The sequence below is a fragment of the Sceloporus occidentalis genome, unplaced genomic scaffold (assembly GCF_023333645.1).
Source record: "Sceloporus occidentalis isolate IW3139 unplaced genomic scaffold, rSceOcc1.0.p SCAF_404, whole genome shotgun sequence".
NCBI classification, from domain to species: domain Eukaryota; kingdom Metazoa; phylum Chordata; class Lepidosauria; order Squamata; family Phrynosomatidae; genus Sceloporus; species Sceloporus occidentalis.
In genome coordinates, this window is record NW_028317384.1 from 150341 (window position 1) to 219766 (window position 69426).

The 69426-nt window shown below is 50.7% G+C and overlaps 4 protein-coding genes and 6 non-coding genes across 10 annotated transcripts; 1 reads left to right on the forward strand and 9 right to left on the reverse strand.

The window, feature by feature from the left end:
• Nucleotides 1–1770: 1770 nt before the first annotated feature.
• LOC149272870 (anaphase-promoting complex subunit 15) lies at nt 1771–3689 on the reverse strand. Its single transcript, XM_089506654.1, has 4 exons — nt 3570–3689; nt 3270–3329; nt 2280–2414; nt 1771–1818 (listed from the first exon to the last, which is right to left on the reverse strand). The coding sequence occupies exons 1-4, from the start codon at nt 3687–3689 to the stop codon at nt 1771–1773; spliced, it is 363 nt and encodes a 120-aa protein (XP_089362780.1).
• A 2028-nt stretch (nt 3690–5717) lies between these two features.
• LOC149272871 (cerebral cavernous malformations 2 protein-like) lies at nt 5718–15192 on the forward strand. Its single transcript, XM_089506641.1, has 10 exons — nt 5718–5747; nt 11799–11975; nt 12388–12471; nt 12948–13131; nt 13506–13642; nt 13739–13874; nt 13981–14038; nt 14188–14326; nt 14580–14718; nt 14891–15192. The coding sequence occupies exons 1-10, from the start codon at nt 5718–5720 to the stop codon at nt 15190–15192; spliced, it is 1386 nt and encodes a 461-aa protein (XP_089362767.1).
• Nucleotides 15193–37871: 22679 nt separating this feature from the next.
• Nucleotides 37872–43610, reverse strand: LOC149272872 (FAST kinase domain-containing protein 4-like). Its single transcript, XM_089506652.1, has 10 exons — nt 43197–43610; nt 42544–42867; nt 41891–42062; nt 41434–41591; nt 40922–41032; nt 40514–40658; nt 39919–40167; nt 39426–39537; nt 38690–38804; nt 37872–37973 (listed from the first exon to the last, which is right to left on the reverse strand). Exons 1-10 carry the CDS (start codon nt 43608–43610, stop codon nt 37872–37874), a joined length of 1902 nt encoding a protein of 633 aa, XP_089362778.1.
• Nucleotides 39640–39761, reverse strand: LOC149272873 (small nucleolar RNA SNORA5). Its single transcript, XR_016279516.1, has one exon. It is a non-coding gene; the product is annotated as a small nucleolar RNA SNORA5 (small nucleolar RNA).
• Nucleotides 40260–40394, reverse strand: LOC149272874 (small nucleolar RNA SNORA5). The gene has a single exon (XR_016279522.1). It is a non-coding gene; the product is annotated as a small nucleolar RNA SNORA5 (small nucleolar RNA).
• On the reverse strand, nt 40752–40885 carry LOC149272875 (small nucleolar RNA SNORA5). The gene has a single exon (XR_016279524.1). It is a non-coding gene; the product is annotated as a small nucleolar RNA SNORA5 (small nucleolar RNA).
• LOC149272876 (small nucleolar RNA SNORA5) lies at nt 41265–41399 on the reverse strand. Its single transcript, XR_016279521.1, has one exon. It is a non-coding gene; the product is annotated as a small nucleolar RNA SNORA5 (small nucleolar RNA).
• Nucleotides 41693–41826, reverse strand: LOC149272877 (small nucleolar RNA SNORA5). The gene has a single exon (XR_016279523.1). It is a non-coding gene; the product is annotated as a small nucleolar RNA SNORA5 (small nucleolar RNA).
• Nucleotides 43611–44244: 634 nt separating the features above from the next.
• On the reverse strand, nt 44245–44376 carry LOC149272878 (small nucleolar RNA SNORA5). Its single transcript, XR_016279515.1, has one exon. It is a non-coding gene; the product is annotated as a small nucleolar RNA SNORA5 (small nucleolar RNA).
• Nucleotides 44377–56714: 12338 nt separating this feature from the next.
• Nucleotides 56715–61532, reverse strand: LOC149272879 (coiled-coil domain-containing protein 12-like). Its single transcript, XM_089506655.1, has 7 exons — nt 61455–61532; nt 58506–58567; nt 57802–57881; nt 57514–57575; nt 57199–57233; nt 57016–57092; nt 56715–56794 (listed from the first exon to the last, which is right to left on the reverse strand). Exons 1-7 carry the CDS (start codon nt 61530–61532, stop codon nt 56715–56717), a joined length of 474 nt encoding a protein of 157 aa, XP_089362781.1.
• Nucleotides 61533–69426: the final 7894 nt, after the last annotated feature.

The following is a 69426-nucleotide window of genomic DNA, read 5'->3' on the forward strand; positions in this document are numbered from 1 at the left end:
GCCCCCATAACCTCCCTGTCACTGATACCCCCCACACTACCTCTCACCCGTCACTGATACCCCCCACACTACCTCTCACCCGTCACTGATACCCCCCACACTACCTCTCACCCATCACTGATACCCCCACACTACCTCTCACCCATCACTGATACCCCCCACACTACCTCTCACGCGTCACTGATACCCCCACGCTACCTCTCACCCGTCACTGATACCCCCCACACTACCTCTCACCCGTCACTGATACCCCCCACACTACCTCTCACCCGTCACTGATACCCCCACACTACCTCTCACCCATCACTGATACCCCCACACTACCTCTCACCCGTCACTGATACCCCCACACTACCTCTCACCCATCACTGATACCCCCACACTACCTCTCACCCGTCACTGATACCCCCACGCTACCTCTCACGCGTCACTGATACCCCCACGCTACCTCTCACCCGTCACTGATACCCCCCACACTACCTCTCACCCGTCACTGATACCCCCCACACTACCTCTCACCCGTCACTGATACCCCCACACTACCTCCCACCCATCACTGATACCCCCTACACTACCTCTCACGCGTCACTGATACCCCCACACTACCTCTCACCCATCACAGATACCCCCCACATTACCTCTCACCCTTTCTCTGTGCCTTATGTTTGTCACCCCATTCCCTCTAGATTGTAAGTTTCCGAGTCAAGTCTCTCCACCTAACGTATCGGTTTGTCTGTCAATTCTCGTCTTGTCAGATCCCTTGAATTTATGAATTGTATTAAGTGCTGCGTAAACTGTTGACGCCATATAAATAAAAGATAATAATAGCAACAAAGTTACACAAGGCTGATTTATCTATACATTATACAGGGGGCCGGTCACTGATTTATCTATACATTATACAGGGGCCGGTCACTGATTTATCTATACATTATACAGGGGGCCAGTCACTGATTTATCTATACATTATACAGGGGCCGGTCACTGATTTATCTATACATTATACAGGGGCCGGTCACTGATTTATCTATACATTATACAGGGGGCCAGTCACTGATTTATCTATACATTATACGGGGGGGGGCAGCTCAATGATTTATCTATACATTATACAGGGCCAGCTCAATTGCTTCCTTCAAGAGAAGCTCCCTGGGGTCAGCCCTTCATTCTGTGGAAAGAACTCCGGGAGAGACTTCATCCCTTAATGGGGGAAAACACACCAGATTTAGACTTTTATCAGGTGATTATTCTCCGGATATTAATGCGTTCCAGGAGTTTTATATAAAACGCAGCGTTTGGAAAGTCGGCCGCGGTGAAGTAACATCGCTCCCCGGCCGTCTCCTCCTGATCGCTACGCCGGTAACTATGTTTACTTCACTCATAACCCCCAGAGCCTGAACCCCCACCGGGTGTTTCAATGGCCAGCTGTTACCGGACAGAGCGTCTGGCGAGACTCCACAAGAAGGGAATATGAAGGAGGCAAAAAAAAAAAAAAGCCTAAGAACTGTACTTCTTGGCAAAAAAGAAAACCAAACATTCCACTCCAAATAAATAAAAAGAGTTTATTACAGATGCAAAAAAATTACAAGCGACGCATTCAGAGCCCCAAATTCCCAGCGTTCCCCCTCCGTGTAAAACGAACCCGCCGTCCATCACATTCTGTATTATGATTTCCCTCCATTAGCAGAAGTGTCAGGACTCGACGGTCTCTTCCCGACATGTTATTTACAGGCTGGCTGACCACGGTCCTTACACTTGGCCTTGGGCTCCTCAGATCATCCATTGGTCTTGGTCCTGTTCAGCTCCCTCCATATCAGCCTGGGGGGAGATAAACCAATCACTGGTCAGCACCGGCAGGAGCCAACGGAAGCCTAATGAGACCTCACTGAAAAACCACATTCGTGGCAGAAAGCGGGTTATTTATCTCTGGGGTCGCTCTAGGATACAAGGGAGAGAAGTGGGCGGGTCCTTTGGATATAAGTGGGCGGGTCCTACGGGGAGAAAACGGCTCCATACATGGATTCAAAAAACTACTTTTCAGAGGCTTTAAACGGATAAAATAAAAATTTTTTACATCTTAAAGAATGCGTTATCAGCTGTTTCTCACCCAGACTAATAAGTCCACTTTCTTTAAATCTGGCTATGTTTTTGTTTTAAATCTATATTTTCCTGGGTTTTGATGTATGTGCTCCCCTCCCCCGCGGGGTACGTCTCTGTATACGTCTCATGCGCGGCAGGCCCTGGCTGCAGGAACAGAGAACTTACGCTCACGTCCTCACCATGATCTCCCCGTCATCGGGAGACTCGTTGTAATCGTTCATTTCATCCATGTCCTGCATATCCTCGTCATCCTCAGAGTCCTCTTCGCTGTCTTCGTCATCCTCGTCATCCTCCTCTTCCTCCTCGTCGTAAGGCTGGGTAACCAAAAATCACAGTCATGAGCCTGGGATCTCACTGTTGCCCCCATTCACACAGCAGGGGGAGGAACATCGCCCCTAAAAGACCCCAACTCAGCGATCAATGCTGCAACCCTCCTCAATCTCTGCCCTACGAGTTAACAGGCAAAAAACACTCAATTTCTGGACCAAACTGTGATTTTAGTTACTTTTATAGTACAGAGAAGCCCACAGCAGCCAGCGGGGTCGGCTTCTGATTGGCTGAGATATTCAACGCGTCCCCAATACTATTCACCGGCCAATAGAAGAAAGAAGATGGTGACAGGTTGGGGTAAAAGTCTTTTAAACCTCAGACCGATATTGAATACAGACTTTGCCTGCAGATTGGCCCCATCCGGCCCCCCGTTTCTCCCTCTGTAAAGACTCAAACCTTAATCAGTCGTTGGTCTCGTCTTAGATTCAGGAGCCGTATGTCTATCCCATGCATGTTTAATCCCCTCACTGTATTACCCTCTACCACCTCTGCTGGGACTCTGCTCCACTTATCTACCCCCCCTGTCAGTAAACTAAAACTTCCTTCCGTCCCATCTCAGTCTCTGACTCTCTAGTGTTGGATTCCGGTCTCTTCTTGTAATTTTTCTCCTCCTTTGAAATAAATTCCCTCCTGTCCTTTATCCCTTTATGGATTTAAATGTCTCTCTTCTCAAACCCCCCCCCCCCCCGCCGCCGGACATATCGAACGTGGCTGTAATGTTGCTGATATATTTGTGTCCCAGAGCTTAACAGACATTCTCTCTGCACCAGAAGGTGAGAAACAGGCAACGCTCTGGAATATGATGGCGCCATATCGATGAGTCTCTCACACATTCATACCTCTGAGGCCGGTTTGCCGATCGGCACCAAATTGTTGTCTTTCTCGGCTATACTCTGGAGCTACAAAGGAAAAATACAGAAATATTAGATGTTAAGCTCTGCTGCCGAGCTGCGGACGTGGGTCCGGTGTGCAGCCTGTAACGCAGGGACTGGACCGGGGTGCGTTGGGGCAATTACCAAATTAGGGTTCAACAATAATATCCCCAACTGGATTGGATCGGGGCCACTAAACACCAGCGCGCCAAAAGAAACACGAGCTTCTACAGAGAAAGAACCGGCAGGCGGCCCCCGCGGACTCACCCACGCCTGATGCTGCTGCTCCTGTTGCTGTAACTCATTCTCATCCACACAGGGTCTGTCCAGATTAAACCACAAGGACTCCGTGACTTGCGGGAACAGAGACGGGAACAACGTGGACATTATCTGGGGGGGGAATAATACGGTTATAATGACCCAAAGTGTCGCTCATCAGCCGTCAGTGAAAGGGTTAAATAATGGTTTCTGGCCACAAATGACACTTTTTTACATTTTACCAGATAAAACGTAAAATTCCGTAGCGCTGTAAAATGGGTAGACAGTGCCTCGCGCACAGGAGCTTACAATCTAGAGGATTGCAACCTACATTTGCATCTCTCTGGGTGTTCCACAAAAGAAACAAGCGCTAAAGCTGGCTCTCTAAAGAGACATCAAACATAACTATAACACATACCCAGACCCCGCCGGCACATCGGCCCCATCCGGCCCCCGTTTCTCCTGCTGTAAAGACTCAAACCTTAATCAGTCGTTGGTCTCGTCTTAGATTCAGGAGCCGTATGTCTATCCCATGCATGTTTAATCCCCTCACTCTATTACCCTCTACCACTTCTACTGGGAGGCTGTTCCACTTACCCACCACCCTTTGTAAAGTAAAACTTACATCACACATTTAATGATGCTTGAATATGGAAGCCTTTTGGTAAATATAATCCGCAAGAAGCCAATCAGGACGCAGCCTGAAACTGAAATCTCTTATTTCCGGCTGCGGTGTAACAGATCCCACACATGTGTTATATTAGCCCCATTGTCGGTGGGAATTACACACCGAATACTCACAGCCCCCTCTCCGGTTTATTGGGGTGTCTGGCTCACGGCCCCCCACTCCGGTTTATTGGGGTATCACCCACACACCACCAAGCGGGATGCCTAACTGCATTCACGCGGTTTCTGACGCGTTTCGGTTGCATAATCTGGTTCAGAGTTCTGCTCCTCTGGGGAACCTGGAGCTATGTGTATGGTGAGTTACCCCGGGGCAGTAACCTACCGGTAGATATCAGCCGCACACCAGGGTCCAGCAGCAGCTGCCTCCTCCAAGATGGCGGCGCCCAGAGACTTCTTACCATAGAGAGCAGGTTGTCAACAGAAAGGCCGTTTCTATGGTAAAACCGTGAAGTCAGCGCCCGGGACACGCCCTCTCCCCTCCACACACATACTACGGGCCGCGTTGCATGCTGGGAAGTCTACACCCAACATGGCAGGATGCTTGAATAGAGTCCGGGGCGGCCGGTGGGAGCAGCAAATCGGTGGGGATTTCGCCTGCCGGGAATAGGGGTGAGAAAGACAGAAACCCGGAGGGTCCTGACCAGTAATTCGAGCGTCTGCTATTACTGTGTGGAAGGGTCTTACCTGCCCCTGTCACTGCTGCCAGCCCCCACCCTTTTATCATTAGTAACAGCCCCTCTGTCACCGGGTCCCCTCAGCGGCAGAGCCCCCCCCTGTCGCCGGGTCCCCTCAGCGGCAGAGCCCCCCCTCTGTCACTGGGTCCCCCTTGGTGGTGGACCCCCCCCTCTGTCACTGGGTCCCCCTTGGTGGTGGACCCCCCCCTCTGTCACTGGGTCCCCCTTGGTGGTGGACCCCCCCCCTCTGTCACTGGGTCCCCCTTGGTGGTGGACCCCCCCCCTCTGTCACTGGGTCCCCCTTGGTGGTGGAGCCCCCCTCTCTGTCACTGCGTCCCCCCTTGGCGGCGGAGTCCACCTCCGCCTCATTGGTTGATACGCCGTCATTTTGCTCGTCTCTCTAACGTTCTGTTTTTTTTCTTCTCTTGTTTTTTCTGCAGATTTCCAGAGATCTTCTCCCCACGCATTCTCTGCCTGCGGACCCCCAACTCCGCAGCCCACCTGCCCGTCTTTACTTCCGGATCTGCATTCTCAGTAGATGCTGTTTACCCCCGATGCGGCTCTTTGTAGGGGGTATTCGCTCTCCTATGTATTTGCCCCGTTTGCCGTTCGCTGTATTTCTGTCCCCTGTGTCTAAGCGTTCTTCCTCCCCTGTATAAGCCCACCTATAGCTACAGGGGCTGCAGGGATGTCATTGAATCCCCCAAAACGGACGACAGCAGCTCCACCAGCCACCCCGTCCTCCTCATTGTCTGCGACCCCCGACCGCCGGAGGAGGAAACTCCGCACGTGAGAGATGGAAGATGACGGAAAGAAAGGCAAAAAGGTAAGAAAAGCCCAGAAACGGTTGACTCCCGGCTCAAACACCGCACTGAGCTGACGCTTTACGGCGATGCTAATGAAGTCCGTTCCTCCATAGACTTTCGTTAGTCAGAGAGTCTAGCTGGGTGATTAAGACTGAGTCATTCTATTCTCCCCCACAGGCAGTATGATAAGGAGTCGGGGTGTTTAGTAGATCGGGGGTCAGATAACAGAGCGAGAATCATACAAACGGCTGATATGCAGCTGCCTGAAAACAGAATATTATGGGGGCAAAAACTGCAACTGGGGGAAAGAAGAAAAGCGAGCGATATTTCTGGGGAAAAAAAAGGTATTTTTAATCTGATGCCGGTAGAAAGATGTTGGGAGATCCCCTGAGAGGAGGAACGGCGTATATCCTCCGGGGTTACAGACACAGTTTAGTTCTATAGGTGTTTGTACCCCTGTGTGGCCCCCGATGCCCCCGGGGCAGGTATCTTGGAGCCTTCGCTGGGTGGGGGATTTCCCCCGCAGTATTAGCAGGCGTTTGCTACACGTCACGGCGGCAGCTCCCCCGGTACTGAAGGCGGTCAGTGCCGGTAACTGAGCCGTATCCACGGTGCGTGAAGGAAACGCAAACACTGGATTGGTTTGTTGCCAGGGAAACGGCGGTTTGGACCCAGATGCACCCCGCTACGGGGCAAATACTGTCCCGCCTGCTTTAGGCGCAGCGTTTACTCTCAGTGATGTTATATATATAATGTGCGTGTATATATCACTGTTCAAAAGTTTGGGGTCATTTGGAAATCTTGTTTTTGAAAGAAAAGCAAATTTTGTCCATTAAAATAACATGAAACGGATCAGAAATCCAGCGCAGACGGGGTTAATGTTGGAAATGACTATTGTAGCTGGAAACGGCAGATTTTTAATGGAATCTCTTCATAGGCGTACAGAGGCCCTTTGTTACTCCCATCACTCCTGGGTTCCAATGGCCCTTTATCACTCCCATCACTCCTGTGTTCCAACGGCCCTTTATCACTCCCATCACTCCTGGGTTCCAATGGCCCTTTATCACTCCCATCACTCCTGCGTTCCAACGGCCCTTTATCACTCCCATCACTCCTGGGTTCCAATGGCACGTTGTGTTCGCTGATTCAAGTTTTTTAGTTTAAAAGGATAATTGATGGTTAGAAAACCCTTTTATTATTATGTTGAGTGACCCCAAACTTCTGGTGTGTGAGTGACTGAGTGTGAGTGTGAGTGTGTGTAATATAATTTGACTGTGGCTTATTTGTGACTTCACGGTGTGTCCTTGTATGCAAATCAGCTCCAGTGTAGGGTTCTTTATTTGCATTCCCTATTCCTGTTGTTTTTATTGTTTTACTTTTATTTTTTTGGGTGGGTTTGAGAAATACCTTAAATACCGCGGGAGCCGCCGTCTTAACTGTCTGTTCTCAGGATCTCCAGGATTATTCCTCCCCATCCTTAGAAGCTGAGCCGCGAAGGAGGTGGTATCTAGTTCCCTGCTTATAAATCCCCCCCCCCCCGACCTTTCAACCAAAAATCTCAAACCATAAAAAAAAATATTAATACGTTATACAGGGGGCCGGTCACTGATTTATCTATACATTATACAGGGGGCCGGCTCGCTGATTTATCTATACATTATACAGGGGGCCGGCTCGCTGATTTATCTATACATTATACAGGGGCCGGTCACTGATTTATCTATACATTATACAGGGGGCCGGCTCGCTGATTTATCTATACATTATACAGGGGCCGGTCACTGATTTATCTATACATTATACAGGGGCCGGTCACTGATTTATCTATACATTATACAGGGGGCCGGCTCACTGATTTATCTATACATTATACAGGGGGTCGGCTCGCTGATTTATCTATACATTATACAGGGGCCGGTCACTGATTTATCTATACATTATACAGGGGGCCGGTCACTGATTTATCTATACATTATACAGGGGGCTGGCTCGCTGGGGTCTGTATAACGCGCAGTGAGGGCACAGAGTTTAGTGAACGAGTCCCTTTCTGTAGTTGCTGTTTCCTTCATTGATTAAATCATCAGGATATTGCATGGTTTCTCGGCACCGGTGACATCTGACGGAGGACGCTCAGACAGACAGACAGACAGACGTATATATCTGAAGACACTCGTGTAAAGTGGGACTGTAGCTTCAGGTGTCAGGAGTGTTGGTTTGTATCGGCGGGTTCTTGGTTCAGTCACCCGACTCTTAAGTATTTCCATGTGAGCCGGATAGTCTGGATAATGTTGGGTGTGTGTGGGGGGCAATGGGGCAGGGGTTGCTGGGACTTCCTGGGGGGGGGCTTTGGCAGGTGGCCGCTGGGGCGTTCTGTGCAGGGGCCGCTGGGGCATGCTGGGGGGGGACAGGGGCTGCTGGGGCGTTCTGGGTAACTTTGCCGCCTCGCTAGTCGCCGTTGCTCTCGGAATGAGGCTGTAATGATGTTTGTTGCGTTTGCTGCTTCTCGTTGTCGCCTTTTATACAGGTGGGTTTTCAGATTTAAAGGAAAGGAATAAATGGCAAAACACTTTGTCATAGAAACCCAGACCCCGCCGGCAGATCGGCCCCATCCGGCCCCCGTCAAGTCGCCTGTTTCTCCTGCTGTAAAGACTCAAACCTTAATCAGTCGTTGGTCTCGTCTTAGATTCAGGAGCCGTATGTCTATCCCATGCATGTTTAATACCCTCACTGTATTACCCTCTACTACCTCTGCTGGGAGGCTGCTCCACTTATCTACCACCCTCTCAGTAAAGTAAAACGTCCTTCCGTTTCATTTCAGTCTCTGATCCTCTAGCGTTAGATTCCGGTCTCTTGTTGGAACGGTAGGTCGGTTCCACGGGTGATACGGTCTGTGGGCTCCCGTTCCTGCCATATAATAATAATAATAATGAATAATAATGCTGATTAATAATAATGAATAATAATACACATGTTACGGGGTGGGATAGTCTGCGGTGTTTGTCTCGCCGAGATGCTCTTTCCATGCTGGGAGCCAAAACTTCATGAAAACAGGAAGCCGGAGCTGCGAGGTGCGGCCCCTAATTCTTCCCCCGCTTCCTACGGGAATTCTGTGTATCCGAGATCTAATCAGAACTCCCATTATCCTCAGCCAGCTGGCAGGCCCTGTCTCCTGAGTGCTCATTGGTGCGTTCTGGTCCTGCACGGACCCCCCCCCCTCCTCCTATTGATGTCACTCGTGCGGGAGACTTTGCATGAACGCCCGTTTTGATGACGCTGCACAGAAGGGGTTAAATGTTTCTGGCGTCCTGAATAGATGGTGTTTTGGTGATTCTGGTGCCAGGGTTGATGGCGGGATGCTGCCCCCCACCCTGTGCCGGCCGCACCGTTATCATGTGGCCCCCCGTCTGTTTCCTTTTACTGTCAGGGCGGATCTGGGAAGTGTTTCTGGGACCCCGCGGATTGTCGGCCGCGCATGTCTCCGGGGAGCTGCCCTTTCTTTTCCCAGGGGGGGGAGTCAGCACGTCAGGGCCCTGAGACCCCCAGACGCTCTCGGACGGGGATCAGTCTGAGCCCGGAGCCGGTCAGCCTCGTCCTCTCTGTGTGTCATGGTGAGTGCGCCCGGGGGTGATTAGAGCGTATATATAATATATATAATCTCCTGTGTGCGCCGTATGTCGCTTTCATAGAGTGTGGCGGGGTCTCTGTGACATGGCGGTCTCTCGTCTCTCTCCCTCTCTGTCTCTGCGCCGTTACCGTCTCCCCTGCCGCTCTGGTTCCGGGGTCTCTGTGACATGGCGGTCTCCCTCTCTCTCTATATACGTATAACGTGCTTCTTAAAACCCACCTGTTCAGAGGAGCTTACACTCTATCCTCCCCGCATCCCTCCTGTGAAGAACCCTGTCTGATCTTCACTGTTATTATTATTATTATTATTATATTTATTATTATATTTATATTTATATTTATTATATTTATTATTATTATTATTATATTTATTATTATTATTATTATTATATTTATTTGTACCCGGTTTGAATGTGGCTGCAGCTCCAGCCTTCAAAGAGACGATCCTATAATCTGGCTGGGGCTCTTAATCAGCCAGCACAGCCCTGTCTGCCCCGCCGGCACCCGCACTACAGGGGGGATAACACAGGTGGGGGAACCCATTGTATTCTGCAATCCCCTCACCTGATACATCCCCTGTATACCGATGGGATTTGTGATGGGATTTGTGAGGGGATGTGGCTGATGGGATGTGAGTGATGGGATGTGAGTGATGGGATGTGAGTGATGGGATGTGAGTGATGGGATGTGAGTGATGGGATGTGAGTGATGGGATTTGTGAGGGGATGTGAGTGATGGGATTTGTGATGGGATGTGAGTGATGGGATTTGTGAGGGGATGTGAGTGATGGGATTTGTGAGGGGATGTGGCTGATGGGATTTGTGATGGCATGTGAGTGATGGGATTTGTGATGGCATGTGAGTGATGGGATTTGTGATGGCATGTGAGTGATGGGATTTGTGATGGGATGTGAGTGATGGGATTTGTGAGGGGATGTGAGTGATGGGATTTGTGAGGGGATGTGGCTGATGGGATTTGTGATGGGATGTGAGTGATGGGATTTGTGATGGGATGTGAGTGATGGGATTTGTGAGGGGATGTGGCTGATGGGATGTGAGTGATGGGATTTGTGAGGGGATGTGGCTGATGGGATTTGTGATGGGATGTGGCTGATAGGATTGGGGGTTGGGTTCGGTGCACAGTGAATGGAGATTGTATATAAGTTCTGTGTGTTTGTAATAAAGAGAGTTCTGTTTTAACCTCAAAGCATGAAGTTCTGTCTCGTGATTGAGGGAAGTGCTGGTCTGTGACTGCTTTCTTCGGACAGCCGCAGCGCGTCCGCTTACTGGGAGAGGGAAGGAGCTGACGGGCGGATGCGGACAGGACGATCCATCACACCTCCTAATAGATTGTAAGCTCCCAGGGCCCTCTCCCCCTTCTCTACCAGGAAGTGATGTCACCGGTAACTTTGTATGTTGTTAAGTTTGCGCTCCCCTCCCCCTCTTTGCTGTAATAGCGGAGTATATGATGTAATAATTCTACTTCTCTTTACTCCAGGGATCCCCACCAAACAGCCAAGCCCTGTGTTATAAAGTATCCATGTATGGGGTTGTGGGGGCAGTTATTTTGCCCCCTCCTGTGTAGTTTCCGTGTGATGACGTTTACCCCGCGGGTTCTGCAGGCGATGAGGAAGCTGCGGTCGGTTTCTTTCCTGCCGGCGCCGCGCAGCTCGAAGCCGATGATCTAAACCCCGGATTAAGCGCCGAGTCCTCTGTGGCCCCCGCCGGTTTACCAATGGAAGGGGAGGTAGGGGCCGTGCAGCTTAACCCTTCGCGTCTCGGGACCAGGCGCGCGGCGTCGCTCTGTATTCGCCATCCGTTAGGTGACGTTCTCACGTCCGCCGGGTATCGGCTTATTGGGGCCGGTCGGCCCTCCTGCCGGGGCTGATGTTGGGGGCAGAATATATTGTTTTATGAAGAATTTGCCCCCCCAAACAGGGCAGCTGCTCGTATCAGCGCAGGGAGCTCGGACACCGGCTGATTCTCCCATGTAGGTCTGGGGAGATCCTGAAAGACAGAACTGTTGGGGGCCGAGGCTGAGAAAAGGATAAGAACTTTTTATTACAAGGTGGATTTAATCGCATAAAAGAACTAACGAAATGTACCCAGCACAGAGCGGCCGGATCTGATGGGATATTGTGGTCTGGCTAAACAGAGCGGGGGAAACAAAATAATATAATGTGCCGACCAACATCTATAATAATATGGGTTTTTTCCCATTATTTTGAAGAATTGGCGCAATTTTTCTGACTATTTAATAGATAATTGTGCTCTTAGTGGTCAGATCCTGTAAGGTTGGCAGTGTTCCTCGGTATCAGTGACAGTGGGGACTTGGAGGTCGGACGCTAAAACAAAATAGGTAGCGTTAAAAATAAATAAAATTATAATAATTTTGTGTTAACCCCTCGCTGGCCGGTGTTGTTCCGTGCCCCTCTTTCTCGCCCGCAGCCTGGAATCGTGTCGCCCTTCAAGCGGGTTTTCCTGAAAGGCGAGAGAAGCCGGGATAAGAAAGCGCAGGAGAAGGTGACGGAGCGCCGGCCGCTTCACACGGTGTCCCTGTCGCCGGCCGAGCGCCGCGTCGAGCCCGACGTGCTGCTCAACGACTACATCGAGAAAGAAATCAAGGTATCGCTCTTTAACCCCGAGCATGCTGGAGACGCGTTTCGCTGCAGCGGAGATCCCCCCCCGGACCGAATTTCTGACGTATGGGAGCATTTAGCGCAAGCATTGCATTGGTTGCCATAGCGATTGCACCATCGCTACCATCCGGTTTGCATTAAAATAGAGGGCAGGGGGCCAGCTGTACCACGATACCAGTCTGTGATCCAGCCGGATATGAGCACCTCGTCCAGGACCCCAGAATCTATTTATTGCTCCGCTGCAAATAACGCCCCCCGTTAATAAGGCGGCCGCCCCGCAGCAGATACCTGGAATCTCATTACGGCGAGCGCAAGACTCGGGAAAGCGATGATGCGTTTCGCGGCCCTCTGGACAGGTCCCCGGCGTGTTTCTGACATCATCTCCCCTTTCTACACAGTACTTGGGGCAGCTGACGTCTGTCCCCGGATACCTCAATCCTTCCAGCCGGACGGAAATACTGCAGCTGCTCGACAACGCGAAGGTGAGACGGCGCGGGGGTCCGGGGCGAGCTCTGCCTGCTGCCCCCCCGTAACCCGAGAGACCCCCGCGTTCCTACAGGACAGCTTTCACTTTTCCTAATCCGTCACGATCTGTGCCTTAAATGAACCCACGTGCAGGTTTTATATATACAGGAACGCGGGGGTCTCGTGCCGGGTGATATATATATATAATTTACCAAGCCCACCTTATAAGATGTAAACGTTTCTGCTCTCAGGATGCGTAAGATTATTCCTCCCCGTTACGGAAGGAGAAGGGAGAGAGAACCGGAAGTTGATCAAATACCTAAATATCTCGAAAGATCAAAAAGCGCACATTCTAGGCAATTTTTGATTAGTTATTTTCAGAGAGGGAGGGGTTAATTCAGGGCGATACCCATTTGCAGGTGAATGAGACCCCCGATGGGCTTTTTTTCCCACCCCTTTCTAAATGCGCCTTTATTCCCTGCTTTGCGTGTAGAGACTTCACCAGCTCCCGGCCCAGCTGGCCCCCGAACAGGACGCCTTGATCAGCTTATCCGCCTACAACGTTAAGGTGCTCTGGCGCGACAGCGAGGACACAATTCTCAGGGTACCCATCCACGACATCGCGGCCGCGTCCTACGTGCGCGACGACTGCCTGCATCTGGTGATCCTCAAAACGGGTAAAAGATCGAGGCTTCTGTAAACTCCCAAAACCCAATCGCACCTTAAAATATTACGCCCCCCCAGGGCCGCCATCATAAAAACTCCCCCCGGCGCTGTATACAGTAATATAACCCCACCCCCGGCGCTGTATACAGTAATATAACCCCACCCCCGGCGCTGTATACAGTAATATAACCCCACCCCCGGCGCTGTATACAGTAATATAACCCCACCCCCGGCGCTGTATACAGTAATATAACCCCACCCCCGGCGCTGTATACAGTTCTTATGAAGTCCGTCCCCTCGTAGACGTTCGCTGGACGGGGGGTCTCTGGTTTATGTAATAAGGACTTGGTGTTTTTCCGTCGCTGATGCCGTTTCTGTGGTTTAGCTCAGGATCCGGGGGTCTCGCCGAGTCAGAGTCTATCCGCCGAAAGCGGCAAACTGCTGACATCGGGGTCTCTGTCGGAGTGCGGGCCGGGGCCGGTGGAAGCCTGCTGCCTCGTCATCTTGGCTGCTGAGAACAAAGTGAGTTTGGGGCAGAATCCGCTGTTTTCTGCCGGGGGGGGGGGGGGGGCGCACGGATGCGCCGTGTGCTGAAAGTCCCCGTTTGTTCGCCCGCAGGCAGCCGCCGAGGAGCTCTGCCTCCTCCTGGGTCAGGTCTTCCAGATCGTTTACACCGAGTCCACCATCGACTTCTTGGACCGGGCGATATTCGATGGAGCTTCGACGCCGACGCGGCACATGTCCTTACACAGCGGTGCGTCCTGCCGGCCGCGCATGGGAAGATGGGGATTACTTCCCTCCGTTCCCTGATGGCGCGTCGGGCTCTTTGGGGTTTATTTGTGTTCTGCTTGTATTTGCAGATAATTCCTCCAGTAAGGTGGACGTGAAGGAAGCGTACGAGCTGGAAGCCGGCGCCTTGTAAGTCTCTCCCGTAATTATTATTCACCGGCTTTCCTCCCGCGTCTTCTGCTGCCCGATGTCCCTTTATGCCCAAAACACCCCTATTCTGCGTTTTTTCCACCCGTAAAGCTTGTCCTGCAGAGTCTGACCCCAAAACGATCTCTCAGCTCTTTCCAGGATTCAGCGGACGCCGACGGACATTCCCCGTCTTCTCTGTCCGACCTCCATTCTCCTCAAAGCAAAGCCGCCAGCGAGGGAGAGCTGAGCGCCTCGGCCGCGGAGCTCCTGCAGGACTACATGATGACCGTAAGAGGCCGCGCATGGGCCGCACAATCGCTTCATTGGGTCTTTACGGCAGATACCCAAGTGTGGCCCTGCTGACGTCAGACTCATACCCATCTATCTTTGCTTTCTTCTAAGGCTTGCAGGGCATCATGGGAGTTGTAGTTCACAATGTCTGCACCCGTGCTGTGTCTGTTCTCTCCCTCTTTAATAATCGGAGTTAAGCGCGTCGTTTGCGTCCCGTCCCCTGTTCAGACGCCATGTTTTTTCTTTCCAGCTGAGGACGAAGCTGTCGTCGCAGGAGATCCAGCAGTTTGCGATGCTGCTTCATGAATATCGCAACGGCGCCTCCATCCACGAATTCTGCATCAACCTCCGGCAGCTCTACGGGGACAGCAGGAAGTTCTTGCTTTTAGGTAAACTCGTTATTTTTTTAGGCAAATTGAAGTATGTTTTGCATGGACTCCGATGCATTTTGGGTCATGCGTACCTGAGAACACTCCCTGCGCACGCCGCCCAGTCCCCCCGTTCTCCCGTCTCTTTATGATGAGACATTAATGGACGCTTTTTTATTCTTTTCTTCCTTAGGTCTCCGGCCGTTTATCCCAGAGAAAGACAGCCAGCATTTCGAGAACTTCTTGGAGACGATTGGTGTGAAGGACGGTCGGGGAATCATCACGGACAGCTTCGGGAGGTATAGGAGAACCATGAGCACCACGTCCAACTCCACCACCAACGGCAACGGCGCGGCAGGCGGCTCGGACGACCAATCCATGCCGTCCGAAGGAGACGAATGGGACAGAATGATATCGGATATTAGCAACGACATCGAAGCCCTGGGGTGCAGCATGGACCAAGATCCTCCCCAAGGACCCGCCGGATATTCTTGACCGGGAGCCGGCCGGTCGCAGCTTCTCACCAGCGTTTACATGTAACGGCGGAGGCCCACGTATCTTCTACGATCTCCGGCGAATACGGCTGAGGGTTTGGGGTCCTTTAGAAGACTGTTAGCCCCCGGCTGTCGCTTCCACCCAGGGCACGTTACGGAGATAAAACCTGAAGTGCGTTGGCTTCCTCAGCAGTACCCGCCGTGACCACTCGGTGGCGCCCTCTGCCAACAGCAAAACTAAAGCAGCGGCTATTCTAGAAGTTTTCTAGTTTTGCACATGAGTTTTTTGTTACACTCAGACTATTTTTATATATAATATATAGATATTCGTAAAAAGAAGAAAACTAAAAGTCAAAGTTTACCACAATGTGAAAGCGTTTCGCTTGATACTGAAGGATGATAGTGTTGCGATTATTCAGCATTTTGCTTTGTGTGTGTTTTGTATTTTTTAATATTCGTTAGAGTGCGGAAAATGTCTGTTTCACCAAAAAGTGGCTTTTCCTAGGGACAGAAAAAAAAAAAGCTGAGCAGGGTCACAGTCATTGGCTGTGAGTGATGGGAGCAGCGTTTCGCATCTTGTTACCGCAGTACGAGTCGTTTACAGGAACTGGCAGACCATATTTCTGGGTCAGACCCAAGAAATCCCATCAAAGGGGCCCCGAGTAACACGACGTGGGGGCCGATTAGTCGCAGGCTAGTGGGGGTTGCAGTGTTTTAGACATTGATTTGCTGTATATTGACCAACTTATTTTTCATTGCCACAAGCCAAAGTAAGTGGGGTTTATTCACTAAACTGCGAGTTTGCAGGAGAGCTGAATGTTGTATTCACTGGGCTGTGCTGGCCCTGTATAATGTATAGTTAAATCAGCAATTTGGCCCCCTGTATAATGTATCGATAAATCAGCAACCCGCCCCCTGTATAATGTATAGATAAATCAGTGAGCGGCCCCCCCCCTGTATAATGTATAGATAAATCGGTGAGCCGCTCCCCTGTATAATGTATGGTTAAATCTTTGAGCAAGGCTTCTCACTGATGGAACTATACATGTTACAGGGCCAGCTCAGCCCTTCTTTCAGCAGAAGCTCTGGTGGGTCAGCCTTCCAGGTTTAGTGAATAAGCCCCGCCATGTCCAGTATGATGTTTGCATCCCACTGGCCCTCATGGGGTTAATCTACCTCTTGATCTAGCCCTGTTACCCCTAGACGCCACACCACACGTGCTTCGTTCTACTGTGGTTGGCTGCATTAGGTCACATGGTACATGTCTTTGATTTGAGCGATATGCTGCGGTTACACGACGTTAAGCATCGGCTGTTCTGTTCCTTTAATATTAATGGTGAGCGGGGCAGCGAATAGTTTATCATCATTCCAGCTAAAAAAAAATAACAAACAGCCAATCAGGACGCTGCTGCCACGTTGGAGGCGTGTCTCTGTATCGCGCGTTACCTGCTAAGAGCAGCAATAACGGGCAGGACCGGAACGGCCCGTAATCTGCCCCAAAGAGCCCTTTACGCTGTAAGATCCCCCCACCCCGCGTGAATACCGCGGAGCGCAGCCAATCAGGGCTTCGAATCGCTTTCTTTACGTTACGAGTGTCATTGGCCCTCCGTAGAGACAAATCGATTAAGAATATTTCTAGGATTTAATTTTACAAAAATCATGAGATTCGGTAAATTCCGGCCTTTGAAAAATCAAATACCCCTAAAATCTGTACGGCGCGGGGCAAATCGGCTTCAATACCATCTTCACCCCGGTGACATCATCGGTCTGAAGCCCAGTGTGTAAAACCCCTAAGTAAAACTGTGGCCCTTGTGGCACCCCTTGTACTGAACACATTAACCCTTTGATTGCCTGTTTCTGCCGGGTGTCCCTCGTTGTGTGAGTTTTGGGCGCGTAGAATTATTGCTGTTTTTTTTTTTTATATATAAAATTCTGTATTATCTGTTTATTCATCTTTTATGCTTTTTTGTATGTAGTTTTTTTTAACTGTAAATATAGAAGTTCATTTAAATTCCCGCCGGAGTGCAGTCTGTGATTCCAATCGAAACTGAGCCAGGTGGTGGGCGCTGCGTGACCCCCAACGCTGTGGGGTATATTTGCTTAATGGGGAAGGTGCAGGAGCGCTGAACATGAATGTCCCGGCCTTCACTGCACATTATGACGGACTGACCCTTAAGCCGGCCCTGTGTAATGTATAGTTAAATCAGCGAGCCGGCCCCCTGTATAATGTATAGATAGATCAGCGATAAGGGTTAAGGCTGGTCGGAGGTGACTCGGTGCTCGGACCCCTATCATGCACGATGTGGCAGTGAGGGGCAGAAGTCGTGTCCTGTGTGCAGCGTACCTGCGCCCCCCCTCCCCGCGTCACTCAGTCTGTTAGGCTTAGTAACGAGTCGGGGGCAGTTATCAGGCAGGATTTATTGAGCAGCATCCGAGGAATAAATGCGGGTCTAATACAGAGCCGGACCTAACGGGTACCTGGGAGCCGGGGGCAGGAGGTGCGGCAGCTACATGGTTAATTCCTGTAAAGAAAGAAAATGCAGTTGGATGCGGAACAAAAAGATAAAAACGTGTGGAGATTCAACAATAACCCCGCCGGCACATCGGCCCCATCCGGCCCCCGTCTGGTCGCCCGTTTCTCCTGCTGTAAAGACTGAAACCTTAATCAGTCGTTGGTCTCGTCTTAGATTCAGGAGCCGTATGTCTATCCCATGCATGTTTAATCCCCTCGCTGTATTACCCTCTACCACCTCTGCTTGGAGGCTCGATGACCTCATGATATCTGCCTCCTTACCATTATGGCGTTCACTATGTCGTTGTTGTTGTGTCTCAGCGCCCGCACGGCCTTGGTTCGGGATACGTTGGCCTGTGCCATCACCAGCTCGATGTCCCGCGCCTCCAGCCCCGTCTCATCCACCTGTTATAAGGAACGAGATTCAGCAAGGAGACCTCTGCGGCCTCAGGAGTGACGGTTCCTACATCTCAACATATACTGCGTGGCCAACAGAAAAACAGAACCCCCTGGAAAACCGTTTCTCCTGCTGTAAAGTCGTTGGTCTCGTCTTAGATTCAGGAGCCGGATGTCTATCCCATGCATGTTTAATCCCCTCGCTGTATTACCCTCTACCACTTCTGCTGGGAGGCTGCTCCACTTATCTACCACCCTCTCAGTATAGTAAAAAAGATTCAGGCCATATGCCTATCCCACCTCCCCAAGATGCAATAAAAGATGAATAGGTTGTAATGTGAGCGGCGGTGCGGTAGCCAGAGTGGGGTATCAGGTAGTCGGCTGTGTTCTCAGGTGACGGAGTCTTTAGTGGATGATCCGTTTTATTGGACCAACGCCGAAAAAAAAAGAAGATGTAAAAATACATCCAAACTCAGGCCTCAGAGGTCTCGTCTTCAGTGATAATAATTAAGTAAAGACATCTGAGGTCAGGAAAGGAAATGTAACTCAACATACGGTAACCCCCCCCGATCTCTTCTCCTCAGGTTCCTGTAACATAATTACCCCTTTGTTTACACGCATAAGCGGGTGTTTGATCTGCCTGCCCAAAGCCCCCGCTGTCAGGACAATGTATAAAAATACTAATTATTGTAACAATATACCGTGCTAAAGCAGTATGTTTTGATCTATACATTTCCCTGGCCAGGGGCGTAACAGTCATGGTCACAGGGGTCGCAACTGCAGCCCCTGTAAAGCTGGGTGGGTACTACGGAGGCATGCAGGAAGTGACATCACATCCATTTCCTGCCTGTTGGCTCAGGTGTGTAAGTGGTAAGTGGTGTGTGCGGGGGGCACTGACAAGCTGTTTGGGGGCAGAGTTGGAGCCCCTGGGACCTTTTGCTCGGTGAAGTCGGTTTTTAGTTATGCCCCGGAATGCGGCTCTCACCTCCTCCTCTTCCTCGCTCTCCTCCTTGATGGTCAGCGTGGGGGCAGTTTCGGTGATCAGCGGGGAATGCTCCATCGGGACTTTAAACTTCTCGGCGGCCGCTTTGTGGACTTGCTGTGATAAATCTTCAATCTGAAACGATCAATAAGTCCTATTTTACTATTACCCCCCCGGACCAGCGGTAACGGCCACAGGGGCCACCGAAACTCCAAAACCGTGCGTGCCCTGATCCAATCGCTGCCATGAAATCCGGCCACGCCTCTGAGGGGCAGATTTCTTACGGATTTAAACGGCTAAACAAGCGTAATTTTCCAATTCTGGGATATCGCGTCAAGTAACAGACGGCACGGAGCACCCCGGGGGTCCGTCTGCCGGGAGGGGGGCAGCAGGGGCCGGTAAACTAAACAGACCTGCTGGATGAATGCAGCCCGAATACAATGTATCATTCATTTACTCAGGCTAGCGCTCTCATTCCACGCGGCTCCTGTACTCAGAGGCTAACGCTCTCATTCCACGCGGCTCCTGTACTCAGAGGCTAACGCTCTCATTCCACGCGGCTCCTGTACTCAGAGGCTAGCGCTCTCATTCCACGCGGCTCCTGTACTCAGAGGCTAGCGCTCTCATTCTGCGCGGCTCTCGTTCAGCGGGGGTCTCTCACCTTGGCTTCTCCGAACACGATGTAGATGTCGGACGCGGGGCTCTTGAAGACGTCCGGCTTCGTGATGACGAATAAGATGTTCTTGGACTTGCGGATGGTGATCCTGGTGACTCCGTGGACTGGCCGCAGACCCAGCTTGGACATGGCCTGGGGGGAGAATGCATTTCTCTGATTAATAATTTGCCTCTCCCTGGACAGGGTAGGTGTCACAGAAGCCACCCCAGCCTGGTGTCGATGCCATGAGACTACTCACCTTGCGGGCTTTCTTCTCGCTACGACTCTGCTTGGATTTGCTCAGCGATTCCTCCCCGGAGCCAGCGCAGTGAGACAGCTGGTTCTGGAAAGAGACAGACAGAGCATCACGAGTCCCATAAAGAGACCCCCCCACGAAATCCTGGTCTACCCCCATGCTGTTTCTATACACATTATTGGGGCTTTTAGGTCTGTAGAAACCTGAGATCCCCTCATACCCAGCAAACATTCTGACCTCCTAGAAAAGGAGGGGGGGAGAGAGGGGGCATCAGGTGGAGGGGGCAACAGTAACAAAAAGGGATTGGCCAGATTTAATAGGGACACTTGGTAGTTATGCATTACCCATAATGTATAGTCTGGTGTTACTATACATTATACAGGGGGCCGGTCACTGATTTATCTATACATTATACAGGGGGCCGGTCACTGATTTATCTATACATTATACAGGGGGCCGGTCACTGATTTATCTATACATTATACAGGGGGCCGGTCACTGATTTATCTATACATTATACAGGGGGCCGGTCACTCATTTATCTATACATTATACAGGGCCGGCTCGCTGATTTATACAGGGAGGGGATCAGGATTTTGCATTGCGCCATGACAACTATGTCTGTTTTCTGTTGGTCTCCTAAGGAACAGCCCCTGGGGTATAATCTGCCCCAACCAATCAGATCCTGCGCCAGAAAATGCAACCTCTGTAAACCTGTTAGAAAAACGCTTATGTTCCCGTCAGCAATAATATTTCTGATAACATAAGAACAGGAAACGTCTCGTCTATGATATATATAGAAATATTACGCTATCCTATAAATCGCCCAAAACGTCTAAAACCTGCTTCTCTCGAAACTGCGAGGTCAGGACCCTGCTTTTCTTGAGGTTGTGCCAAGAGGCGTTATCTGCTTGAAATAGACCAATCAGAATATATCGCTAGGAATAGATAATATGCTATATAAACCATATACCATTAACATATGTTCAGACAACGCTGCGATGTATGTGTGTCGTGTGCCTCGTCTCGATTATGCGCATGATCTGAATAAAGAATTCGACCATTAATTCACCCAACAACTACAAATCTCACAAATCCTTGCCGGCGGCGGAGGAAATAACGATAACCCGACCTCTAGGGGCAGAATCCTAAATAGCAGACAGAGAAAGAAATACCCTGACGCTCTAGCCGCGACGCTCTATCCCCGACGCGTTCAGCCCAGTTCCTGAACCTTCCCTCCTTGTAATTGCCCCTGATTTTGCGCCCCTGCAGATCCTCTGGGTATAATTGTATAAGGGGTAAGTTTCCTCTTTTGCCCCCGAGTCCCAGGTTTCTTAACCCTTTCTTTATGGGGGTTCTTTTTAGCGTCTTTCCAGAGGTGGCTCTGACCCCATAGAAGTTACGGGGGTTCCACGGGGGAAGGACAGGGTATGAATATGTCATTAATACCCCAACAGTCTCTGCAGCCTTTCCTGCCGGGACCCCCATGCTGCCGGCTCCGTGTGCATGCGCAGATACCTGTGAGCGGGGCGGCCCCGTTACGCACTCACACATTCTAACCCCACGCAGGGAGCCACATTCCCCCCCCCCGACGCATTTCATTAAACCCCCTCGCACATGCGCTGCTGGGACAGTACCTGACCCGACGACGTCCGAGGCTCGCTCAGCTCCGGTTCCTCCAGTTCCGGCAGAGACTCGTCGTTACTCTCTGAATCATTACACGAACCTGCGGCAAAAACGGGGGTGAGCAGCAGGAAAGTGTCACGGGGACCATGACATCACGGGGACCATGACATCACGGGGACCATGACATCACGGGGACCATGACATCACGGGGACCATGACATCACGGGGACCATGACATCACGGGGACCAAACCGATGGCTCCGCATCCCACGGGTATCCGGACCCAATAGATCCAATCGATAAGAACATCTAATCCGGTCATCAAACCGCACTTGGTCTTGCCTTATGTTCATGCCCCATTCCCTCACAGGATTACCATCTAACACTGCTGCTGGGAGGCTGTTCCACACATCCACCAACCAACCACTGCTCTATGACAGGTCCTCGGATTCTATGTACTCCTCTATATCTGCCCTCCTGTATCCATCACATATATTATAGAATGTTTTTGGCCCCCGTTACCTCTGTGGCCGACGGCCTCGCAGCCTCTCTGCCTCAGCAGAGGTTTGTTGATACCGAGGAGGGTCACGGCTGACGTCTCCCTGACGACCGGCATCTCTGCCCCTCGCGAGGTGGGTTCGCTCTCGCTGGACGAGCTGGGGTCGGATGCCGGGGATCTGTGGTGGGGCTTCTCCCCCGCCGGCTCGGTGATTGATGACAACTGCCTCCTGCCGGGGGGAGTACCGGGGGCCGGGGTGTCAGGGGTCAGAGCGGGGGGCTTGGAACTGACTGCAAACAACAGAGAAAGTGACGGGCTCTGCGCATGGACATTCATACCGTATGATTATATACAGTAATACCCCCCAGCGCTGTATACAGTAATATAACCCCCAGCGCTGTATACAGTAATATAACCCCCCAGCGCTGTATACAGTAATATAACCCCCAGCGCTGTATACAGTAATATAACCCCCAGCGCTGTATAGAGTAATATAACCCCCAGCGCTGTATACAGTAATATAACCCCAGCGCTGTATACAGTAATATAACCCCCAGCGCTGTATACAGTAATATAACCCCCAGCGCTGTATACAGTAATATAACCCCCCAGCGCTGTATACAGTAATATAACCCCCAGCGCTGTATACAGTAATATAACCCCCCAGCGCTGTATACAGTAATATAACTCCCCAGCGCTGTATACAGTAATATAACCCCCAGCGCTGTATACAGTAATATAACCCCCAGCGCTGTATACAGTAATATAACCCCCAGCGCTGTATACAGTAATATAACCCCCAGCGCTGTATACAGTAATATAACCCCCAACGCTGTATACAGTAATATAACCCCCAGCGCTGTATACAGTAATATAACCCCCAACGCTGTATACAGTAATATAACCCCCCAGCGCTGTATACAGTAATATAACCCCCAGCGCTGTATACAGTAATATAACCCCCAGCGCTGTATACAGTAATATAACCCCCCAGCGCTGTATACAGTAATATAACCCCCCAGCGCTGTATACAGTAATATAACCCCCAGCGCTGTATACAGTAATATAACCCCCAGCGCTGTATACAGTAATATAACCCCCAGCGCTGTATACAGTAATATAACCCCCAGCGCTGTATAGAGTAATATAACCCCCAGCGCTGTATAGAGTAATATAACCCCCAGCGCTGTATACAGTAATAACCCCCAGCGCTGTATACAGTAATATAACCCCCCAGCGCTGTATACAGTAATATAACCCCCAGCGCTGTATACAGTAATATAAACCCCCCAGCGCTGTATACAGTAATATAACCCCCAGCGCTGTATACAGTAATATAACCCCCCAACGCTGTATACAGTAATATAACCCCCAGCGCTGTATACAGTAATATAACCCCCAGCGCTGTATACAGTAATATAACCCCCAGTGCTGTATACAGTAATATAACCCCCAGCGCTGTATACAGTAATATAACCCCCAACGCTGTATACAGTAATATAACCCCCCAGCGCTGTATACAGTAATATAACCCCCAGCGCTGTATACAGTAATATAACCCCCAGCACTGTATACAGTAATATAACCCCCAGCGCTGTATACAGTAATATAACCCCCAGCACTGTATAGAGCCTCCCATTCTCTTATATAGCAGTTTGAGTGCCCAGAATTTAATTGGGTTATTCCTTGAATTTAATAAATATTTTTAGGCAAAACGTTTTCTGCCATATTGTAAGAGAAAAGACTTTAACCCTTTCCTGTAACAAGTGGTGTTTCATACGGAAACGCGTAAAATAAAGATTTTCTTATGATTCCTGTTTTTTTTTTTAAAAAAAAAACAGACTTTGCAAATATCATCAACCGAGGACATCTGATCTCAAGGAGAAGTAAAGAAGCATGCAGATACCTGATGAAGACTTCTTGGGTTCTCTGGAACTCTCCTTGAGATCCCTGGAGCTCCTGAATGGATCTCTAGAACTCTCCTTGGAGTCTCTGGAGCTTTCTTTGGGTTCTCTGGACTCTTCATCCAAAGAAGCCGGAGGTTGGATTTCCTTTTTATCCCGAGGACCGGCATCAGGCCTTGAGCAGAGAGCAGATGGAGGCACTTTATTTACCCCAGAGCCAGTAGAGAGAGGGGGTTTCTCTGGGGCATTAGGGGTAGAGGATTGTTTGACTTCACCCTGTAATTTTCCGTGCAGAGAAGGTTGGCGTTTGGAGCCCACCGGCTCGTCGTGGTGGGATTGCAAATTGTCCTCCTGGGATCTCTGCCCTTTCGCTGCCCCACCAGGCGAGCCTCTGCCGGAATCAAGCGGTTCTGTTGTGCTGTTCACTTCAGTTTGTCTTTTGCTGGACTCATCCTGGAGCTCTGAATATTTTTTTTCTCCTGTCCCACCCTGATCGGCCGATGTGTCCTTATGTTGGTGATTATGGTCAAAGGAAACCGATATTTTGGGCTCCGAGTTGTCTGCAGCCACAATGTCCTCCTCAACTTGTTTCTTCTCCAACGTCTGCCTGTTTCGGCAAACGTCTACCTCCCGAGCGCAAGCATCGCCTTTCTCAGACTGACTTCCCGCACCATCGCTCTTTGTCTGATTGTCTTCAGCAACCCCAGGGAATGTCTTCTCTTCACCGCAGACCTTGGAAGAGCTAAGGGTGATCTTGGACGCACTCGCTCCATGAGTGCCAGACCTCATGTTCGGGTCTAAAGCCTCCAACTTACCGAAAGAACCCTGAAGCAGCCTGCTCATTTCCTGAAGGTCGTGGGACGTCTCCCTCGGATCTTTTGTAACAGTTTTGGGGAAGGCGCTGGCAGAATCTTGTCTGACAGCCTGTGATGGAACGGTAGGGTCTCTGATTTGGAGAATATTTGGACATTTGGAAAGGTCTGCACATGGTGTAGATGCCTCAGCTCCGGTCGCTCGCTCTTCTGTGACCGCATACTCTGAATCCGCATTGTCACTTCTAACTAAGGCCTCTGAACGTCCATCTTCTGCTCCAAACAACCGAGAGCTTAGACCCCTTTCTGTATTTCCTTTAAAATTATCCCCACTTCCATACGTACAATCTTTGTTAAATGTAAGAATATTGGTCAATGCAGCGGCTTTATGTTCTGCCAAAATATCTTTAGTTCCTGTTGAGGAAACAACCCCGGGAGCCGCAGAAGAAGAATCAAACCGCTTGTCCAGAGTTTCCTCACCGGCTGCAGATTCATCTCTTGCTTCTGGATGAGGGTCAGTTCGCGCAGGAACATTGTGACCTTCATTTTCCCGACTCGTCGTTTCGTTATTTAAATCCAAGCCTCCTCCTGGCACACATTCTACTCCGATGTCTCCAGTTTCCTGAGCTGTCGGTTGGTTTGTCAGCCGTAAACTGTCCTCGTCCTCATTTTCCGATACCGGGAGGTTTTTATTTCTCAGACTGACGTCCGGTGCAGCATCTGAGACGTCGCTTCGATGGAAAACAGGGATATTCACCTGGTTAGGAAAGCCCCTTCTATCCATACGAGTGTCAGGAAGGGTTTGGCTCGTCCCTTGCTCTCGATCTGGTGGCTCTTTGGAAACCGGTTGGTCGCCATCTGCTCTATGAGATTTACTTTCATCTTTGCATTTGTTGTCAGACCGCGTATTTTCTGAAAGAGCCGTGGCTTGAGTTCGGTGGGTAGAACGATCGGAGATTATGGCGCTCTCGTCTTCTGGAATTTTGTTCTGAGGACCCTCTTTGTTGCACTTCCTTGAATAATACGGACATTTATCGAGGTCACTGTGAATAACGGGGCTCTCTGGCAGAGAGGAATCCAAATCTGTGGATTGCAAGTTGAGCTCTGCCGTCTCAGATACCGTATCCAGAACAGATATTTCATCTTTTGGGACGTCTTCCAGTTTATGTCTTCCCTCGACGGACTCTTGACCTTTTCCGTATGTAGTATTGGTTAGGTCACTGTTAATAGAACAAGTTGCAGCCTTTCCATGTTTCTCCTCTGAATTGTTTATTATGGTTATAAGTCGGCCTGGCGAAGGTCTATCAGTGCCAGGATATTCATCACTGAAGGGTATTGGGCTCGACACTGAATGCTTGTCTTGAGACTCTGAACCGGTTATCAATACCGCTGATGCTTCCACATATGAGGCCGATACGCTGGATTCTGCACCATATGTTACCTGGTTTAAACCGTAACTAGCAGTTGCTTCCTCCTGATGTCTGTAGATCCGCTCGAGAACCGACTGACGGTCGGGTCCATCAGCCAGGTCATCTTCAGAGTCGTAACAGGCAAACAAGCATTCCCCCTCAGGCATTTCCTCCTGGAAATCATGTTGGGTGCTCCTTTCCGAGTCCAGGTCTTTCTTTTCAAGTTCTGTAATTTCCAAGTCCCTATCAAACCTTCCAAGGTCCCCGGGGTCGATAGCATAATCTAAAGAGATCTCCGTCTGCTTGGGGGACTCTGACAGATCGTTTCCGCTGCTGGAGTCAGACTTGTCAAAACTCCCCAGGTCTTCGGACCGGGAAAGGATCCGATCGTCATCTTTGGTTATCTCGATGGCCATGGATGTTTGCCGTCCACTTTGTTCGCAGTCTCTGACTTGTTCTCTTATGCTTTCTACAGTGGTGTTCAGTGGGGGTAAAGTGTCAAGTTCTTCATCTGTATCGAAACAAGCAATCAGACATTCACCAACGTGACGTGTCCGAAGGACGTTATCCAGCTCCGAGGAGGAAGACTGCTGTTCTACTGGACTATCAGACCAGGACCCCGTTGCCTCATCTCGGTTGTCCAGTCTATCTACAAACTGGGAATCATTGTGTGGTTCTGATGTGAGAACTAACGTGCCCCTTACGTGTTCTCTGTTTGCCTCTTCGCGTGGGGCGTTGCTGTTGCTGGACTCCTCTTGTTCACTTGAGCTGTCGTGAGAGGCACCAAGCCGGTCGGATAACGAGGGTTGTGTTCCATTTGGTAACCTGTCAGCGTCTTGGTATTCCTCGTCACTTGGTTCTTTGTCTTCTTTCTCATTAGCTTGATTCTCCATGAAACTGGGGTTCACCTGGCCCGAGGCACGTTCCCCGACTTTTGAAAGATCTCCAGGGTTCCTGACAACTTCCGTGAACTCTGCGCATTCGTTGTCCGTGTCGGATAGCTCTGACGACGTCTCCATGTCGCTCTCGCAGCCTGAATTGGATGAATTGAGCTGGGTGCCAGAGGGTGCCTCGGCGGCTTGTGGTGGGGAATCCGTCGTTATGGCGTACTGCTCTGTGCTGTAGCGCTTTTCATCCTCCTCACCATCGTAAGATGCAGAATCTGACGATTCAGATGTGTCGTCTTGGTATGCAAAGGACTCATCTACCCCTTCGTTGATGGAAGTTTCTGACAATGAGTGAAGGAGGGAAGCGGAATTGCTGTCATCGTCTTCATCTTCTTCTTCCTCCTCTTCTTCCTCCCCGTCGGTCACCTCACTCTCAACAGACTCTCCTTGAGGAAACAACGTGATTTCCATCGATTCCGCTTCAAAAATCAAACTTCCATGGAAAGGTAACATGAAAGCGGGAATCATTTGGTCGTTTTCAGCACTTTGAAGGCTGGCCAGCGGACATATTGGCTGCAGGGTCCCATCGCTTTCTGAAGGGCCGCTTACCATTCGTGTTTGTTGGGGGTCATACAGAGCAGGGGAAAACGCCAATGAAGTCTCAGCACTAACGTATTCGGAACACAAAGGCAAACTTGTAAAAGACGGGGCAAAGTCTGTCTCCCATTCATCTTCATCCTCATCCTCCCCTTCTGCACTTGACTGGCCACCGTCTTGATCTATGGCATCCTCATTGGTTGAACCGAAGTCTTCGGGCTGACTATCTCCACCACATAATTCTGCGATATCCTCGTCCTCCAGCATGTCAGGCGACATACAACAGGGGTCTTCGCAAGGAACGTCTTCCTCGGCAGCCGAGGGGTCTGTGTATGAATTGGAAGCTTCCATGGTGTCGGCCTCGGCCATCAGATTTGGGGAACAGGAAGGGGACCCGCTAGACGTGGCCGAGGAACCCCAGCTCCCCCCTTCAGCAGTCATGTAGGACCCTGAAGGGGACGTGGGGGGCGAAGACAAACTCTCGTTCTCTGTGTCGTTTTGATCGTCGTTGAAGCCACCCTTCGTGTAGGGATGATACTTGAGATGCGAGTAGATGGTCTTTATCGGAGTGGAGGGAGCGGTGGTGTAAAGGTCTGAGTCAATGCTGCATGCAAGCTTACTCTGTACCGGCAGAACGTCGCATTCCGCCGAGCTGCAGGGTGGCTCTTTGGTGGGTTCGGGAAATAATGAAGGCACATCAGCTACTGCTTCACCCTGAGAAAAGGAACTTTCTTCCGGAGCATGCGCTTTGCTCGACTCGTTACACTCCAAGTGCAAAACAGCAGAACAACCTGACGCAGCAACGTCTCTGCCCCCCTCCTGTCCGGGGTCCTCCTCAGAGACTCCGGCTTTTGGGTCCCGTAAGCGCATTGAAGACCCAGGTAAAGAGTCCGCAGAGGCAGACCTGCTCCTGGAATCGCCTTTATTTGCGCTGCCCCTTTCCTCGTTGTTACAAGACGTTTCTTCCCCCATCACTATTCTGGTTTCCAGCGCGTCGGGCATCGATTCGGTGGCTTCGTGGACCTTCTGGACCTCTGCAGACATCTCCTCGGTCGCTGCAGTCGGATCACCGGAAGCCTCGGAGCCCAGACTGGGAGCGGATACGGTGGAGCCGGCCGACGTTTCGCTGCTGGCCCCCTCGGGCTGAGGCCGGTCTCCTTCCTTCGTCCGGAGATACCCGGAAGCCAGAGCTCTGCCTGCATCGTGCGGCTCGGTCAGCAGCGGAGATTCCTGGAGGGGACTCAACGCCTTGGGGGTAGTGGAGTCGCCGCTCGGAGTCGAGGCGGCAGAAGCCACCGGAGACAGTCCTGTGAATTTTAAACATATTAGGAAATTTCATCAGAATTGAGTAAACGATGCCGAGTGAGATAACGATAATTATTACGCAATCGGTGAGGCTGCTGTACCAGAGGGGCCCATAGGCGCTTTCACTGTTGTATTATTGCACGCATTAGAGGTCAGCTGACAGCTCGTGCTCCGTATTTATCAATCAGAGTCATTTTTATTACATTTTAAAGGTCACCTCTTGGGAGTTGAGTTGGGTGGCAGCCGGTGGCAGAGCCAGCATTATCTGATCAAAGTTCCCTATGAAGGCTGCCTGAACCAACTTAACAGCAGAGGAGAGATAAGGTAACGGGGAGGAATAATCCTGCAGATCCCGAGAACAGGCAGTTAAGAAGGCTGATCCCACGGGATACACAAGGGGGGCTTTAATTAGCCAACGATCCCGTCTAGTCTGCCCATTTTTATACCTGCTATGAAAGCTAAAACCTTGATCAGTCCTTGGCCTCATCTTATGCCTGTCCTGTGCATGTTTAAATACCCTCACTGTACTATGCTCTACCACTTCTGCTGGTAGACTCTTCCATATATCCACCTCCCCCTCAGTGATGAAATGCTTTCTTAACTCTCACTATTTGGCCTTGGCCTCCAGTGAATGATGTCCAAAATCAGCCTCCGCTACATTACATTTAGTTATATAGCGCCATCATATGATGTGGCGCTGCTGCAATCAGTGGAATAATTTCAATTCACAGACAATAACAAACGTACAAAAGGAGAAGAGGGCCGGCTCCCGGGAGCTTACAATCTACTCTTTTTGAGCTGGGTTTTCGGAGTTGTAGTCACACGAGAGCGGCTGCTCAGATAGCTCTCTTTTCTGGCAGACCTCGCAACTCTACCTGGGAGAATCGGGGTGCTGAGGGCGGGGCTTGAAAGGTAGAGGGCTGGCTTTGTGAGGGGTGGGGCTAGTACCAGATAGTTGGACTGGGCCAAATGCGAGGGGAGTTACCTGGAGACCCCGAAAAGCCGCGCATCACCCAGAGACTGCAGGTCAAACCCGAGAGTTCCCAGAGTGACAAAGACAGGGACGTCCCAAAGCAGCCCCCGTCCCGTCCCAAAGCAGCCCGCCGGCCCGGCCCAAAGCAGCCCGCCGGCCCGGCCCAAAGCAGCCCCCGGCCGGTCCCAAAGCAGCCCCCCGGCCCGTCCCAAAGCAGCCCCGCCGGCCCAGCCCAAAGCAGCCCCCCGGCCCGTCCCAAAGCAGCCCCCCGGCCCGTCCCAAAGCAGCCCCCCGGCCCGTCCCAAAGCAGCCCCCCGGCCCGTCCCAAAGCAGCCCCGCCGGCCCGGCCCAAAGCAGCCCCCCCCCGGCCCGGCCCAAAGCAGCCCGCCGGCCCGGCCCAAAGCAGCCCCCCCCCGGCCCGTTCTGTCTGCACTTATCATGCGGTGCTCTGTCTGCTCTGACCGTCTCGCCCAAAGATTAATACACTTCATATGATGACATTAAACTAACCTGTGCTCTGCATCAAAGCCTCCAATCCCCCCGCAGACGGTCACGGAGAGGGGGTCTCACACCCAGAACACCCACCGTACCCACACAGGGCAAACGCGACACCCACTAAATGAGGTTCTAGGAATTACTACCCGGTGGGGGTCTTACGGCACGTCTGTTCCTTCCAAGCACCCCAAATCCCTGATGCCCCTCTTTCCAGCTCTTTAATCCCCTGATGCCCTTCTTTTGTCCCCTGTGCCCCTCTCTCCTACCCTAATGCCCCTGTTTCCTCCCCCTCTTTTCCAGGACGGCCCGGCAAGGGTTGCAGTTGAAGGACATCAGTGAGTTTCCCTGTAACCCGGCGAGAGATACCCGGGGGCTGCTCAGTAAGAGACATCAGCGAGTGACTGGGGGCCCTGAGCCTGCGCAGCACGGAGTGACGCACCAAATCCGGGGGCCCCGAGACACGGCACACAAACTGAATGACACCCATGACTTAACCCTTTAACATCCAGTAAGAACAGATTATTATGGGGAGGAATAAGTGTGTCTGCAAAGAAACAGATCAATTTTTTGGCTCCGAGCTGCTCATGGGTCGCGCATGACCAAGTGCTTCTATATTAAGACCGGCCATGCTGCAATAATAGCCCTGATGGAGGCTGCGATCCGCAGCACATCGCACGCGGACCACCTCTCGCTGATCCGGGCAGGACAGACAACCCACCATGAAAAGATACCCCGCCGCCCGGATTCTGCCACATCAGCCCTGCCCCCTGGGGTAAAATCCAGCGGAATTAACCCCATCAAACAATAAACATCCATCAGTATCGCCTTCCTGGGGTCCACACTCTCCCCTTTTTCAGTAGATAACCAATAGCCTCTAGGTTATTATTTTTGCCCTACCCTGGGAAGAAGGAGGGGGCAATTGTTTGCAGTTACCCCTCTCCCTGGACACAGACCTCAGTGATTGGGGTGATTATGTGGTCCTGTGATATAATACGGGTGGGCAATATGAACCCTGGGGGGCAGTTAGTGATTCCAAATACGTGGCCCACAAACTCCGGCCATGTGGCCCTCCTGGATCAGACAGCGTAAACTGGGTCAACATAATGGTTTAACCTGGGGCCCCTCTCCTGGGTATCAGCACACGGCCCCCACGAAGAGGGCTGTATTATTCCGCCCCGATTATTTTTCCTCCAAACCATGTAAGCTTTTTGGGTCAGCAGCTCCCGGGGGCCGCTTGCGCACCATCACCCAGGGGCCACATCCCGTCCGAGCCAAACAGGCCATTTTGTTTTTTTTAGGTCGCTGGGATTAAATATATTTACGACTAGCGATGCCGGGGTAATTGCCAAAATGTGCCCGTCGGTGGGGTCAGAAACACTCAAGGCTGGGGTAAGTATCCTGTTACCCTGACGACGTACCCCCAGGTCTCGGATAATCGGGGCATTAAGGATCCTCAGCATCACGCGGCGTATATACCCAGCCCTGCGCTGTCATCTGATACAGGTGGGACAATTTCTGCCCCTGATTCCCCCCCCCCCGGGCAGGTACAGAGCATCAGCAACCTGCACCCCCTCCTGGTCCCCCTCCCGTCCAAGCTGCAGCTGCTAATCCCCCGGCTAATCGTCTCGTAGAATAAATCTGCCCCAAGAAGCCCACAGCCGGGTATCTACGCAGGGGCAAACCATGCGTAATACCCCCCCACCCCCTCCTCACCTGCTCCAACATGCTGGATCATCGCATCCTGATGAGGGGTCTCCTCGGCTTTTGTGGCTTCCACCGGCATCTTCTGCCCCTCCTGCCCTCCCTCTGGTGATCGGCGGGGTCTTCCCAGGGTATGTTGGGGGGTCGGACTCCGGGCTTGCAGGACGCAGGCGGCTCAGCTTGCAGGGCTGCAGACATGCGCAGGGAGAGGCATTAGTGCAGCTCGAGCGGCTGATAAGGAGGCAGCTCTGACGATGCGCTGTCATTGTGTGTGATGTCATCAGCCTCCCCATGCAGTGGAGGCAGGGTGTGGGCACTGCAGAGGAGGTGGGAAGGTGCGATGGATCCCCGGACCCCCCCCTTCATTGTTCCATTAGATCCCACTCGGGAGGGGGGGAGGGGGCTGCTGTGTCTTCCCGACACATTAACCCTTTCATTAAAGGATAGCCCATGGGCATCGCCCCGCAGCGATGAGAACCGAACCTTCGGACATTGTACGCGTTAACATTCTATACGTCGTACCGGGAAGAACGCAGCTCCTGCGCCTAAAGGGCCCCAACCGGCGCGTAAAAACTGCAGACTCAGCAAAAGACACCACCGCTTGTACCAAAACTTCTTTTATTTACCCCAAAATTGCCAGCAGCTCAGGTGCGCAGCAATTATTATCACAACGAGTAAAATTTGGGCAGAAAATACAATAAAACCGACCGCGTTTACATCACATTTTCTGGATAGAGGAGACGTCACATCAGTCCCCAACTCAAAGCTCCGCTGAACAGCCTCGGCACCCCCCCCCCCTCCAACATTTTTAACGGGCAGAGGGGCACTTTTGTTTTCAGAGCTGGCATTAAAGGCATGGCGGTGGCTTTCCTCTTTATGTGACTTTGTGCCCCATGGCAGGGTATTTGTGTAACTGAGGGGGGCATTTAGAAGAATAATGGGATTTATTTCCCCCGTTTAATTTATAAAGCCGTTCCCTGCTGTTTCTATACACATTATCGGGGCTTTTAGGGCTGTAGAACCCCGCGATCCCCTCATACCCAGCAAACATTCTGACCTCCTAGAAAAGAGGGGCATCGGGGAGGAGAGAGGGGCAACAGGGGGAGGAGAGAGGGGGATTAGGGGAGGAGAGAGGGGCATCGGGGAGGAGAGAGGGGGATCAGGGGAGGAGAGAGGGCACAGGGGTTTGGGAGGGGGGCTGGGGCACCAGGGCAGCTCGCAGGGGCCGATTGTATGTATTTATGCCGTGTGGTTACGGCGTCGCGTTGCAGCCCACGTAATCCTTTGAGGGGTTTGGTTTTATTTTGACACCCCGCCTCCCGGGGGCGGCGGCTTCACACCAGGATCTACAGCAGAGCCAACTGGGGCCTGTGTGAGGGAAGTGGGTGTGGCTAATTGTTAGCCCTGTCTGGCCCCACTCACATTATACTCAGCCATGTGTTAATGCCATAACATTGTGTTGCCCCTGGGCCCCCCTCTGACCTGGGCCCCCCTCGCCTCTGTGTACACCGCTGTAGCGTATGTTGGGTCACCAGAGTTTTATAAAGCAGAAGGAAAGCTGTGCCGGTGACCGCAGGAAGGGAACCCCCATCACCCCCTTTACCCCCATCACCCCCGGGGCAAATGCACAGAGCCTCCCAAACACATTAACTACGAAATGATTCATCTGAAGGAGATTTAACCCCTTCAATCCCCTATAGACGTACCGAGACGTCCAAAAAACGCCCACTAAGAAACCCCTATGGACGTACCGGTACGTCCAGCCCTTCGTGCAGTGTCAGGGACACATCCCTGCCGCTGCACGGGAGACCGGACTCCCCCCTGGCAGCAGAAGCCGGCGTCGCCCCAAATGAAACATAGGTCTACTAAAGCAAAATGTGAAAATTTCACGTTTGGAATCCCGCGCATGGTCCCGTTTGTGCCCTGTAATGTCCAGAAAACCACAAAAAAAATCAGGAGAGGCGGCTGAACAATTTAGGATAGATTTCTCTGCCGTAACACAGACCCTGTACAAAAAATCCTAAGAATACTACAAAATACTAAGACGCGTTGGTGAAAAAAGCGCAGGAACTCATTTCTGTGGCCACCTCTGACAGTGATTGGTGGCCAAATACCTGCATGTAGAGCCCAAATACCCCTGATAGGATAGCCTGGGTTGTCTGCTTTACAGAAATATATACCTTTGTGGGTGTTTTTGTTTTATTTGTTTCAAATTAGAGTTGCAGTCCCATCATACCTAATGTAAACATTTAACGGCTTTGTATAAAGTAATGTACACCTTATAGTATGTTGCCTATATGTGCTGGGAAAATATGGAAAATCTATAAAAATTTGGTATTTCTGAAATCAGGACACCTGAATTGATAAATCTGGATGGAATTTACCTAATTTTGTGAGGCTCCAGAGGGAAAATGTAAAAAAAACAGATGTTTTTTTCAAATTTTTTCTAGTTTTTACTACATTTCTTATTCTAAATTTTCAGCTAATCATCCAACTATGATATCAAAAGAAAGCTCTATCTCTCCTTGAAAAAGCAATATATAGTTTACATGGGTGCACTATCCACAGGAAAAGAGAATCATCGCTGAACCGACATGGCCCAAAAATTGCTCCGGGCTTTGAGGTACCAAAAACCCCTGGGATTGAAGGGGTTAATAAATCAGCATAATCTATAACTACCCTAAAATATTATGTAGCGCTCTGTCACCATGGCAACAGAGGTCATTATTTCCTGACTTTTTACAATGTTTTGGATATTTTATAAAAATGGTTAATTATTAAAATTGGCTAAAACAGCATAATGTTCCCTTGACTGTTTAGGCTTCCGGCATCCATACAGATATCGGCAAAATAACTTTACTTTTCCCCAAAAAGTCACATTCCCCGCCCGGCCAATCCGAGGACATTAACCGCCTGCCGGCTATCGGACGCTTACACCGAGAGCTTCAAACCGGTATCATCCGCCCGCACGGCTCCGTCTCTCCCAATGTCCAATCCCATGGGCCGCACCACTCCATCCCATCTACATCTAAGACTCCAATGGAGTAGGACACTCCACACTCACTCACACTCAAAAGATTTTAGGACAGCGTGATCCCAGACGATCATTCCGACTCTGACCAACAATGTAAAGACCTCGTAATAAAACGTGTGCCAATCCTACACACAGGCTTTACCACTATTCTGTCCCCCATTACCTCAGCACTTCTCTTGTGTAGTAGTAGTTACCGGAGCAGAAGTTTCAACTTCCGTGGCCACAACACCCGATTCATAGGCAAAGGCCCAACACACCTCGGTGGCTACACCAACACCTATGAGCTACTGAAAGAGCCAAACACCGGCCACTAACCGCCTCAGAAAGGCCGGCTCAACATCCATATCCCCCCCCATCCGGTTATACGATAAACAAATCAAACACCCGTGAGAAGACTGGCCGCGTCCCACTGAGCCAAGAAGTTCCCAGGTATGAGCGGGGGGGACAGGTGCAGTATGGGGGGGGGTAAAGGATATGGTGGGGAAAAGGGGATGTGGGAAAATTAGTTAGTAAAAAATATTCGAAGACGTGCGGCCATCTTCAAATTCCACTACCGCCGCCGCCGCCGCCGCGGGTGATTAAAAGCGTAGGGGGGACCCCAAATAGGGTGACCAAATTTTTTTTCTGCCCCACACATATAAAATATAAAATATCTAATACACATAAAATACATTTTATACACATATATATATATATATATATATATATATATATATATATATATATATATATATATATATATCTCACATACACCCCGATATATTCATTATTAAGAAGCCTTGGAAACCATGTTGAGTTCAGATTTAATAAAATACATCCACTCATTACAGACATGAGTAGATATAGAATGTTAACCCCTCTGATACCAGGCAGTATATTCAGAAAATTAACTCCTCTATTACCAGACATTACACACACAGTCACACAAACACAGTTACACAAACTGACAAAAACACTGTGACACAACCACAGTCACACACAGAGTAAAACATACCTGGTGCTGGCTGCAGCTTACTCTGAGTTGGTGCGAAGGAGGGACTCAGCCTATCAGGAGAGGCTTCTTAACTCTCAGGCAAACAGGAGAGTTGAGAAGTCTCTTCTGATTGGCTGAGACCTCCTTCACAAGGCATTGTCCCGGATTGAGGCTGCCTGGGATTTAAAGTCCCATTGCGGGACTGTCCCGGGGAATCCGGGACATGTGGTCACCCTGGCCTCAAACTGGCAGTATGACTGCCAGTGGGCTCCTGAAGGTTAGTGGGCCCTGGGCAAATGCCCACCTTGCCCGCTGAATAAAGCAGTCTTGGGCTGAAGCCATCCCTTAGCGCTCGCTTACTGGGGATACTTCTGCCCGACACCACTCTAACGGGTTATTATTTTCCTGATTAGTAAAGTTTGATGGATTCCAGCATAATTCACTGCATGCAAATAGGTGGCCGCATTCTTTAGTTATTCGGTAGTATTTAAACTCCTCCCCCAGAAAGCAGGAAGTGTACCGCTGTATGCCGCTCGCACCCCTACAACACGGGAAGCAGCAGCAGCCAATCGCACGCCTGCTGTCTGAACACTGATTAAGAGAAAGGAAAATGGGGGAGAATAAAATAAAGATACCCCGGATGACACGCACCAAGGCATCACAGGACGATATTTTGCACATTTTACGTATTTATTATTGCAGAATTTTTGATCTGTTGTTGCACTTTATAGATCTTTGCTGAGGCACTTTTAACGTATTCACGCTGATCCGCCGCCCCGCCTGTGACTTCTCTGTACTCTGCCGTGTTCTTTTCATGTTTTCATTAAAATTAAGATTTTTTTTTTCTTTTACGAGTTCGTTTGTGAGTCTGAGTGTGATCTCGTACAGTTGATTTGTTGTATTGTTTGACATTCTATTGTTTCCCCCCCATTTTCCTGGATCGCTGGGTCCCGCTGCGGGCCGTGATGGTGAATTTGGAGTCATTTTATTTCCTTTATATCTATTTGGTGAAGAAAACATTAAAACACCCGACATGAACTCCGTCTGCTTCCGGCCCTCTAGTTTGACATTTTAGACGGAGATGGGGGCCACACACGATGTTAACCCCTTAGGTACTGCAACGCTGGCAGGATTCACAGTGGGAGCGGGCTCTGCAGGGGGACGATCTTCTCTCCCTGCCGGACGGAGGATCTGTTGGGATCCACTCTGCAGATTTAGTTGAAGCAGAAAGCAGCCCGTCACAGATACAGCGCAAGCTGCCTTCCAAAAGGCCGAAGCAGGGGAACCCGGAGCACAAATCCCATCATCCTGCAGCATTTCCGGTGAAGTGCCGGCCGTAATCCGATGTCGCGTTCACGTCACGAACCGGCTCCACTCCGAGAATCCCCCCCGTCCACAGCCCGCTCACACTTCACTAAAACTTACCAGGGGGGTTGGGGTGAATATGTGGCTTGTGGGACAGCAGGTAGTAACGGACCCTTAAACGCTTAACCCATTTTTAATTTTGGGTTTATTTTTGTGAGTTTTGGGTCTCGTCCCCCCCCATTTATAATTTAACGACAAGTTCCATTAAAATACAGGATAGCCTAAAATATAACCCTTTCACTGCCAGAACGCATCACTGTCCATATGTACATCGCCTCGGGCCGAGGTGCCCCCGGGCATCACCGGGCCATCTCCTCGGCTATAGATTTACTAATCTTGTCCTTTAGATAAGCCGACTTCTGCCACTCAGACTTCAGATCCAGCCACTCGTAATACGGCACCTGCCGGGGAGAAAAAAGAAGCGCTACTGTTTAAAGGGCATCATTAGCTAAATAACCCTCCGACCTGAGCCGGCGCTTCCTGTAACACACTTAATAAAACACAATGTCACCAAATTTAAAACATACTTTTCAGACGAGGTTTAGAAGAATCTGCCCCCGACTTCCATCTCTGGGGTAACACTTATGCAGCCATAATGTCTGGATTAACCCATTAAAGGAGTGCTTGCTGTTCATGTAATAAGATCTCACTCCTACTTCTTATGGCATTCACAGCATTCCTGCTCATTCGCTTCATTCTCCAAGACCTCTGAGCAATTATGTTTTTTACTTTACTAAGTAGATAAGTAGAACAGCCTCCCAGCAGAAGTGGTAGAGGGTAATACAGTGAGGGGATTAAACATGCATGGGATAGACATACGGCTCCTGAATCTAAGACGAGACCAACGACTGATTAAGGTTCGAGGCTTTACAGCAGGAGAAACGGGCGACCAGACGGGGGCCGGATGGGGCCGATCTGTGGCAATGTTTTTATGTGAAGCGCCTGGCATCCAAGCAATGCGGCCGGCGCTCAGCAGCCAAAGGCTCAGACATTGCCCGCCCCAGGACAGCCAACAAGCTGGCACGCGGTTGTCCTTCGCCCACATAGCCTGCCGGCTGCACTCGGCTCTCTCTGTACCGAAGGAAACGCTCCCCCCTCACACAGACTCCCCACTCACCTCCACCAACAGAAAGCCGGCCGCCTGAAGGTGTCGTCGGGTCATAGCGAAGCGGCCAAGGAGGTCCTTACTGCGAGAATTGAAGTTTGGGAATTCCCAGCTCAGAAAGGCAACCCTGGCAAGGGGGGGGGATAGAGATGGCGTTACTTTACTGCGACAGTGAAACATTTCTCCCCTCTGAAAAAGCCCCCCCACTGCACACCACGGGACCCCATTATATACGGGAGCGTTTCTATCATACGGCTGGACGGCGGGGATTAAAAACTAAACGCAGCTTCAGACGGACGTCCTGCCCGTATCCACACGGCTGCCAACCGGCCCGTCTGCTGCGTTAATTGCCTCCTAATCTTAACAGTATTTGCCCGCTGATGCTGGAACGCGCGAAGCTCTGCCCTTTGGTGACTGTTTGCTGCGTTTGCGATCCGGGAATCACCGGCACGCTCGGCTGCGGATTGTTCCAGAGAGATTTATGGGTTCAAGAGCTGGTTTGGGGATTTAGTAAGAGTTTAGTAGAGTTTAACGTCACTGACGGTTAAATAAAACAGGTGCTTGGAAGGTCACCGCCGCTGCCACGTTATTTACTCCGAGCCTAAGCAGAGCACTTGGCTGCAGACAGCGTGCAGCGCTCAAAGGGTTAATGTATGCGCAGGGAGACATATCACGTAATAAGTAGACTTACTATACCTAAGATTATCAGAGGGATTTGCTCATTTAGGGCCCCGCGCGTTCCACTCACCTCCGGGCCCCCTGCGGTAACGGTTTTGTTCCACTCGACTTCAGAAGCTGCGGCGCCGTCAGGTCCTGCAGCGGAACGGGATTATTCTCAGAGTCTAAAACCACCTCTGCGTCTGAAAAACAATAAAAAGCAGAGCTCGCTGGTAAACGCCCGGACCGCCTGACCCTGGCAGACAGCACCACGTCTGTACTAACCCTGTGGGTAACAGTAACGAGTCTGTCTGCAGCACAGATTTACCCCCCCATGCTCCGCTGGCCAAGATGCGCGGCCCATGAGCCGCAGGAGAGCTCGGCGGCCGACTACAGATCAGTGGGTGCCGAATTTGACTAGACGGCAAGAAAGTCTCCGAAACATTGTGAGCGCACGCGCAGAGACAGTGATCAGCTGCACACTCTCCTTACACTCACCCCAATAACCCTCACTCACCCCAATAACCCTCACCCAAACCTCTGCATCCCAGACAGCGCACACACCTCACACAAAAGAAACCCACCGATTAGCCAGCCGTACACGGTGGGCACGCCGTAGTGACACGTTCCTTCCACGGGAAACAAGCCGGTGAGCGCCTCCCTCAGGCCCGTCTGTAACGGCGTTGGTTTGCGCTCTCCGAATGCTGTAAGCGCCGCGTGCAGCGTGTCCGGCTGGAGCAGCGGCCCCCCGTACTCCGGGACCTCCAGCAGCGCCGTGGCGTTTACATGGGCCAGCTTCTGCCTGTAGTTGGAAGATCTGGGTGAACCATCGCCTGCGGGGACACAAAATAGGAACTTGCTCAGGAAAAGCGAACATTTGGCACGGATTCGCTAAATGCGTCTATCCCTCAAAGAGCGAGACGCAGCCTGTCTGTCGCACATCTTTATCCCCGGAACCCACGCGCAGGAAGCGGGGCCCATGGACGACAGAATTAATGTGGCAGCCGATTGGGCCAGCGGGGACCACCGGAGGGGTAGCGCTGAATTTGACGCGGCTGCGTGTTTCACGTTGGCGGGAGTCCGGACCGGTGCGATACCGGGCGACGCAGCCACATTTACCGAGAGTTAAGAGATCGTTACTGTAAACCCATCCAGAACTTCGTAAATATCGGAAAATACCTGAGATCTCGCTGCTAAACGCCGGCTCCAGCACCCGCTGTAAGTACGAGGCGTCCGCCTGCTGCAGCACGCAGAGCGACCACACGACGTCCAGCAGCAGCTGCCGGTCCATCGCGTCCAACGCCGAGCGCAGCCTCTGGTGCACCTACAACATAAACAGTTCAAAGCGATGCCCCGGACACTCCTACGATGTGACGCCCGGCGCCCCCCGCCCCGATGCTGTATAATACACGTTTGTTATTGTTGGTACCAAACTTTTATCCCCGTCTTTCACAAAAGAAAGAGTGGCCCATGTGCTACCAGATTCCTGTAGCAGCCATTTTGGCCAGTGGCCACCAGCGATGAGGCGGTACTGAATTTGACACGGCTGCAGACTTTATAGAGCGGCGCTCGGGAGGAGGTGGTTACCATGCCGTAGAAGTCCTCGCGTCGGCTGGGCTGGAAGTTGAGTCGAGCGAAGGCCAGGACGAGGTTGCAGAGCTGGGGGACGGAAAACGCGTCGGCGTTGCTGATGCTGGCCTGCAGAACACAGAAAAATCTATCAGTGCTGGGGGGTCCGGGACACGAGAGAAACGCTCTGCTAACAGGACCCCCCCGAAAAGTATTCCCTCCCTCTGTCCGTAAATAGTTTTTATAAAAAAATTGTAGCACATTTCACTGGTTTAACTTTAACCTTTTGGGCACCAGAGCTATGCACAGTCTACTGGCACTCAAGAGGTTAAAAGGCACTAAGGCCCCAGTTGTTTTTTTGAGGTGTTCGTTGCACACATTTATCCCCGATATCCACGGGAAGGAAACGGGGCCCATGGGCAGCAGTGTTAATGTGGCAGCCGATTGGGCCAGCGGGTGCCATGGCAGGGGCAGTGCTGAATTTGACGCGGCTGCATTTTGTTGAAGATTCCCCAGCTTTATTCAGTTACCTGGACGAACGCTTCAAACAGCGGCAGGTTGGACCACTTGAGATAGGCGAAGGATTTCACGCAGCGGGAGATGTCGTTGGCGCTCATCCCGGGCACCTTGGGCAGGAGGTCGCAGGCGATTTTCTGGAACACCTGCGTCTGGTGGAAATTCAGCTTCCCTGTCAAGCGAAGAAATCCCATAAAAGAAATGTAACAGCATTGCATGTGATGAGGTCGTGTGACCTGCGCGGGCAATGACATACACCAAGACATGGCCGTCACGTGTCCGGAGAACCATTTTATCCCCAGATTCCACGGAGAGAAATCGGGGCCCATGATCTACAATGTGATGTGGCAGCCATTTGGGCCAGTAGGTGCCAGTAAGAGGGCAATACTGAATTTGACGAGGCTGCAGCTAGCTTCAGATGCGACAGAACATTTTCACCAAAATTAAAGTAAATTGCAGGTGAGCCCTTACCATAGGCGAACGCCAAGTCGACCCAAACGGCGGGACTGAGAGCTATCTGCTTCTGCACCAGGTGATAGGACAGCGCTCTCAGTAAGGGCACGGAGCGGCGGTTCTGCGCAGCCAGCGCCAGCGCTACCTTCCGGGTGTCTTCTGGGGTGAAATGCTCTGCAAATTCCAAAGCCTGGGGGAAAAGTCACAACAGACTTAGCCCTGCTTCATCACAGGTGCCATAGCTAAGGCTACAAAGGGATTCAGGCAAACGGACTACGCGGTCAGCATCAAGTGAAATGAAGCACTGAATCCCTAAAATGTCATTTTATTCAAAATATTTCCATTGTTGCCTTTCGCTCCATTAACCAACACAGGGCCCCCTACTGTATCTCAGAGGAGGGAAATAAAGGGCAGAAACGGGCAAAGAGGCAGAAAATTAATGTATGTTTTTGATTCTTAACCAAGTCATATAGAAGAAGATACCGATCCTTTGGGGAATTCGTTCACATGGAGCTTTTTTACACAGTAGAGACCATTTAAAAGGCTATTATACCCAGGAAGTGACATTTAACTATCCCTAATATCTTATATTTTGCGATGGGGCATAAAATCCCCCCCCAGTGTATGGACCGCGGTATTACGTAAGCTCATCAGCCATAGAAAACTCATACCTTGTCCTCTAATCTGTCCATGAGGCTGCTGGAACTGAAGCCCAGCCGGGTTATCAGGTACACCACGGTTTTCACGTCCTCAATCTCTGTCCATCGCAGCTCCAGGTTCTTCACAAGGTCGCCCACCAGGCTGTTCCTGTCTTCGGTCCGGGGCAACGAGATATAGAAATCGGCCAGCTGCACCAGCGACTTGAAGCCGAGTCTCCGCAGCCGCCACCAGACCTCTGTCTGCACCGACTTCAGCGGCTTGCTCTCCTCCGCCAGCCCCAGCGAGTGCAGGTTCTTTAGAAGAGCCACCAGGTTTCCATTCCAAACAGTGGAGATCTGCAAACAGAAAATGAATCAACGTTAAACCCAGGATGGCCTCAAATCTACCAGCGGGGCGCATGTGACTGCTCAGGGGGTATATATGCCAGGGCAACACTTTCGCTATCCTTATATGCCGGGCTCCCCCCTTACGCACTGTAATTGTTTTAATGGAGATGTCTTTTAACTCCTTCATAGACAGCTAAGATGTGACGTGGGCAAAATTATCCTCGATCCTCCCATCAGCCCAAGCTGGAAGTTGTAAGCCGCTCGCCGGACTCTTTCCGCACGGTTTTACGCACAGGAGCGTCTACTGCTGGTCGCTACCATCACCAGACCCAACCAACCTGTTTATGCATGACTTGGAGAAGCTGTTGAAATCTTTTGTCCTGTATGACAGCGGCCGGGTCAGCCTTGGTTTCCATCACTGCTCTGGAGACCCGGGAAAGAACGATGGCCGCCTGATTCCCGTTGACATCGTGATCTACGCTGAGTTGCAGCAAAGCGTCCGCTCCGGAGGCAGACAGAAGGTCAGAGTCAAAGTCGCTGCGCTCGGCCTGCGAGTTCAGTGTCCGTTCTTTGGCCAGGAGCTTGTCCTGGTGTCTGCAGAGGCTGGAGGTATGGAGGGGCAGACGCTGTGACAGAGGATGTGCGACCTGGCAAACTTTAAAACACTCCTGCGCGAGCGTGCATGGAGGGGACACCGCGGAAGCAGACGCTGCCAGCAGCCGGGACGAACGGAAAACCAGACGGGCAGCCATTGTCCTCGGCGCTTCCGGTCTCTAAGTAACCCAACGGATCAGAAAGAAAGTCAGCCCAACATCTCCAGAACCCTGAAAAACAAATACATTCTAATAAAAACAACACAGATACAAAACGTATGATGCTCACATCTCACAACCCCAGGACCCTCTCCTGAACGAAGGGCTAAGTTATACAACGTATAGATAAATCAGTGACCGGCCCCCTGTATTATATATAGATAAGTCAGCGAGCCGGCCCCCTGTATAATGTATAGATAAGTCAGCGAGCCGGCCCCCTGTATAATGTATAAATAAATCAGTGACCCGGCCCCCTGTATAATGTATAGATAAATCAGTGACCGGCCCCTGTATAATGTATAGATAAATCAGTGAGCCAGCCCCCTGTATAATGTATAGATAAATCAGTGACCGGCCCCTGTATAATGTATAGATAAATCAGTGACCGGCCCCCTGTATAATGTATAGATAAATCAGTGACTGGCCCCCTGTATAATGTATAGATAAATCAGTGACCGGCCCCCTGTATAATGTATAGATAAATCAGTGACTGGCCCCCTGTATAAATGAATAGATAACATGGGGAGAGTAGAAATTGATTCTCCTACAAACGTTGTGAATAAAGCCCAGAGCTCGGTGTCTGTAACGTTATTTTATCCTCGGCATCAGCGGAGAAGCGAGGCCCATGAGTTACAGGCATTCTGTGGCAGCCATTTGGACCGGCGATTGCAAAAGGAGACGCATCACCGAATTTGACTAGGCTGCAAAAACTGAATTCCCCCCAAAAAAGTTACCCTCTCCTGCGTGTAAATCATATCTTTTATTTTGTATGTAATTTGCTGCCTTCTACTCGCCGATACGTTTCTATAACAAAGTGGTTTGATTTTTTATCGGTAGGTGAACGCGGCCCGGGGGTATCAGTATATAATGACTGTATGTACCTCTATTCCCGGGGTATTGATATATAATGGCAATAAATGCCCCTATTCCCGAGGTATTGATATATAATGGTAATAAATGCCCCTATTCCCGAGGTATTGATATATAATGGTAATAAATGCCCCATTCCCGGGGTATTGATATATAATGGCAATAAATGCCCCTATTCCCGGGTATGAAGCAATTACCCCTGAGTTCACCGTCTGCCTGCCTCGGCCACGCACTCCCAGGGCCGACCCCACGCATTGTTGACCCGCTGGCGGCCACGGCGAGCCTCGTGTCCCCCACACGTTATGCAGCTCCAACAGCCACTCACTGACCGTATGCTCGGTGCTCTGCCCAAGGCCCCCGCTCCTTATACATTCCCCGGCACCAAAGCCCCCTTACCGAGCCGGGTCACACGCTGCCTGCAGCCGGCTTCCTTTGACCTCCAGGAAAGGCGGAAATGAGGCGCGTGGTGACTGCGTCACTAGACGTAGCACATAGAGATTGGCTGGGGTCGGGAGCCCTGGCGGCCATGTCAGGTGTGGGCAGCACTGCTGCAGCAATGGACTTCCGGTGTCATAATGCAACATAAGGGGGCTGCAGAAGTGCAGAGTGATAAATCTATTTATTTACCCCAGTTTCAGTGTCTTGGGATGAGTGGGCAGATTCTCAGGGTACTTACCCCAGTTTCAGGATGGATGCGTAGATTGTAAGGGTGAATGGGCAGATTCTGAGGGTCAGACAGCTTGGAGCCGATAAAATGACAGATCTGCTAAGCTTTACTTAATATGCCGGAGCGGGCAAGTAAGACTTTGGTGGAAAAACAGCTTTAACGCGTCCACAAATATAAAATGCACCTGCAGGTAGCAACGACCGGGTAAACCAAAGGGTTAAATGTTATTTATTATTTGTTTATGCTTACTTTGGCTTTCTTCTTGGTTTTTAGGGCTGCCAGGTATTACAGCACGTTTTCAATTAAAAAAAAATGCACCATGCGGGGCAGCAGGAATGTGACCCTGTAATGTGTATAAACTATGAGCATCAAGGGTTAAAGTCACAGCGATAGACTTTGGGTGAAACGCTCAGAACCGGGGAGTCCAATGGCTGGGGGGGCAGATCTGGTGGGTATAAGGAAGGGCGTGAGAGTGCGTGGCTGTCTCTGTCTCATCGCATTGTGCTGAAGGGGGCGCTCTGGCCATCGCTTGCGCTCTAATGCATATGACAGCTGAGAGGTCTCTTTATATTTTTGTGGTGTCCCCCTTGTAAATGCACCGGGGGTATTCTGCAGACCCCCCATATGAACTCCCCCCGGACACGTGATACTCTTACCGCCGGTCAGCTCCAGCGCTTGCTCAGGGAGCGCTGCGGACGGGGGTCTCATGAGACCCCCGTGGACTGTCCTGCCGCTCCGAGCACTTTTTACAAACATGAAGCCTTTTTATTGGAGAGACAAATAATGTGAATGGCGGGAAGCGGGCGGACGGGGCGTCTTGGAGGTGTTGTGGTCGGTAAACATGCGGGGAGGAGGCGGCAGGTGATACCAGATACCGTCATACGCTGTGCAGCGAAAGGGACGGTTTCAGTTTCCAGGCGACGGGACAGTGTGCAGGTGTCTGCGTGTGCGGGAGGGACGACCCGTGTATCGGAGGTCTGACGGTGTGCACCATGCCACAGAAATCCCCCTCCACTGGAACAAAACCGAAGGTAGGGGCAGATCGCTCCGATAAACAGCTTTTATAGCCCCCCGTGCCCCAGAATGGGGCACTGGGGGGGGGTAATTAACACTTTACTGTACAGATGTGATTCTGGGGGCTGCGGCATCGCATTCCATGCGCGTGAGAAGGGGTTACAGCCTTATATTCTGGATCATCTAGCTGCTGGGGAGGGGGGTATAAGGGGGAGGGGGGTATATGAAGGGGTATAAAACTGTGACCCCCGCAGGTTCCGGTCTGGGTTTAAACTTTGTGGCTCTTCTCTCTGAATATCACACCTTTCAGAAATGCGGATACCGATGTTACTTGTGGCTCAGAGTTTGGGAGTTGGAATACAAAGTCAGCAGGACGAGGGTCTCAATGTTTATGGCTGGAGGAGAGAGACGGGGAGAGGAAATAGAAGGGAGGGGGGAGAGAAAGAGAAGGGGGGGAGACATTTAAATCCATAAAGGACGGGAGGGAATTTATTTCAAAGGAGGAGAAAAATTACAACAAGAGCGGAATCCAACTGGGGACAGCTATAAAGTTACCCGCTAGAAGCCGATCGTTTTCCTCAGTGTGATGAATGAAACGCATGCTGCGCGATCGACGCGGGTAAATGAATGAGACATGAAACAGCAACAAATTAACAGATATAGGAAAGGCTGAACTTGATGGACGCAGGTCTTTTTTCAGCCTATATAACTATGAATGAGCTCCTCACACTGGGTGACAGCCGGTGTACCCGCAGAGCGCTCCCGGGGTGTCACAGTCTGTCACGGGCACTCTAACCGACAGCTAATCTCTATAATGAGAGGTTCAGCCCCGCTCTGGACACGGACGCTGTAATTAGCACCGACCGCTGCCCTTTAATCCCGATGTTACCATGGAGACAGACCGGACCTGCTGCTAGCAATCATCACGCGTGATGCTAATGTTTGCCCCGTCCCACCCTCTTTATGCCCCCAGCCAGGGCAGACATGTCCCTTCACCCAAAAATCTGCCTATTCATTCCAAGATTCAGAGATTTACCCCGAAACCCTGATCCTCATTCACAGGAGATACTGAGATTGGTGTAAAATCCCTGAGATAAGGCGGTATGAGGAGAAGATTGGAAAATACATCCCTCCCTGCCACAGACGCTGGTAATCCCTTCCCTGCATCCACTGGTCCTGCCCCCTACAGCTAAGCGCATGCACGGGAGCCTGTGTGTCGCTGGGCTGGCCGGTGCCGATCACGCCAGTGACCCGCTCATCTGTTTTTTGTCCTCAGCAGGGTTTCGCTGGTTAATTAGTAGTCCGTTGCTATAGGGCTGCGGGAGAAACGTGCGGGGTTAGCCGGAGGCTTTAACAACGTCCAAGGATGAGAGCAGCATTTTCACTAATTGGAGACTTAAGACCCTCCCGGAAATAATGCTCACGCCGAGTAATTCAGCATTATGCGGGAACGCTTCATTGTCATGTGACACAAAAGCAGGCTCTGATGGGTCATTGCCGTAGCAACTGAATAAGCATTAAACATGTGTCTAATCCTTTAAAGAATAAAATGACAGATCCGCTGGGGGGGGGTTATGCTTCATCTAAGTGGGACCGCAGCTTTAACGCCTGGAGCTATGCGAGATAATGGAGGCTGCGCCCAGTTCCTCTTATATATGATGCGACACCTACAATAATGATGTCATTTTGAAGAGTGTGTCAGAGCCGGGGGCTTCTTGTATTGTGCGCAGGAGCTTGCAATTCAATGAAACCCTGCAGCAGAGCCTTTCCCTGAGCTGACTAGGTAGCCCACGGTGTTTCTCTGTTAACGCATTCGGGGGCAATTAACGAAGGGACCCCCACCCAGGAAGTGGCAGCAGCAGAGCTGGAAGGGGGGATAGTGGGTGACAATGTTGAGGGTTTAACCGTCGCAGCGCTGGATCCCGACACGTTATTTTAGATGCTTCCATTTGCCGTATGTAGACAACTGCCCCGTTACCCCGCTGGTGGCAGGTAACACCGCCTGGCGAGATGAATCGTGATCCGCGAATTCCGGACCGGTGATTACCAAGAGGATGAGGCCCTTTATGGTCTCCCTGACTCCAGCACATGCGGCCCAAACTCCGGCCCCTCCGGAGAACATAGAAGCCCCGAACCTGCCGGCAGATCGGCCCCCAATCCGGCCCCCGTCTAGTCGCCCGTTTCTCCTGCTGTAGAGACTCAAACCTCATTGGTCCCGCCTTAGATTCAGAATGCGAGGGGCCGTGGCGGATTACGTCCCGTCTCTCACTGATCCTCCCTGCGGGGGCCCCGAAGATCCAGCCCTCCTGCAGGCTCCGGCTGAGGGGGTAAAGGAAGGAGCCCCTCGGGAAGATTTTGGCATCTAGTAATCCCCTGCGGCTCCTTCACTCCGACTTCAGTCCGTGTGGCCCCTGGGGGCCGCGTTGTCCTTTGTTACAATGTATCGATTGAAGTTAATGTGAAACGGATTACGTTATTACTGTTTGCTGTGGATGGTAAAGGTTCTGGCCTCTGACCTGCGGAATTCCGACCCCTTCACAGAAATAATTCTTTAATCAAGTCAAATATTGTCTCATTCATAGTCTGTGAGGGAATGCTTGTCATGTGACTCAAAGCCAGGCGCTGATCGGCGGTTTCCATAGCAACTGAAGAAGCCTCTTAAAAGTTTCGGTGTTGTGTGAATAAAACGAGGGAAGTGGAACAGCAGCTTTAATCCGACCGACGGTCTCGGCCTATAGGCTGCGGTTAGTGAATAGACCCCCAAGGTTGCCTGCGAGTCCCCCCCCCCCCCCCCCCGTCGTAGATGCTCTGTGTTCTCTCGGTGTATAAATGGCGGGCTGTCTCTTCCCGTCTCGCAGAGACTCCTGGATGTCGTCCACAAAGTGATGAAGCTGCAGACCGTCACCAGGCGCTTCATCCACAGCGCAGGGGAGGCCCTGGGGGCCGCGTTCTGGGGGGACGTGGAGGTCTCCGGCCTCCCAGCAGAGGAGTCAGCGTACGATGAACAGGTTAATATGGAATAATCCATTAGTGGGGGAGGTGGGTCAACACATTTACCCCAATACCCTCCAGCGTCCCAATACCCACCAGCCCCCCAATACCCACCAGTACCCCCCATTACCCTCCAGCACCCCAACCACCTCCTAATACACAGACCCCGGGACACGCACCTCTCGTGTTTTTAACGTGATTTGCTTTCCGTGTTTCCAGAAGGCAGACGGGGGGCTGGCGTTTGACCCGAGTTTCTTTAAAAGTCAATACGAGGTGAGGACCCTGTGAGAGAGACCCCCGGGAAGGGGCACTTTGTGTTAACTCTGTGAGTGCCAGGGAGGTAAGAGGATCCTGCGTGTTAACTCTTACTCTTCCTCAGTACATATCATGGATTAACCCCACTGTGTTGCTCGCAGTTCACGTTCCCGGAGAAGGCGATTTCTGTGGCCCTTCGGCGCCCCGAGGATCGCTCGGCCGAGGACGTGCGCTTTATCCGCAGCATGATGGCGGGAATCCTCGGCTTCCGCAGATACAGCGCTCACATGCAGCTCATGCTGGCGAGGGTCGTCTACTACAGGAGGTCGGTGGCCGCCGCGGCGAAACGCGATGGATTTCAAGTTTTTTTTAACCTAAATGACTAAAAAAAATGTAATTCCAGGTTTGGCCGGGGCAGGGTCGTTGTCCGAAGGGGCCATCGAGGGGACAGCTTCTACTTTGTGTTTTCCGGAGTCATTGCCGTCACACAAGACGAGGACGGCAGGAGCGCCCTGCTGGATCCAGAACCCATCCTGCTTCACAAGGGCGCCAGCTTTGGGGTATTAACGGGGGACGTCAGGGGTTAGCGTTAGCGTTACCTACCGCTCCCAAACACATGCCACATATCTTCTGCCCCGTTTTGGATGCAATACCCCTCTAAGCCTAATGCAGCAATGATGATTTAGGGGTAATGTCTCAAGTAGACTGGCTGGAGCAGTCGTTGACCCCCAACGTGGGGCTAAAAATACTCAACAGGCCACCTCATTTTGTACCAAATCCACTTTTATTGCCTTCTTTTCACCTGACCCCCCACCCCCCTGCGCAGGGGCAATGAGCGAGACCATGCGCAGCATCGCTTAGAGACCCTCAAGCATATGTTGGGTTCCCTGAATGCGTTATTGTTGTGGTCCGGTAGGAGATGGCGGCCCCCCGTGGGGTCTCAGGCTCATCACGTCGCTATAATGATCTCTTTCTCAGGAGGTGGCCCTGCTGAAGGGTCTGAGGCGAAACGCGACGGTCGTCTGCATGGAGGACACAGAGTTTTTGGTGGTCGACAGGAAGGAATTCTTCAAGAACAAACTGGATCAGGAGCTGCAGAAAGAGCTACAGTATCGATTTCAGTTCTTCAGGTACGGGCCGGGGGTGAGGGGCTGTCCCCGGGGGCCGGGGAAGGATCATGGCACTAATAGGAAAGTAGGACAGCCAGAGACGGCTTCCCATTGGTTGAGAAATGTGGTTGATGTTCCGCGTTCTGTTGTCGAAGTGCAGACCGCCTGCTCAGCCGCTGATATCCCCGACTCGATTGAGTTTGTTGGGAAACCCAGACAAATCCCCAAAAATGGAATCAGGGAATATGCGATTTTTTTTTTATTTTTTTTTTGCCCTGACTCCACGTCCGCGTCGCCTTCTAGATCCCTGGATCTGTTCTCGAGCTGGTCTGATCCGCTCCTGGAGACGCTGGCCGATCACTGCAAGACGGAGCAGAGCCACCACAGCCAGGTCCTCGTGAGCGACACCAGCGGAACCAAAAATATCATCTTCGTCACAAAGGTAACCACCCTGGGAGGTTTTGGGGGCAGAATGAAGGCGCGAAGGGCTCGGGGGATGTGATGGGATCTGCTGGGGATCCATAACTGGATCCCGCTAGGCTCTCTGTGACTGCGTGGGATACCCAGTGCCCCCACCACCCACTCTGTCCGGTATCTGTCCCCACCCCAATAGCCCTCCTGTCTTAATGAAATACATTATTCCTCCCCTGCTGTCCAATTAAAATGCAGAGGACAGACAGCTCACCAAGGCACCGACGCCAGACACAGCTGGTAACGCCAGCCACGAGGCAGCGCCCCTATAGACGGGCACCTGGTAAACTCCTATCACATTCAGCCAAATCCCGCCACGTTTTACGGTGCGTTCAGAGAACAGATCGTTACATGAAGCCATTCGAAGGTTAATTAACCCCTAGTGAGTCAGGCATAGTGCACAGGGTTAAACATGGGCCAATAGCTATCCCCTTTTCCTAGGGTCGCTGTGAAGTCCTGCGATTGGTCGATCTCAGCCAATGTCCTTCCTTCTTGAAGTGGATCAAGCAGCACAAAGCTCTGCTCGGAAAGGACTCTCCGGGTAATCCTGCAGGTCAGGGATCCCCACCGAGGGTTCTCCTAACATGAGGCAGGCGCTGAGGGATCTATCTGTGTTGGTCTGAGGAGATCCTGAAAGCCCGCAGTGCTGGGGGGGGTGTGATTGACATTAAACGGCTCTAATGATTGGTTTCAGTGATAGTTCTGATACATTCAGGTAACTAATCATTCCCCGTTAGGTGCTGGAAGACGAGGACCCGCTGGATTCCCACCTACAGGGTTCAGTCCGCAGTCCGTTATGGGACCGCCGAGTCCTGCATGTTTAATAAAAAACTGTTTTGATTTTATACAGAAAAGTTCCCCCCGAACACCAAGACCCCAAGAGTCCCGTCTCACAACGCAAAGGATGCAACGTGAGTTTGTGTTCTGTCAGAATTTAAACGTAAAGCACCCCTGGGGCCGGAGTTCTGCCCCCTTGTCTGATACCTATCACCGGAGGTAAAAGCTGCAGGAGGAGGCCGGGGGGGCGCTAGCCTCCTGAGTTATGCCCCGGCTGGCAGCCTGAACAAGCGTATTGACGGGGTAACAGGTTCTGTAAAATGACCCGTTTATTACCCCTGTCCGGTAGCTGCGAAGACCTCTATATTCCAAAAGAGCGTTTAACCTCTTCAGTGCCTGGGGCTTGGTCCGGACCAAATGCCCCAGGGTCAGACCTTTGGAATTTTATCCCAGATTCAATTACCCCTCTAAACACTAATCAGCGTTAATGGCGGCTGAAAACGCGTGATTTGCGATTGCGCTCCGTAAAAAAACCACAGACATCAAAATCAGCAAACAGAAAAAACTCACTATACCCGCAGCACATCAGCTGTGATGAGCTTCTGCTGTGGCAGCGACTTGCATTGGCATTGTAGATGTTGTTGTGGGAAGGACGTGGGCTGCGATTAGATGTACGTTTTTTTATCATTTAGCTGTCAGCTCTTTTGGGATTTCTGCTCTGGGGGTCTGATTTTATTAGACAGGTCGATGGGTCGAGCACACGCTGTTCTGTCCTGCAGGTCGATCTCGCTGGAGAATTTAGAGAGGGGGCTCCCTGCGTCCCACCCTGACACTTCAGAGCCTCTGGATTTACGAAGCGACTTAGCGGCCGCCGTCTACCTGCGCATCGACTCCATCCAGCCAGGGCACTACTTTGTGAGCATCCCGTATTACACAGCAGGGATCTAAAAGAGCTTCTATACAACGGCGGCACCGATAACGCCGCTGTCTGTGTAATATATAATATAACCCCCCCAGCGCTGTATACAGTAATATAACCCCCCAGCGCTGTATACAGTAATTTAACACCCTAGCTCTGTATATAGTAATATTACTGTATACAGCGCTGGGGGGTTATTACTGTACACAGCTCTGGGGGTTATGTTACTGTATACAGCACTGGGGGTTATATTACTGTATACAGCGCTGGGGGGTTATATTACTGTATACAGCGCTGGGGGGTTATATTACTGTATACAGCGCCGGGGTTATATTACTGTATACAGCGCTGGGGGTTATATTAGTGTATACAGCGCTGGGGTTATATTACTGTATACAGCGCTGGGGGGGTTATATTACTATATACAGTGCTGGGGGGGATATATTACTATATACAGTGCTGGGGGGTTATTACTGTATACATGCTGCGGGGGGGTTATTACTGTATACATGTTGCGGGAGGGTTATTACGGTATACAAATTGGTGTCAGTCATGTGATATTTTGGGTGACTTTCCCAGCTCAGACACCACACTGAGCTGACGCTTTATGGCGATGCTAATTAAGTCCTCCATAGACATTCATTAGAGTCCAACTGAGTGATTAAGACTGCGCCATTCTATGCCCCCCCCCCAGGCAGTATGATAAGGAGTCGGGGGGTTTAGTAGATCGGGGCTCAGATAACAGAGCGAGAATCATACAAATGGCGGTTCTCTTTTTAAAGTATCGGAAGACATTTATACTGATGATATGTGGAGGCATCACTGGGGCGATGGTTACCCCCATACCCCAGGACATGCCTCTAGTTGTTCTCTGGGGTACCGTCAGAAGTATTTTGTCAGATTTATAATTAAGTGAATGCCGCTGTGTTTCCTCCGCAGAGGGGGGCAGACGTGGATTACATTGAATTCTGTTTGGAACGAGAGAACCGAGCGTCACACGAGGTATTAAACCCCGGATAATCAGTGCGGGGTATTAAAGGGGCCCAAACAAACGCGTGGTGCTGTTCTGCCACCGGCCCGTTAACTCTACACGGCCCAGGACTCGGCTCCAAGTACTGACCGGTGGAGATTGGGATATATTAGAGGGCTACATAATACCCCACAACTCAGGGGCAAATGATAATCTATTCTCCCTGTAAACGTACATTCACTGGGTAATTTACTGCAGTGGGGTGGATTCACTAAACGAGTAGTTTGCAGGTAAATTGTCATTTAATATGCATTGTAAAAGGCCGACCTGAAGCAGCTTCTCCTGTATAATGTATAGTTACATCAGTGAGTCGGCCCTGTATAATGTATAGTTACATCAGTGAGCTGGCCCTGTATAATGTATAGTTTAATCAGCAACATTTCTCCAGTCTCTTCCTCCATTGAATTATACATTATACAGGGTAAGCTCTTTGCTGGAGAAGGCTGCCAGCGTTGGCCCTTCATAGTGAATGCCGACTTAAAAAACATCTCTCCCCCTTAGTGAATAAATAACTTTTAAATAAGATTTTTAACCGATGTCTGCTTCAGAGTCTGACCTTCACGCCGACCCCTGACCCTCGAGATTCCAGGTCAAAGGTCATCGTCAGCCAAGGAGCGGAGATCATCCGAATCAAGTTGGACAAGTTCTCGGAGCTGATGGATCTGTCCACCCTGAAAAAACTCAAGACAGAAATGCTCTCTTACCCCAGGTGCGGAGGGAAGCCTTGCACGCCTCCTCCTCACCGGCCGTCACTAATAACAGGAAGCATACTTCAGTACACTTCCTGCATCTACCCAGAAGCCTTCCCGTTCTAGCCAATAGGAGCCGAGCTGCCACTGATATCAATGGGAATAGCATCAGCTGATCGCACGTATGCTGTCTGGAAGCCGCTATATTCTTACCAGCCACGACAAAGTCTTAAACCGCCCAAGCGAATTAAGAGAAACAGGGAGGACCCCGAAAATAAAATCAGATTTATTAAACTTTAAAAAGAGCAAAAAACCTCCTCAATACCAGAAGCAGATAACTCGAGATCCGTGAAGCTGCTGTCCCACTGAGCAGAGCTTTAACTGCACTCACCCTCCAGCAGTAGATCTGTAATTTTATTCCTTCCTCTGAAGGGGTAATCACATAAAACACTAAAAAAAAATGACAGTTTAAATGCCCCTAGCGGGTGGCAGTTGTAGAGACCAGGAATCCCCTTCCAGCGGGGGCGTTAGAGGAAGTTATTCTAACTTGAAGGGAGTATTTGTGTCCAACGTCTATTCCTAGAGCATAAAACGATTTACATGACGTATAGAAGAGATTTAAGACATCTATCCGAGCGCGGGGGCCGACGGCTCCCAGGGGCCAGCAAATCTCCAGTTAACTCTTTACAAAGTAACTATTTTCAGTAAATCTGCTGTTAATGACAGTAAATTCAGTCTCTCGTCCCCCTCTCAGTGACGACGACCTGTGCAGAGTCTTCCTGGAGCAGAACCGATGGAAGGTCTTCAAATCCGACCTGATCAGCAACTTAAGCTTCACACCGACCTCTCGCCCAAAACACGCCCCGGGGCACGAGAAAGGAGAGCCGGGGGAGATCCGGCCCGGTGCGGACAGGAGGGGGATCCTGCAACTGGGGGGCCACAAAACACGCGCAGAAAAGGTGCGACAACCAAACCCCCCCCATGATAAACACAGTGGAGCAGCCGGCGGCTTCTCTGGTACTAGAGAGCAGAATTATTAATGACTGTAACTGGTATAAATCATCCTGTTACCGTATCCATTGTACAGGGCGATGGAATATGATGGTGCTACACACAACAAAATGATAGAATATCAGCAGATACAGCCCGTTTACTATTAGTTTATATGCTGTATAGCAGAGTGGGGGGGGTCCACGTACCCCTCCTATACCCTTCGTTCATTCACTTAATTTTAGTAATTAATAATTCTAGTGCTAATCACCTGCATTTAGTCTCTCCTAACAATTAGATTAAAATTATTTATATCGCATGCATGTGAGCCGCTGCCCCATACAATCGCTGGCAGAGGATGTTGGGAATTGTAGTTTAACCGCTGGCCGTGCAGTAAGCTCTCTCCTGATTGGCCTGCTGTAGATCTTGGTTATACACCGTTTCTGGGGCAAGTAAATTAGCGGCGTATGCCGGCGGTTTTAGGAAAGATTCAGGTGCGGGTAGTGGTTATGAGGTCTCTCCGGCCCGAGCGGTCGGCGTAACCAACGCCAATAACTCCTAACCGGTCCTTCTGTACAGATCTGGAAAACCCCAGAGACAAAAGGAGACAACGGTCCCTCCTCCTCCACCAAGACTCCCAACAGGCTGATCCACGGAATCGACATCCCAAAGCTGTGCGGGAAGAGAGTCATGTGGTGATGTCCCTTTTAACTCTTCATCGTCACCCATCACGGCAGCTTTACAGACCGAGCCGGAACGATTTCACGGTCAGACTCGCCAGGCTGCAGTCCAATTCCCCGGAGCCAAGTGACCGAGAGGGGCTCAAGCAAAATCATTTCACGGGGGTTAAATCGGAAAATGAACTCTCAAGGGAACAATAAAGAGCGAGAGCTGGGAGGGGAGGCTCTGCATTAACAGGTTAATTATAAAACCAGCCAGGACTTCCTCCTGTTACCAGATGCGGGGGAGAGGGGTCTTTGGGGGTATTAAATACGGTTAATACCCCGGAACAGAAAGCTTTGGGAATATAAAGGTAGAGAAGGTGGCTGATCTAAAAATGTTTAAAAAAATAGATTTATTGTCTTTAGAAACAGCAGAAACAGTCCGGGGGGGGGGGGGGTTATTGGGATGCAGACAGAAGTACTTCCCGCCCCTAATGCCGCCGTGGCAGCTCCTAAACGGCAGAGGTGGGTAATCGGCAGCCCTGTTGGGGGCCTCCCAGCGCCTGTCTGTACCGTCCGGCGAGCGGCCGTCCGGCGGCATCAGTCCGAATCCTCATCTTCCTGCTTCGCGGATTCAACGGCCGTCGCCAGATTCTCCTCCTGACCCTTTAACCTCTCGCCTGCGGAGCACAAAGTCACAGGGCTTTACTGCAAGTGCCCCCGATTTAACTATACATTATACAGGCGCGGCTCTGATTTACCTATACACTATACAGGGCTAGCTCCAGCCCCTTCACAATGCGCAGTGAATCCAGTCATAATGTATAGAGAAGTCAGGGAGCTCAAACCCCAGCTCTCCCGTTAGTGAATAAACTCTAGCGTCCACTTATCATCCACTTACGGATTAGCTCCGCGATCGCTCTCTGCGTCCTCTTTTCCAACTTCTCCAGCTTCTTGGCTACATCTCTCTTCAGATCCCTGGGAATAAATGTCGGGGGGGGGGGGGTGAATTAATATAGTAAAATCTCCATATAAAGCACACGATGGTTCAGACGTTTGGGGTCCATCAGCGCGTCGCACTCACCAGTCCGGCTTCCTCGGGGCGAGATTAGCCAAATCCTGCAACAGAAACCAAATGTAAAAATACAGCAGTTCCTGCATCAGGTTAACCCTAATGATGCTGCAACATAAGAGGCACGTCAGGGGCCACATTCCCAGGACCCCGCGCGCTCGCAAAGCTTCCGGCAGCGACGAGGCCCGAGGACCTTCTACAAGCTGCCGCTCTCTCATATATCGCATTCTAACACGATTAAGCTTTAAACGAAGAGGCGCTGCGAGTTCACAAGCACCAGGAAAAAGGCGTATCGACTAAATGACTGAGCCCCCCCCCGACACTCACCACTTCCTCGATGATCGGCTCTGGCTTCGCTGCTTCAAGCTGTTCTTTCACCTTCTCTTCCACTAGAGGGCAGAACGAGACAAGATCACCAAAAGCCTGCGCCGTTACTGCTCGTCGATTACATCGCTAACGATCGGGAGACGCGATTGGCCGCTCCCCACGACCCAGAGATCTCCTCAGCCAGACAGAGGAATTCTTAATCTGATCGCATGCAAAACATTCCGAGCTTTTTGACAGTAAATACGGGTTCAAGTATAACTCTTCCGACCGGCGAGGGGTTACACTCACCGGAGATTGGCTTGGCCTGCGGCACCTGTCTCTCCCGGAGGACGTCATCCTCAGGCGTGTAATTCCTCAACTTCAGTTCCCTGACAAAACACGAGAGGCGCAGAATTAGCGATCGTGAACATGGACCCCCAACACGCAAAAAACACGCAATATCCCAACCAGGTCCGAAGTTTAATGTAACTTTCTATTCACAGAGAAATGACAGACATCCTAGAATACCGGATCTTAACTCATTCTGAAAGGAACTTTAATGTTAATGACGCAGAAAAGGCAATAATCCCCCCAGACACGCGGCGCACGGAGTGTGTGAGGGGCGGAATTAAATCGTCACAGCAGACAGGGGTCCGGCACAAGCCGTTCACCACACCGGGCTGGGAACGAGGGGCAGATACCGGTCTGGGAGGGCGAGAGCCGAGCCGCCCGTCCCACGCTCGCACCTCTCCATCACCCTGACATTTCCAAAGGCCACGCTCGTCAGTCTGCGTTATTTACCAAAAGGCTAAGTAAACACTCACCTCCCGGGAGTGGCCGCGGACATCGTCGCATGTCAGAAATAAATCAATTGGCAATAAAATAAGAGTTAGTTATTAACCCCGATCAGCCCCGTGTTACTGTAAGAAGGGTTAATTACGGGGAGAAAAATCATTGTAAAGATACGGCGTAGAAGACGAGTGGAGAATGAAGGAAGGGCTCGCCGTTCCTACTTGTGTTTTTCTTTGTCCTCTTCGGGAAGCTCCGGATTCTCCGACTCGCCGTCGTCTCTGACCTGCAACAAATAAACAAACTGAGTAAATACAGAACAAAACGGACCCCCCCACCACCCCCGCTCAGGCCGAGATGGCAGCCAGGGTTAATTCGGTAATCACGAGTGTCAAGTCTAGCAGGGATTTTACCTGCACCGGGGGGGGGGGGGGGGTACGCACTCACATATAAGACTTCTGGAATAAGCCATGCCGGGGCAGGGCATGTACCCTGGACCTGGCCCCCAAGGACAGGCACCCTCATAGGACGTGTAACTGCCCGCCTTTTATATTTATGGCAATTTAACTGCTCTTCTATCTGTGGAAAAGCAGGGTTTGGATCCTTCACGATCCTGCAGCCCCGGATGCCAAAACCAACGAGACACAAGCGGGAAGAAAGCTGCAGCAGACAGCCCCGTGTGAGACAGAGCTGAAGCTTCTCCCCGGCGTGCGGCTCGTGATCCAGAAACACGAGGCAACACAGCGACGCTTATCACGATCCACAGATCCTCGCGCTTCCTTCCCCCGGAGCCAAATATAACTGCCTCTCCGACCCAAAATACCCCGGGGGGGGCATCTGTATACAGGAGAGAGGAATAAGATTAAAGAAGCGGAAGAGACCTGCAGACTCCTCAAAAAACTGCTCCCTGGAGACAGGCGGCGGGGGGGGGGTTATTTCATAAATTAGGCTGCGCAGGTGGAGAAAGAAAATAGAACACAGAAAGCCGTGTGATAAATGAATATGAAAGCGCTGAGATCTCGCTTCTCATCCCCAGCGCGTGACGGCGGGCCGCAGGTGGGCCGGGGCTGGAAATAATCTCGCCAAGGGCAAGTTAACCAGGTGTTTTGATCTATACATTGTGCAGCGGAATGCCTACAGACGCAGGGGCCGGATTTCTATCACCGGTTGGAGGCATTTATGTGACGGCAAGCGACTGCTCTCAATCAGCCGCGTGTCATAAAAAGAAGAAGAAAGCACAGCAGCCCACACCCGGCCCTCCGGACGTCACTGGACTCACAAAGCGCTACGAGGGGGATCCGTGCATCGTGTCTGTACTATGTAACCGGAAACATTATTATATCAGAGGGAATCCTCCACCAATCGGAACGCAGATAACTCCCTATACACCGGGCCCGGCTTTTATGTTTCCTGTGAATAGATTTTAAGGTTACTTCCCAAAACGCAGAGGAACCGCCGCCAGCATCGCAGCGACCGTCCGACCATCCGCAGAACCAAAGAAAATACCCACCGGAGCCCCAGACAACAGAAGAGGTTAAAACAATTCAATATTTGGAAGAGTCGTCCCCCGCGAGAGATCAACGAGGCGACCGAAACAAGGAGCAGTCTGCGGGATAAAACGATCAGGACGCAATATGTCCGGCATGGGGAGAGGAGCGAGACGGAGGAGAGAAGAGAGAGAGAGAGGGGGCAGGAGAGAAACATTTAAATCCATAAAGGGATAAAGGACGGGAGAGAATTTATTTCAAAGGAGGAGAAAAATTACAACAAGAGACCGGAATCTAACGCTAGAGAATCAGAGACTGAGATGGGACGGAAGGAAGTTTTACTTTACTGAGAGGGTGGTGGATAAGTGGAGCAGCCACCCAGCAGAAGTGGTAGAGGGTAATACAGTGAGGGTATTAAACATGCATGGGATAGGCATACGGCTCCTGAATCTAAAACGAGACCAACGACTGATTAAGATTTGAGTCGTTACAGCAGGAGAAATAGGCAACCAGGTGGGGGCCGGATGGGGCCGATCTGCCGGTGGGTTCTGGGTTGCTATTTAGTTGGTGTTAAGCTCAGGAATTATATGGAATGACGGGTAGCGTCTGCTACAGAAAACTACTCATTAGAATAAAAAAACGCTATGAATGCAGAGAACGCGATTAAAGCCGCTACAGAAAATCTGACATGCGATGCGCGAGGTCTGAACGCGGCCCCCGCGGACGCAGCAAACAAGACACAATTTATTACGATGAAAGGAGCCGCGGTCCCATCCGGACATTCTCCACCATGGAGGTTATTAAAGCCCTGGAATGTACCACCTATGGAGGAGGCGACCACATTGCATTTATTCATATAGCGCCAGCAGATTCCGTAGCGCTGTTACAACAGCCAATAAAACTATTTAAAATCACAGACAAAAGGACAAGAGGGCCCGGCTCCCGGGAGCTTACAATCTAATCTAGACCGCTGCAAAGGAAGACGTGTGGAGGTTTCTGCAAAGATTCTGGAGCCCCCCGGATCGCGTTCATTCGAGATGTTTGGAAAAGTCCAACTTGATGGATTTTTATTGCCGCTGAACCTCATTCTGCCCACGAGCAGGGAGCCCACAGGCAGAGCTGCCGTAAGCAGGGGGCATGTGGGGTAAATCCGTCTATCCGCAGACTATTCTCACCAGCCGCAACATACTGATTCACCCCGTGTGTATATATATATATATATATATATATATATATATACACATAAATATAAAGCTAAAGGGCTGGTCTGCCCCGGAGTTTCTCCACCTGTCACTTTATTCTGCCTGCTGTTTCTATACACATTATCGGGGCTTTTAGGGCTGTAGAACCCTGTGATCCCCTCATACCCAGCAAACATTCTGACCTCATAGAAAAGAGGGGCAACAGGAGAGGAGAGAGCACACCTGTCAGGCATGGAGGGACTGGCCATGTCAAACAGGGACACTTTGCAGGTATCCCGTCTCTATGCCCCGAGGGGTGACAGACAGAACATTTTACCCCTTTTTGAGGTATTACAGAGAATAATATACACTAAGCGGCCCCTATTAGGCCGTCTAGGGACTCCACATACGTTTGGGCCGTACGTTGGATCCACAGGGGCCTGTCCGGCCACACATCGCAGCTCTGAGGAGCCCCCGTCCCCGCCGCCATCCCGCCCCAGCTCACCCGCTTCTTCCTCAGCTCCTTGAGTCTCTCTTTTCGCCGCAGAGCTTGCTCCTCCAGCCTCCCCACGCTGCCCTCCATCTTCCCACAATCCTCCGCCCGCTCGCGAACCAACAGCCAATCACAGGCTACAATCGCGTCTCCGGTTGAGGTCACGTGATCTCAGCCCAGTGAAATCGCCTGCCGAGTACATGATCGCGTTCCCTCCAGCTACAAGCCGCCAGGCCAGAGTAATGGGGCGCCGAGTGCAGCGGTGATCGCGGTGGTTTGGATTGGTCTGATCGAGTTTTTGGAAGAAAAACAAAGACATTGAAAAAAAATATTGTACGTAAAAATACTATTTCTGTTTATAGAAAACGTTTATTCTCGTGCTTTAAAGCCTTGAAACAGCGTTCGATTCTTTAATTTATAGTTTAACCCAATATGTACGCATTTTCATTAAAAAAAAAATAATAACGGCTGCCTGGATCCGCGAACAGGAAGTTAAGGCGGACGCTCCTAGATTGGTCACATATTAAACATATATATATTGTTTATGTTAATCCGTGATCGCCGTTACCCGGGTTCATCAGGGAATTGACCGGAATGTGTAGAATTTTGGGAAAGTGATGGATTCTATTTAACTAAATATCTGAAAATACAATAAAACCTAAAACAAAACATAGATTTAACGGCACCGTTGCTTAAAATAAATTTTCATGTGGGCTATTCCTGTCTCCATAAATCACAATGTATTATCTGCTCATGATGTCATGGAAGCAGAAGCTGTCTTGTGAGGTCATATATACGTAGCGTTATCTGTAGTGACACGAAGGAAAGAATAACAAAAAATGTAGGTGTCTCTGGAATTTATTCTGATTTTTTTATGTTATTTGGAAGCGCTTTTGATTCACTCTGCTGGGGCTCAGTCCATCCTTCAGGCCATCCAGTCCGGAGTCACAAAGGAAAAGCCAGAAAGAGTCTGGCTGCTCGATGAAGAGGACGATGAAGATGAAGAGGACGTCTCCTCTGCGCTCTCCAAGACTGATGGAATCTCCTGAAGGGTCTTCAAGCTTAGATTTGCTGCTGATGTCGGCCGGTACGGGGTAGTTGAACGGCGGCTCTCTATATCCTCCCAATGCTGTGGCACAGGGGGCTGTTTTTGGGGCAGCTGTGGCACGGGGGGCTGTTTTAGGGGCAGCGGTGGCATGTGGAAGCTGTTTTAGGGCAGAGGCGTACCACGTCAAAGTCTGGCTAACCGTATAATTATAGTGGTTATGCTCCGCTACTGTCAATGTCTGGCTCAGTATATTGTAATGAGAGCTATGCAGTAACATAGCTTTTCAGTTAATGTTATTTATTTAATTTTCTATCCAATGCATGTTTAATACCCTCACTGTATTACCCTCTACCACTTCTGCTGGGAGGCGCCCCCACCTATATTCCCTGCTTGCATCAACTCTTCTGTGATAGAAAGGATGTTTTGGAAGCTGGGATCAGGCGCTGAACCTAGAATTACCGAACTATTTGCAGCTTGGGGAACCCTTGAATGTTTTTGGCAAAAGCCTTAGCGATGCGTAAGGATCTCAGGGGCTCAGCGAAGGAGTCGCCCGGATGTATTTTAGTGAAAGACCTGAACTCATTATTCTAAGCGAGTGCCGGCAGCGATCGATCAGCAACAGCACCAATGTTAGGCGTTTAAAGCCATCAAACCGGTGGGCATTGATTGCTAAACCCATATAGAGACTTCAATGCATTTACAGAAGGGGCACCTATATATATATATATATAACAGCAATCACAGACATGCCGAGGTTCTAGCATGTAGTGGCTGCCTGTGCATGATAGGAGTGTGATTGCTGTTAACAATCAAGTATTGTTATTGGTATATTTTTTTCCAGTTTTGGTGTGTTACTTACATTTAATAACACTGTGGTAGACACGCCAAAATAGCACAAAAAAAATAAATAACTATATAGAGAGAGAGAGAGAACATGCTGAAACCTGAGTATGCCTGGGCATGGTAGGAGTGTGATTGCTGTTAACAATCATATATATATATATTAATATTGTTATTGATTTTTTTTGTCCAATTTTTTCCAAAATTGTTACCAGCAATCACATTCCTATCATGCCCAGGCAACCAGTACATGCTGAAACCTGTGTTGTGTTGTGTGTCTTCATCTACGTGTTCGTTTTCATGTTCGCCCAAAAACGAATGCACAAGTCTGCGAGTTATGACCCCCGAAGCCATTTGTGTAATTAGCGGACTTTAAATGCCCTCGTTCAGCCTCTTTACTCTAACTCCAAATCTGCGTGCGCTCGCCAACACCTTCTACTCTCAGAAACGTGTGACTGCCCATAGAATCTGCATCACCGGAAAAAGTCACTTATTCCCTGGATTAACCATTTCTGTTTTGTTTTTTGATAACATTTGCCGCCCATGAATGACCAAACTGACCACAGAGGAATTGCCCTAACCCCTAACTTATCATTTATTTCTTAACAACTAACTTAACGCCTAACTTAACATCTAACTTAGCATCTATCTTAATAGCTATTCCAATAGCTTTCTTCAGTTTCTAAGAACAGTCTCTGTCTGTAACAGTCTGATTGCAGTCTCTTATCGAGCTGATTGTTCTTTAGCAGCCATGAGAATCTTCTGCAAAGCTTTTTTGGTCGGCCGCCCGTTAGATGTCACGGTTATGAACATCTCTTTCAGTTTGTCGATGGTGTTTTGTGGCGCGGCCGTCTTTGCAGGACGTGCGGGCTCTGTCTCACGCGCACGTTTCTCACGCTGCATTACAGTCGCACGCTGCGCCGGCCGCGTCCGCGGTTTCCGTTGCGCAGGTTGCGTGCGAGGTGTCCTCTGCGCAGGCATTGTCCATGTCGCCCGTTGCGCAGGCCGCGTCCGCGGCTTACGCTGCGCGGGCATTGTCCATGCCGCCTGTTGCGCAGGCTGTGTCTGCCGTGACGGTCGCACGGTTGGTGTTCGTCGTGCAGGTTGCACGGTTGGTGTTCGTCGTGCAGGTTGCACGGTTGGTGTTCGTCGTGCAGGTCGCGTGGTTGTTGGCTCTGTTTTTGGGCGCAGTGGAGTTGACTTCCGGAACGGTGGTCTTGTAACTTTGCTCGTACCACTCAAGCTTGGGGTGCCAGCGGCTTCTTTGAGCGCAGGAGATGGGACTCTCATTGTCTTGAGGATCCACTCACGGTAGTATTGAGTGTTGGAATACACTCCTGGCTTTTGGGATTTTCCGCAGCCCTGACCCCAGCTTGTCACTCCGATGACGTTATACGTGGAGCTGTCCGGGTCCATGCACATAAATGGTCCTCCGCTGTCTCCCTACAGGAGTAAAGTATAGAGGAAGGTTAATTTTCCTTGGTTTGTAACAAACTGCAGCCTCAGCTGCGCTTCCCCAGTAAAAGCTCTGGGGTTTATTCACTAAAGAGCGAGTTGGCCGGGGAGTTTCTAAAAGCAGAGCCACAGCCACCCAATGTGTGGATATAATGACCGTTCTGTGACACGGTGGCCTAAATCCCAGAATAATCCCCAGAACATGACATGGGGGCCCAGATTGTCTTTTTATCCATTTTTTTCTATTATATCCAAAAAATCCCCAAATATTTATATCCAGTCGGTGTACGCGCGCTCCGACATCCCAGGGTATGGTCATAAACCTCCTCGGGTCTCTTTGTTGGAGCCATGTGACCGGTTTACCCCGTCTTTGTACCAAGACATATGGTCTTCCTCGTCTTGGTGCCGCAAACAGTTTCTACTATTGTCCTAGCGGCGCATGGAGAAGATTTGCGCAAAACACCATCTCCAACAGATAGAATTGGATTTAGAAACTGCACATAAATAGAGATTTGTTTTCTTACCTGGCAGCTATCGATACCTCCCTCCTCGTAGCCGGCACAGAGATTGTAGTCGTGGACTTGCCCGTTATACCACGCGGAGCCGTTGCACTTCTCCAGAGGAATCTGGTTGACTTTGGCCTCTTGGAGGATGTCGGCCGTTTGGATGGCTGTCGAGACATCAAAGATTAAATTAATTAATATCACGGGACGCACAGACGCCAGCGATGGATAGGAGAAGAGACTTAAATAAACTAATCATGGAGTCCATGTAAGAGTGGTGTGTGTGCGGCTGAGTGTGGTGAGTGTGACTGTTTTGGTGAGGTCGGTGTGTTTGGGTTTACATCCGTTTGGTTAGCCGTGCAACGACCCCCTTCCGGAAAAACTATTCCCCGTTTATAACCCCAAGAGGAGGATTCTCCCCTGTGAAAGACACAGAATTTCGGGACGTGGGAGAGAAGCAGTGACACAGTTTGGTGTCTGTTTCCTTTGCCGATAGCGAAATATCAGACCATCTAGGGGTAAATGAATGTTATTGCCCCTAATCTAAAACCCAATCATAGATTTATCAGGGGCAGACTTGGTTTTGGCCCAAATAAAGCTGAGTAATGCCGGTCCTTGCCGTCAGATTGAAGCAGTCGGCACAGAAGGTTCCAAAGTCCCATAACGGACATCCCGGAACACATCAGGAAGATGTCTGTGATGCATATCAGTCTGTAAGGGGTTAAACTACCATTCCCGGGGTGTCTGGGGGTCTCAGTTACTCACATTTATCTTTGGTGACGCCCCAGCCGCTGATGAAGCAGTGATCCATGGCGTGGATGTCCGTGGTGGCGCTCGGCAGGCAGGCCGGCTGCACGAAGTCGGTGAATTTCACGGTCTGGTTCAGCTTGATCAGCGCCACGTCGTTCCGCTCAGTCCGAGGATTGTAATGCTCGTGCTGAACGTACGAGTCGATGGATCTGATCTGGACGTCACTTTGCGATGGATCCGACAGTTGGAATCCTCCGAGTATAATTTGCCATTTGGAAACGAGCCTGGATGATGACAGACAGACAGACGGACGTTAGCGGGAATCCATACATTATCATTCTTATCATAAACACATTGAGCTGTATTTATAAAGAGGAATTCCGGGGCAAAGATGTGAAATCGATACAAACAGGAGATGTAACATTAACCAGGCAGAAGCTTACAATGTAACGCGTGATGGCTTTGTCAGGTTAGAATAGTGAGGGTAAAGCGAATGATAACATTTCTACCCCTCACAATCCCATTATGCACAGCCAGCATTCTTACCCCCCCTCCCCCATCCTTACCTCTTCATGGTCTTGAAGCAGTGAGCCGCTGTTAGGACCCACTGCTCATCGATTAAAGTCCCTCCGCAGGAGTGGCGATGTCCGGCCCCGGAAGGCACTTGGATGCTGACCAGCCATGGCTGCGCATCTACTCCTCCAACGATCCGCGAGCTGCCATATTCTGACATGAGCGGGCGTCTGCCGCAGACTGAAAGAGAGTGACAAAAAGGGGCAAAAATCAACAAACCGCGTCGGACGAGATACTGTTATGTAAGGCAACGACAATGTGTTTAATATATATATATATATAAAGACAGAAGACAAAGGGTTAAAACCAGTATGGGGCTCAGGGGGGTTACAGGGCGATACTCCCGTCAGGCACCTGTCTGCACTACACACAATAGAAGGATGGTTTAGTGGCAGCGATGTTGCTGGGCGGTGATGGATGGGAGTGTTGGGTGTACTTACTGTTTGAGTCAGATGGACGCAGGGCGGTGAGGATGAGAATCAGAAGTTGGATGCGATTTATCTGCTTTGAAGCCATCGTTGCTCCTTCACTTCTACACTGAACTACTGCTGGAATGTCAGAGCCCTTTACAGCCTCCGTGACATCATCACCTACTGTGATGTCACCTGTGTATTGTGACATCACAAAGGCAGCAGGTGCAAGGAGCAGGAGGCTGTATACTACTGCAATGCCTACGAAACTCAATTATTTCTGGATCATTTCTGTAGGTATTCCAGTAGTATACAGTTTCCGGCTTTCATGCGCCTGTTGCCTCTGTCCCATTTGTTTACTCCGCAGAAATGATGTCTTAGGTTTTTTGAGGCATGCAGGGCTTTTGGAACCATCCATGTCGTCATGTACACCGGTTCCTATCAACGCCGCCTCCACGGACTTTGTCCAGCCAGAAGGACCAAGATAGCCCTGCATAATGCATGATTAAATCCATGAACCCTATATTCTAAATTAACGATACATTATAAGAGGCCAACTCGGCCTTTCGTGATGAGAAGTGTAGCCGCGTTGGTGGATTATTACGTAGAGTGAAGTCATCTCATCAAAGCTCTGATTTATAAATTCATTTATTCTTCTGGCCGTAAACAACCCTGACCGGCTTCAGTAGAGGGGGCCGCCTGGACCTGTAGGAAGGGGGACCCCCCTATTCCATTGGTGTGGAGCTGTAACAATGTTGCAGCTATGAGGGTTTATAGGAAGGTGAAGAGGTGACCAGGGCCGGCCCGACAATGGAGCCGAGTGGGGCAACCGCTCCAGGCGGCACTTTTGAAGGGGCAGCACTTTGCCGCTCCAAGCCATTTTTTTTTTTTAAACCGAGAAGAGGGAGAGAGAGGGGCGCCGAGTGGTTTTATCTTTTCAAGTTGTCAGTACCCGCTCAGCGCCCCTCTCCCTCTAGCTCGCTGATGTCATTTCCGGCGCTCAGCATTACAAGCCGGCACTGAGACCGAGCAGGGAGACTCGCCGCAGGACTGCTGAAAGGTAAGTACGGGGGGGGGGGGGAGAGAGGAAGGGTAGATAATGGGGGGGGGGGGCGCGGCATTTTAAACTTTGCCCCAGGCGGCATTTTGTCTTGGGCCGGCCCTGGAGGTGACTCTTACCTCCTTTCCTGTACCTGCAGCAGCTTCCAGACGTTCCCCGCCTTTCTTGTAGGCTATAATATTTGTGAATTTATTATGTTTGTACTGCTTTGTTCTTTTCGTGCTACGTTCATTATCTTCATTGTCACAGCTGCGGTCTGGGTCCCCTGGCCAGCGCGGTATTTTCAGGCAACCTGGATCATTTGCCCATAGCGGGCTTGGGGAGTCTTCTGGCACCCGCAGGGCTGGGGCTCTTGGTAAAATCGGTGGTCATTTAACTGCCTGTCGGGCCGAGCGCTCAGCAGCTGGCAGGTTGTTTTCTCGGATGTGTCAGTGTTTTGTTTCCGCCGGCCTGGAATGGTTACTGTCTGTTCAATAAAAGCTGCGGCCGAATGCCCCGTCCCACACAATGGTGTCTATTGTCTTTATTTCACATGGGTTTTTGGGGTGGGGTATTTGTTCTTCGTTGTTTGTTTGCCCCTTGCTATGGGTTTAAGCAGCCATGAATCGGATTTTAGAGGCTTGCCTTCAACTGTCAATCAATTTCGTCTTCATTGATAAAAAAAAAGACAGGCGGCGGCGAACAATCGTTTGTAAATAAGTAGCCAGGTAGGACGAGGAGCGGCCGAAATATTAAAGTGTATTTCCCAAAACATCATTTCATCCGGAGAACTCCAGTCCTAGAGGACCCCGGACGCCACCACTTTATAGAAGAACATGGAAGAAATCTCAGGGGCTTCGTCACCTTCTTCTCTGTTTGGTAGACGGGGGAGGGGGGCTGCGGTGGCAGAAGGGAGGGGGTGAATGTAGCATGGGGGTATCTGGGGCAAACATGGACATTCGTTGGTCAGTACTCGGTCCAATAAGTAATGGGACTCGTGGCAACCAGTTCCCGTTCTAGCGGGTTTTTCGAGGCGGTTCACTTTATTTATTCCGTGTCTCGGTCTGCGGCTGGAGGGTAGCAGAGGCTCAAAGAAGTCGTCTCGGTCGGTTTCATCAGAGTGAAAATGATGTCATATCGGAGAAGCGCGATATCAGAGAGTTTATCGAAGAACGCGCCAAGGAGCCCTTATACCAGCGGAAATTAAATGTACCAATTACATCTACAATAACGTAGCCCTCCTTCTTTGGCCCTCAGTATATGTATAAAGGGTTAAAGCCCACTTTATTGACTGACTAATTAGATTTTTTGACATTGAGGGTAAAGCTAAGGATTCCGTTCAATGAAGGGTTAAAGAGGGCGACGT

What these genes read in the sequence shown, in the direction of transcription:
- LOC149272871 (XM_089506641.1), top strand. Translation starts at nt 5,718, where the DNA reads ATGGAAGATGACGGAAAGAAAGGCAAAAAG. An exon ending in ACATCGAGAAAGAAATCAAG is followed by an intron (nt 11,976 to 12,387) that starts GTATCGCTCTTT and finishes CTTTCTACACAG; the next exon opens with TACTTGGGGCAGCTGACGTC. An exon ending in GAGCTGGAAGCCGGCGCCTT is followed by an intron (nt 14,039 to 14,187) that starts GTAAGTCTCTCC and finishes ACGATCTCTCAG; the next exon opens with CTCTTTCCAGGATTCAGCGG.
- LOC149272872 (XM_089506652.1), bottom strand. Translation starts at nt 43,610, where the DNA reads ATGGCTGCCCGTCTGGTTTTCCGTTCGTCCCGGCTGCTGGCAGCGTCT. An exon ending in GCGAGGACTTCTACGGCATG is followed by an intron (nt 40,659 to 40,921) that starts GTAACCACCTCC and finishes TTTATGTTGTAG; the next exon opens with GTGCACCAGAGGCTGCGCTC. An exon ending in TTACCGCAGGGGGCCCGGAG is followed by an intron (nt 38,805 to 39,425) that starts GTGAGTGGAACG and finishes CCCCCTTGCCAG; the next exon opens with GGTTGCCTTTCTGAGCTGGG.
- LOC149272870 (XM_089506654.1), bottom strand. Translation starts at nt 3,689, where the DNA reads ATGTCCACGTTGTTCCCGTCTCTGTTCCCGCAAGTCACGGAGTCCTTG. An exon ending in TCGGCAAACCGGCCTCAGAG is followed by an intron (nt 2,415 to 3,269) that starts GTATGAATGTGT and finishes TTGGTTACCCAG; the next exon opens with CCTTACGACGAGGAGGAAGA. An exon ending in CCGATGACGGGGAGATCATG is followed by an intron (nt 1,819 to 2,279) that starts GTGAGGACGTGA and finishes ATCTCCCCCCAG; the next exon opens with GCTGATATGGAGGGAGCTGA.
- LOC149272879 (XM_089506655.1), bottom strand. Translation starts at nt 61,532, where the DNA reads ATGGAGGGCAGCGTGGGGAGGCTGGAGGAGCAAGCTCTGCGGCGAAAA. An exon ending in AGCCGATCATCGAGGAAGTG is followed by an intron (nt 57,234 to 57,513) that starts GTGAGTGTCGGG and finishes TTTCTGTTGCAG; the next exon opens with GATTTGGCTAATCTCGCCCC. An exon ending in GCCCCGAGGAAGCCGGACTG is followed by an intron (nt 57,093 to 57,198) that starts GTGAGTGCGACG and finishes ATTTATTCCCAG; the next exon opens with GGATCTGAAGAGAGATGTAG.